At 42.4% G+C, this 60,948-nt stretch overlaps 1 protein-coding gene across 13 annotated transcripts; it reads right to left on the bottom strand.

Moving 5' to 3' along the window:
* Positions 1–2,450: 2,450 nt before the first annotated feature.
* epb41a (erythrocyte membrane protein band 4.1a) lies at positions 2,451–52,687 on the bottom strand. 13 transcript variants are annotated; one of them, XM_037794596.1, is made up of 21 exons: positions 52,520–52,675; positions 40,199–40,521; positions 39,538–39,855; positions 38,734–38,838; positions 38,525–38,588; positions 38,365–38,440; positions 37,010–37,228; positions 35,802–35,889; positions 34,902–35,054; positions 34,691–34,788; positions 34,396–34,571; positions 33,157–33,404; positions 32,796–32,870; positions 31,186–31,233; positions 29,158–29,220; positions 24,849–25,019; positions 9,115–9,243; positions 8,186–8,302; positions 6,451–6,531; positions 6,053–6,172; positions 2,451–3,989 (listed from the first exon to the last, which is right to left on the bottom strand). In XM_037794596.1, exons 2-20 carry the CDS (start codon positions 40,511–40,513, stop codon positions 6,074–6,076), a joined length of 2,643 nt encoding a protein of 880 aa, XP_037650524.1. In that variant the 5' UTR covers positions 40,514–40,521; positions 52,520–52,675; the 3' UTR covers positions 2,451–3,989; positions 6,053–6,073. The 13 variants fall into 13 exon arrangements, with proteins under 13 accessions (XP_037650524.1, XP_037650525.1, XP_037650526.1 ...); XM_037794597.1 differs by having other exon boundaries at positions 8,186–8,287; XM_037794598.1 differs by having other exon boundaries at positions 38,546–38,588.
* Between the last annotated feature and the right edge of the window lie 8,261 nt (positions 52,688–60,948).

Below are 60,948 nucleotides of genomic sequence, written 5' to 3'. Positions count from 1 at the left end.
AAGAAAAAAAGTCGAAAAAAGAGTCTGAAAAAAAAGTCTGGAAAAAAAAGTCTGAAAAATGTCAAAATAAATGTCGGAAGAAAAAAAGTCGAAAAAAAGTCTGAAAAATGTTGGAAGAAAAAAAGTCGAAAAAAAAGTCTGAAAAATGTCAAAAAAGAAGTCGGAAAAAAAAAGTCGGAAAAATGTCGGAAGAAAAAAAGTCGAAAAAAAAGTCTGAAAAAAAAGTCTGAAAAATGTCGGAAGAAAAAAAATCGAAAAAAAGTCGGAAAAATGTCGAAAAAAAAAAAGTCTGAAAAAAAGTCTGAAAGATGTAAAATAAGATGTCAAAAAACAAAAGTCTGAAAAATGTAAAAAAAAAAAAGATCTGAAAAAAAAAGTCGAAAAAAGTCTGAAAAAAAAGTCTGAAAAATGTCAAAAAAAATGTCGGAAGAAAAAAAGTCGAAAAAAAAAGTCTGAAAAATGTCAAAAGTAGAAAAAAAGTCGAAAAAATGTCGGAAGAAAAAAAATCAAAAAAAGTCGGAATGTCGGAAGAAAAAAAGTAGAAAAAAAAGTCTTAAAAATGTCGGAAGAAAAAAAGTCAAAAAAATGTCGGAAGAAAAAAAATCGAAAAAAAGTCTGAAAGATGTCAAAAAAATGTCGGAAGAAAAAAGTCGAAAAAAGTCGGAAAAAAAAGTCGAAAAAAAGTTTGAAAAAAAGTCTGAAAGATGTAAAAAAAAATGTCAAAAAACAAAAGTCTGAAAAATGTCAAAAAAAATGTCGGAAGAAAAAAAGTCTTCCTCCGTTTACATGCAGCTTTGCATACTCTGATTAACGTACCATGTGGCAGACTTGTTTGATTGTGCAAACACATTCTCCCTCTTTCATTCCTTCAATACCTTCTCATCCCAACTCGTCGCATACCGCAGCTTTGTCACGCCCTTGGCGTCACTTTATTTTCAGTTTCAAAATCACTAAAGTTAATCTTGTCTTCACTTTAGGATTAGGCAACAAAACCACTATAGTTTGGTTTAGGAAAGAAATACATGGTTGGGATTAAAACTACTACATCTGTACAGTGAAAATGACACTCGTTCTGCATAAGAGAAATATAAACACTGAAATCCTAATCAGAACTGAGGACACTAGCTGGACACAAAACTTGATCAAATACAAAGTCTACATTTGTGTTTATTCTATGCATGGTGCTCTTTTATTATGTCTTCCTGTGATGGTGAAGTGAGGGTTCACAATTAAGAAAGAACTTAGAAATGTCGGCCTGCTTGTTTCCAAGCAGAAAAAGGGAGAACGTGATGATGAAGATGAAGATGACGGCACAGTGAAAGAACAACACGTCGGGCTGTACAGAATATTGTGTTCTAAAAAAGCATCATGTTTAAAAATTGACAAAATATAAACTATATGTGTCTGATTTGAATGGGCAGTGTGTAATAAGGAGGAGGTTATATTCTGTTTTAATATCAAAAATGTAATGTTACAGTGTGTTTGTATGAACTCAATTAGCCAATAACAGGTTAAGGTATCCAGCAACATTCATTGTAATACATTATCCTGTCAGTGTCCTGGACAATCATCAACATTGTGCTACACTTTTCTATTGAATATTTTCTTTTCAACTGAAAAAAACAATATCCTTTTTAGTTTCAGATGAGCAGTCCGTTAAAAGATTTGAACAACCTCTCAGGAAGAAGTCAAACAGTCGTGAATTTGTCTCCAAATCAAATGCTCTTAAAGTTAGTAACAGCAACCCACAAGGGTCTATCCTGGGTCTTCTTCTGTTCGCTGTCTATAAAAATAATATCATCTCTGCCACTCCACATTATAATGAACATTTTATAACAAGGGATAATAACGTCTTATGTCATATGCTCATCTCTTAAAGGGACTGTTTGTAACTTTTTTAAGCGTATAAATGTAGCGGGTCGGGACACATGCACGCTCGCATATGCGCGCTCGCGTGTGGCCGGCGTCCCCGCTCCTCTGCCTGCTTGCCTTCACTCAGACAGAGCGCGCGTTCTCGCGTACTCGCTCCACCTCTAGACGTGAACGCGCGCTCACTCCACACTGCAGAAGAGTTAGTTTAGATCTGAGAATATCTAGTGAATGTACAGTGGACGTTTGTGCAGAAATAACTGCTGCAGCTCCTCCAGACCAACAGAGGTTTCCTGTGTCTTGTGAAGTGACGGGACTCCGCAGAGAGAAACGTTATCGTCTTGTTACCGAACGGGTGCTGGTGTCTCCCTGTTCACTCCGGCTGTGGGCGGAGGGAGACGAGTTTCTCACTGCAGAGCCCCGCTGCTGAAGCCTGCGCTGAGGCAGGAGAAGCAAACAGTATCAGCATTGATTCATGGAGAGACCTTGGTCTGGTCAGCTAACATTACTGCCAAGCAGCTGAAATATAGAGTGATATTGCAGTTTTAGCTGACGTGTGTCGCCTCACTGTTTTGAGCGATGCTCCTTCATGTCTATTTAGAGCGAGCAAGCGCGAGCCCGACGCTGACTTTCGTTGATTTCACGGCCACAGGTGTCGCTGTTAAGAAGCATTTCTGAAAGTTACAAATAGTCCCTTTAACTGGTTTTAAATTCAGCATCATAAACTGGAACATAACTTTAGATAATCTGAATAAACTGTCGTCTGACTTCTCACATTCACTCACTGTATGTTAAGAACTGGTGTAATTAATGAATGTAATCAGCCGCATTAACCAGATAACCTTGTTAATGTGTGACGTGACAGTTGCAATAGTGTGAATGTGAAAGGCTCAGATAGAGCGAGATGATGCAAATCAAAGCTTTTACAGTTTAATGAGGCAGCCATCATCCTGTGTTCTACTCTTCACTTTCATCAGGCAGACAGTGATCTAATGACCTCTAATTGACCTCTGTCATGTTGAACTCCCTCTCTCTGGACGAGTACACACTGCCCATTTGGTAGAAAAGTAGAAATGTGAAACATATGAGGAGATATTGTAGACGCTGATGTCATGCTCAGTAGAAATGACTAACACTGTGTCTGGAACGCTCTCAATACAAAACCATGAAGTTACACACAGTGGAGCTGAGGAGATCTAAAACATAAACACACAAACAGAAGACAGAGGTGGGAATAAATAAAGTAAAGGTCACATCAGTACACTGCTGTTGACCTGTTCTAGTGACACGAGCACTACAACAACAAGAACAAGAACAAGAACAACTAAAGCAATCAAAAGATGTAACGATCACCCGATCAATGATTAAGTCAGAACTTCAGGAGGGTGAAAGGAGTAATCGCCCCCCCGTGATTTGATAAAATTCATCTTTTTTTTTTTTTATACAGAAATTGAAAAAATATTTTTTCACATTGAGAGGGAAAATAAAATATTTACTGTACAAGAACATGACACCAAACTTATGATCAAAATTTGAGAGGGACCGTTTGAGTCCCGATGAGTACGATTCAAAGAAAAATCACCCACAATCCCTTTTGTTAACGCTGTTTGGAACACACGGTTAAAAAACACTTCCAAGTTATTGATAACCAATTGTGATGGTAAGAAAAGCCGTAGAAAAATAAAGTACCAGTAATCTCAAGATTAAAAGACCAAATGCCCTGGAAAATTTCTTAAACTCTCCAGACAAATAGGAGAGGAATAAATCCACATCATGCTGTACTTTATTTCATTTTCTCTCTCTTTAAAAAAGTTTTCTTTTCTTATCAGTCCAGCAAGTTGATCTTTAATGGAACAAGAGGGGATTGTGGGGAATACCGGGAGGGAAGTCTTGGGAATTTTTCTGGCGACTCCGTCTCCTTCGGGTCAAACTCCACGCTCACGGAGGTTAAAGTTCATAGTTCAACATCGAAGCTCGTTCCCTCTCTGATGGGGTCCGGTGGGTTCAGTGTTGAAGGCAGTGCAGTTGGATGTGACGGCTGGAGGGGGGGGGGGGGGTGCTGCGCTAAAATGGTGTGATGGAAACACAAGTGAGGGGGAGAGTAGGGGCAGCTGGGAGGACTGAGGTGGAAGGATTGGGAGATTGGGAGATGGACAGATGGCCGGAGAGAGGGAAGAAGAGAAAGATAGTTAGTGGATTTTAACACCTCGGGGGGGGGAAATGAGGTTCTCAGGCTTCTCTCTGATGTAAACACATTGAAGTTGATTGAACATGCCAGTAAAACAGAGAGAGATGTGTCTCACAGTACTCGTCCCATCGGCCTCTTTACAAAGCTCCTCTCAGAAGAATACAGTAGAGAACTTGGTGGTTTCAGAAGTATTGTAAAATTGCACTTGTAATTCTACTTTAATTCTAACCTCAGTGTTTCTCAGGACAGACAGTTCCCATGATAGAACAGTGGAGAGCTGTTTCCTCAGGGCGGAGCTGATCAAATCCTCTATGTGAAGCTGTTTTCACCATCATGTGCTGACTCTACGGTAGCTCTGGCTTTCTGACCTCCACTGCTGAAGAGTGGCGTTATGGTACGTGTCCACCAGGGCATTTTTTTATCGCGATGGGACCTCCGCTTCCCAGCGTTGGACGCTTGTTGGGCCGCCACTAGACACAACACACTGGACTCCTGATTGGATGAACGCTTTCCCTCCGTGAGCTGCTGCTCCAGCTTTCAAACCAGAAACAACATGGAGACTCGTTTGGAAACTTTCTTCTCTTATTTCATGGAAATAGTTCCCTGAGATGTTCCTGAGAACATTTGAGGAGAGAAATAATCCATGTTGATGAATCTGTCTTTATTTTAGATCAACGTTTATTTTAAAAGATTCTAGAGAGTTTGGAGAGGCGGCGAGTCGCGTCGGACGCCCGTGATTTGCATAAAGTAGACTTGACCTCAACTTTATGCAAATGAGGAACGGCCGCCGTGCCCTCCGTCTCTCGAATCGCGCCGCCACGCTACCAGAATGCATTGCACGGCTGCTCACATAGACAATGAATGGGAAGCGTGGAAAGGACGGAGGCTGTGGACACGTACCATTACAGTTTGCTAACAGGCTCACAGAAGGCCTCTCTGGAACGCTGAAATTGACAAGTTCAACTTGAGTTGAATCCACATATTTGAAGTTAAATTGTTAATTTATTGTTTAATTATCATCAAAACTTTGGTAACACAAGAATAAAAATGCTAACAGCTGTAGGTTTGGCTCACGTCCTTCCACCGTCACTGCTGATCATTTGGAGTGTTCTTGGCTAAACGTGTTCTTGGAACAGTAATAGTGGTTCCACATTGACAACAGACTGCTACCCATGTTCCTATCTCAGGAATAGATCTGGACTTTCATGCAGGTTTTTCATCCCTTTAGTGCGCTCTGTCTCAGCTCCACCTTTGTCTCGTAAGGCTCTGGCTTGGACTCAACGTTGTGTTGATGTGTACGTGCTTGAGCCCGATCACGTGATGAATGGATGTAAAAATCATACAATCATGCGGGCGGTCAACAGTTCTGGGTGACTGTGGCGGTCTTGTGTTGTTCATTTAGCCTCTATTGTTTTCCTCCTGCGTGCACCGTAGGACTACATAGACTATCACTATTACTTTTCAACTTTTACTTTGGCAGATTTGCTCATCACTATGCCTTCCTGGTCCGTCAGACAGCACTGAGGTTCAGACTGGAAGTTGGTGCCGCTGTGTTTACATACCAGGCTGTCGACCGACCGGCTAAACGGCACCAGACTCCCAGCCTGGACCCTCTGCTACCACATAAACCAGGTCACAGTGAAGCCACATGGGCACCATTATAGAACATCCAGTACCTCCTCATGCAGCTGAAGCACCGCGTTTCATGTTGAAACAGGCTGTTACTATACAGATTTATTAAGAAAACTGGATGTGCCCAAATGTGCACTACTGTTTTCAATGAGTTTGCAAGGACAACCTGTGTGTACTCAGCAAGAGAGAGAGAGAGAGAGAGAGAGGGAGAGAGAGAGAGGTGGGGTCCAAGCATCACGCCCAGCAGCTCCAAGAGGAGCAGCCAGGTGGATATGGATGTTGATACTGCAGTTATAATAATGATGATGATGGGTGATGGTGGGTGATGGCTGATGGTGTTTGTGGGTGATGATGGTCACTCACCTTCCAAAGGATCAGTCGGTGTTACTCCGGGCTGATCTCTGTCTCCTGGTGTACGACCACTTTGGTAACAGACATGTCTGGGTGCTGCTCTTTCGCCTCTTTAATGGCCTGAGCCAAAGCCTGCGGAGGAAGAACAACAGACCAGGCGTGTTGAGTAGAACATGATTAATGAGTTTAATTAAAGTGACTCGCATGCAGAACAGATTTACTTGATATATGAACACAGTTGATCTGTGAGGCAAATTAAGCCCACAAATTATTCCAGCTTCACTAACAGGTACACAACACAATTAAACCACCTGCAGAGCTTTGAAGAAAACAACGTGATTACAATATCAGTTAATGGGAACAGTGAGACATGAAACGGTACTTTCTATTCCATCATTTCTATTCCTCACCTTGTCGTGATCAATCTCAGTGTCTCCAGTGATGACGATTCTCTTCTCAATGCGAGTCTCAGAGATCCCTCCTTTCACCGTCTACAACAGAGACGTGACACAAGCTCAAATATAAGCAGGGAAAACATGCAAAAACCAAAATCCATCTTTGTTATCCCTCTGAATTTTGGATGACAACAGAAAATCCACATTGGCAGTGAAGCCAGAGAAGACCTGGCGTTGATCACCCTGGAAGACAAGTTTGATGTCCATCCCCGATAGAGGGTGAGAGTTTTGGAGGACGATGCAAAGGAACATTGATGTATGCATAACACACATTAGTTATGTAGGTAAAGCGATGTCTTATTTAAGAACTATAGAGTAAAACAACTAGACTGGCAGAGTGTCACACTGAAACTGGTATTTCTGTGCTGGTTGTACCAGATTCAACCGGCGGCATCAGCAGACTCGTATTAACCACGTCTTAGAGATCCACCAATGTTGTAATGTGCATAATATCCAAAACAGCGAGGGACTCTTAATATTTGCCTAAATTCTAGATGCACATTAACATGCACAGTTCACTTGATGTTTCTGTAGTAGGGCCAGTCACAGGAGAGTGGCGTGCTGCTGATGCGAGGAACATCTTTGTTAAGATGGACGATGAATGGCAACCAGACATTCCTGATTCTGGTTTAGTTTCTATTCTAAAGGTCCGAGCTCTGCAAGGTTGTTAACATGAGAAGAGGATTGGAGCTGGCCAACACCAACATGCACCTGTTCCTTTCACCTCACACAGTGTCTTTGCCTCAGGTCTTTCCCTCCTCATGCAGTTTTGAATAGAGAGTGTCTTTCATTGATGTTTCTGAGTAGCTGAGACATGTTGCTGGGTTTTCATGTCCATATTAAAAAACAAATGTGTATCTACTGCTGTACATTCATTTCACTATTTTTTTACGTTGGCATGTTTGTTTGTTTGTCTGTTAGCAGGATTACTCCTAAAGTTTGCAATGGATTTATATTACATGTTTTGGAGGGGTGCGGTGTAGCACAATGAACAATCCATTAGATTTTGATGGCGATGGATTGATAGGGGTTCATCCGTCTTACAACCCCCGTAGCAATGATGAAAAAACGAAACACCAACCTTCAGGTAACGAGGCTACAAGCGAACCGAATTGACCTGCTATCAGCTTCTTCAATTGCGAGAATATAGAAGGAACAGATTGCGTGACGATGTTAGGGTTTTATACTAAGTCATCACATGGTCACAGGTGACTTTGTTGGTATAATGACTCAACCTGCTAATATATGCAAGATGGAGATATCCAGTGCTAAAGCACCGCCGTCTGGCGTTCAGAAAGAATGAAATAGAACCGACAAAACATCAGTCATAAACATCTTAAGTGTATTGTTGCCTCAAAAAACAGATTGCAATAAAAGATCTGAGTTGTTTACATGAGTTTATTTACTAATATGGACAAAAACTCAGAATTATGTTTCAGATTTTCACATACACCAATGAAAGGAATTGGAGGCGAGTGGAACAACGGCTCATCAGGTAACTAGGGCATGACATTCTCATTCTAGTCACGTTCACGTCATTTACACTTCCCTCAGTCACTCTCCAGCAGTTCCTTGTTGTGAAGGGTCAATAGTGATTGAGTTAGGGATAGGGATCCATCACAGCATGGGGGTAAATGACTGCATTGATCTGTATTGACTGACTGTGGGGCTGTTAGTGAGGTGAGCAGACCTTGGTGATCTGGGTGGTGGTGGTGGTGCTGATGGTCTCTGAGGTGATGGTCTGGGCACTCAGCAGCACTCCTGAGTCCCTCTCTGCCAGACTGTCCACTGGCTGTGGGAGAGACACCTTTTAAGGGTTACACAAGAACCTCAAATGAATTAGGTTAGTCTTTCTTTTTTTTTATTTCAAGACTTTTAAAGACATTCTAGTCCTACATGGAACCAGAGCTGCGTATTCAACCTCAAAACTTTTTTCGTCTACCGACCAAAATGAAGCATCGCACGTCCGGTCAAATAGTTCTTCTTCTTTACTCATCCTTCACTCCGACATTTTCTCATTTAAATCAAAAGCTTCTAATTATAGACTGTTTTATTCAGATTAAATTATTGTACGACTGCTCGTGTTTAAATTACTTAAATATTTGAGAACTTTGGCTTTTTTAAAATAAAATTAGTGAAAACAAATCATGTTTAGTAAACCACCAAAAAAGTACTGTTTTGGTATTGGTACTGAAACTCAGGTGTAATACCAATATTACCGTTTACAGAGCACTTCTATCCAAGGTGTTTTACAATTTGTCTCTCATTCACCCATTCACACTCGTATACCAATTGCAGCAAGCTACCATACAAGGGGTTCAGGAGGAGCTGGGGATCGAACCACCGAACCCTGAGATTAGTGGATGACCCGCTCAACCTCCTGAGCCACAGCCGCCCACTGTGTGGCAACTATAAGGCCTTAAAGGAGCCATTGATGGAACAAAGTGTAAGACCTAGCCTAGTGAGCTTAGCCTGATTTCAACAGATTGTCAGAGTCAGACTCAGACTGTCAGGCCGGGACCGTCCTCTACAGTGAACATCTGTACAAATATCTGCATAGTATACAAGACTTTTAATCAAGGCCTGTAGATTCTTAACGATTCCCAGAATTCCCCTCACCTGTGCTGACTCGTATGTGATGGTCTTGGTCTCAGTGTGAACTAAGGGGATGTCCTTGTAGGTCACACTTCCTCTCAGGGAGTTGGTGATGTCTGAGATGGTGATTGTCTGGGTCTTTAGCACAGGAGACTGGAGGGATCAGATAAACAGTCAGCAGCTAACTCCATACAAAATACATATATACATATACTGTAGATATAATATACATGGGAAACTTAGGTTACTGTTGTAACGTTCTTATACTTAGAATGAGTTTATTTCACACAGGGATGAACCTGATCTCATATTGAGATGGAGAGGTGCACTCATCAGTGGCCATTCATTATATTCATTACCTAGGCAGTGAAACATTAGGGATAGGTCGCTAACTTTATATCTAGCGGTCACCAGAGTTATGCCTCGGCCACACCGGGAACATCAGCAGTGCGTGGCGGCTGCATTACCTGTTGTTTTTTATTTCGGCGTCTTGTTAACAGGTTAGAGCAGCCACACTGACACGGCGTGAGACGCTGCGTCTCTTCTTCAAGATTCGAGGTCTCGCCTATTTTTGACGCGAGCTGCGCGGTTCACAGCAGCAACAGCCAGTGAAGGTGATCTATTGACTGTATATTGACATCATACCAGCAACATTACTACAGTTCACATGTCTAAACATCTGTAGAAAACTTTACGGAGATAAAAAAAAAAGTAAAGACTTGTTTTTAAATCAACACTTCCTGCTTTCATTTCAAAATAAAAGCCCTCAACCGTTTTTTTCTGTGGACAGAATTCCTTAATTTGTTAACATGAGGCTTTTATTCTGAAATATGTGCCGGAAAGTGTTGTAGAACATGCAGTGACTTGCAGAGCTCCATGAATGAATATAGTACGGGGTTTTAATTGTGGATTATTACTATCATTTACAAATTACCACATGTTTCTGAACCTTTCTCTGTCTAAAATAAATATAAATGACATTTATAATGAAATGAAACGGCCATTATGAAAGGAGAACTCTATGTAGAAAGAAACAGCTGACAGCAGCAGCAAAAACGCAGCTGGTGTGAACACCCGACGCCTCAGTCACGCAGCCGCCACGCGCTCCTGACACGTGTGGATGATGCGTTAAGGTGAGGTTTTACTGAACAGGCGCAGGAGAAGCCTCACATTCTTTATTACTGTATCTGCAGCTCTTCAGAGTTTAGGTGAGACAGGTGGTCAGATGGAGAAAGCTCATTCATTACTTCTGTCTTTCAGTACCATTGTTTTTTATTGTGCATTGCTTCTGTCTTGCAATATGGTGCTTATTATTACTAGATGGCAATATTACTTCAGGAGTTGTCCATGTAGTTTCCCAAAACAACAGACCCAGCCAGAATCCTGCTGAATGTGTTCCTAAACTATGAAACGATCACTGAAGTCCCCTCCAGTCAGAACTTTGTTTTATCTTCCTGTTACTTCATTTGTATGTTTGAGCTTCACTGTGCAGAATGATGTCGGTGCAGAGTTTTCACTTTCATCTGCTGAAGAGGGAAAGTTCCTCTGTGCTCACCTTAAATCTCAGTTCAAGGTGAGTACGTACGGGATGATTTTATGACATCACAACTCGTTTGGAACATGATCCAATACGCAATTTAGTGATGAAGTGTGATGCGGGAAACAGAGGAACAGGAACAGAGTTCTCAGTGAAGTAGGTGAGTTCTGGTGTCCGGCAGTTAAAATTTAGACATTAAAATTGTTTGCGTATTTATTGGATCTGGATTTTTCAATGATGGAGGAGTAGTCAATCATTTTTAAATATAATTTCTAATAAGATAATTGATTGTTTTTTGTAGAAAAACTGTCTTTAAGCCATTGTCTGGCTTAAAATGACTATGTTTGTTACGTTATTTAAAATAAGTGAACGCTGACTTTTAGTGTCACGCGGGACGTGAACAGCCATCTCCTGGGGGAAAGTCCAGTGTTTGTTATACTCATTATTATACCACGCAACTTTCATTAACGGTCACTTGATATAATGCGTCACCTGCTCTGCACGGCGTTAGCTGAACTACGTCATTACAAATGTATTTGTGATACGTCAAAGACAAAATGCTTTTCTCTCCAAACATAATTGAAGATGCAGTTTAGTTGTATGGGAAGGTAACTTCTAGGAGACAGGGCTAATTGTACTCTACATGTTTAAATGTACATGTCAGATTTGACGGATTTATTATTTCATGGTCCCTATAACAATCTTACTGTAGCTTTAAATTAACATTGGAAAATCCACAACATACTAAGAAAGATCAGATAAGTCTATCGGCTGAATAAGAGAAAGTCAATCAGTAGACAATGAAAAACAACGTTTTAGTTTGTTTTAGTATCACAGTGAAAAGTACAGGCGTATAGATTCAGAATTATCCCAAAAATCCAATGACACTGAATCATTAGCAGGTCGTACAGATGAGCTGAGCACATTTACTGAACATGCACAGTATGTTATGGACATATTTAGTTTAAATAGCAATGTAGTAAAAGTAGTAAAGACACATTACAGCTTGTATTCTGTTAATCCCACCAACATTTCAAAGGGTAAACATTATACTTTCCCAGAGTTCATTTAGATCCAGTCATACGTTGTCAAAGTGAGCAAATGGTCAACATGTCTAGTCATCATTTGAAACATCATCTATACTGTGGAAATAATGCTCAAGAATTCACAATAGATATGGTAATGAGTTCTTAGAAGATTGTTTAGTGATGCAAATAAAGTGAAGTCAACTAACTGATACAAAGTGGACTGTCGGTGGACTGAAACTTACTTCATGTACAATAATAAGAGATCTTTTAAAACATTTCTCAGGAAATTAAAGAAACGTTTGGTTCTGAGCCTTGAAATTGTGGAAGTCACACAGCAGGAAAATAATCAGGTGTGAAAGGGAGATCAAATTAAAGATCTTAGTGGAACATCAACATACAGCAACTTCCAACGTTAACAAATGGACCACGACAAAACTTTACCAAATGTGCTGTAACCCCGTCGTTAATCAGGCTGGACAAACATTAAATATATAGCTAAATATGCAACTTTTCACATTGAATATAGCTACTATTAGCAGAATGAGAATAGCAGCGTCTGTCATGTGACCAGATCTGCTACTTGCCAAATTAGGCAACGCCCGGGTCAATAGTTGAGGGGAGTCTGTGAAAATATAGCCAAGAGAGCCTTTATTGTAAGCAGGACTAGGTTGTACATTTAAGACAATAACCTGGGTTTTGGTGCTGATACCAAAACAATACTTTCTTTGATACTTTAGTTTAGAAGCCAAAGTTCACAAATGTTAAATGTTAAATACGAGCAGCGATACTAGAACTTTGTCTTAGATAAAAAGTGTAAAACTGGAAAAATTGTTATTTAAATCAGGAAATATCTGATCAAAGAAAAAGAAACAAGATCTCGAATACGACCATCTACTGTATATCCGATGCCAACTTTCAGTACTGTTTTAGGAGTCTTTGCTACTTGGTTCCACGGATACATTTATCAAACTGAGGTTTAATATCTGTCCCTTACAGCCCTGACAAAAACTGGTTAAAACAAAAACACCAATAGAGATAGAGAGCATATTGGATAGAAACTTCGTGGACTATGTTGACTGAAGACACAGATTATATTGGACAGTTTAGTTATGTCAAAGGCCACATTCAGTTACAGGCAGTTCCTGGTTTACTACGCTGTACAAACTTGTGCTTGCTGCTATAGTTATGAAAACCGTCGTACATTCAACTTTCTGTAGACTGTAGTTTGTGTCCTGATGCAATCCAGTAGTTTAAACCATAACCACGCTCTTCCCACACTTGTTCTCATCCCAACTCGCCACGCTCCTTGTCGACTTTACGATTAGGCAACAAAGACACTGAACGTCGTGAACACGGGATACGAACGAACAGCTGTAACGTGAAAGTGAAACTTAACGCAGAGGACACAAACATCAGTCTCCTGGACGAAAGCCCTGTGCATTTCATACCAGCGTTAAAGGGTACAATGTGGGGTGGTACCGAACGGCGAAGGCCGTGACAAAGCCTCGGTATTTGATGCCCTGGGAATGAGAACAGGCTGTCTTTCCCTAATCTTTACCCAGTGCTATAGTGACCTAACTCTGACCATAACTAGGTTGCCACGTGCACGAACTGTAGAAAGAAATCATTTGAAAAACAACGGCATTGAACATTAAAAAATGTCACATTGTAAATGTCAAATATTGCAAAATTGCAGTTAACAGGACTCGCACAGCAGGGGGAAGGCAAACAAAAAGAGGTGTTGAATATACTGTAACTGTCCATAATGTAATCAGCCCTGGTATCAGCGGACACGGAAATAAGAAATTACCTTGCAAAAGGCAATAAAACTACTTATATCACTTAGTAATACTATAACTAATGATTAATTATCAACCAAACTGCAGCAGCAGTGACTCCCAGGTCTGCAGACAGCAGAAACACAGTCTTATCCACAAGCACTGAGCCAACTGTCTGACTCCGTGTCTTCAGTATTCTTTGGCATACGGGCAGCAGTTTGACAGGTACCGGAATAAAGGGCAGTGAATATGTGAATAGTATATATAGTATAAGTGAATATATATGAGAGCTGTTACAGCAGCAGGCCGGTTGAGTATCCGGGTTTCTAGTACTGAACCGTCTCAGCAGGGAGCGTATACAGCTATGGTGAGCCCCAGAGTCAGTCAGTCACAACCTGCACTGCTTAACGTTCGTCAGACAGAACTCTACTGTAACACTGTTTACACTGCAATGCTCCATTTTGATGACTGGCAGTAACAAAAGCCGAGTAGACGGGAGAAGAGCCTTTCGTCAGTGTATAGGACTTCAGAGTGTGAGCATCTGGAGGTAATGTACCATGTTCCCGGTGAGAATCAAACTTGCAAAATAAATGTATGTTCATTGCTTTGCCAGCACTAGCATCAAAATCTAAATGTAAAGCATAAAGCATAAAGGCAGCCTGCTACTGCTCTCTGCTGGAGAGAGTGACTACAGTTATTCTAGTGTTGCAGTTACTCCTCCATCTCACTGCCTCCTGTCACCATATCAAGGCGTTCATGTCAGCGTCGCTCCAGGAGAAGGTCTCTCTGGTCACAGATAGTAATTTGCATTTTGGGAGATTACGTTTCAACGGTTACTCTGGTCATTTAGGGACTGTATGTGAATTATTAAGGTGAGTTCCCACAGGATACGATGCACATTTTAGATGCGGTGAAGAAGTGCATTCAAAGTAAACTGAAAGCTGAGTGAACAACACGCTCATCCTGCTTCTTTAAGAATCTACTTCATAAACACACAAAGACGGAAGGGACAAAGACGGGAGCTTATTGGTATGGATGACATCGATTACGTTACTGAACAACTGTGAATTAAAAACTAAAATCTGGTCCTCTCTCTAGGTTCCATGGTGGAGAGGAGGTCATGTTGCTCTGGCTCTATCTATCTGACGTGGAGAGGAGGTCGTGTTGCTCTGGCTCTATCTGGTTGGCGTGGAGAGGAGGTCGTGTTGCTCTGGCTCTATCTATCTGGTGTGGAGAGGAGGTTGTGTTGCTCTGGCTCTATCTGGTTGGCGTGGAGAGGAGGTTGTGTTGCTTTGGCTCTATCTATCTGACGTGGAGAGGAGGTCGTGTTGCTCTGGCTCTATCTGGTTGGCGTGGAGAGGAGGTTGTGTTGCTTTGGCTCTATCTATCTGACGTGGAGAGGAGGTTGTGTTGCTCTGGCTCTATCTGGTTGGCGTGGAGAGGAGGTCGTGTTGCCCTGGCTCTATCTGGTTGGCGTGGAGAGGAGGTCGTGTTGCTCTGGCTCTATCTATCTGGTGTGGAGAGGAGGTCGTGTTGCTCTGGCTCTATCTGTTGCTCTTCCTGAGGTTTCTAACAGTGTCTCCTGTTAAAAGGTTTTTTTTCTTGGTTAAGTTTTTCCTTATCTGATGAGAGGATCGTGGTGTAAAAGACAGAGGGTGTCGTATCCTGTACAGATTGTAAAGCCCCCCGAGGCAAATTTGTGATTTTGGGCTCTACAAATAAAATTGACTTGAATTGATAAGGGAGACTAGAAGAAAATACCAGAAGAACTGGAGTTCCTGATGAGTTCTGTGATTAGCCGCCTGATTGTGAGCCGGCACAAGCCACAGTCAACATGTACCATCACTACATCGGCTGTTTGAGGTGAATAAAATAATACAGCAGTCAAATTTGAGTGAATAACGCACGGTGCTCGCTTCTTGTTTGGTCTGAACATCTTTATCGTGAATCCGTTAATACTCTGAGTTAATATTCAATCACAATTGGATGGGCTGAGTTGAGCGATGGGATCCGCTGATAGCCAGAACAGTCCGAAATGTTGTTGTTCTAAACGCTGACTCCGAGAGGAGTCTAAACCGAGTCTGAGCCAAAGGGAAAAGTTGCATATTGTAGCTCGGCAAACAAAGAATACCTCCATCAGTCATGCAACCAACACTGCTCCCGTTAGGCTCTAAAACAACCTCTGGAATATGTCAGAATTACAACTGGGTTGTTACAGTTGTGCTGCATTTCCAAATCTGTCCTGTCTTATCTGTGTCCTTCAAAGATTTAGATGAGCTCAGTAATTAAACTACAGTTAAATGTTCTTATCCTCTTCATATCATCATCCCAGCATCACATCATAGTTGTGTCTCCATCGTTGGCCATATCGTGGATCAGGGCTTATAAAGTCAGAATCAATATTTATATCCTCTACGTGTTACTGGAAAAAAGTATAAAATTGCTGTGATGCATTCCTGAGTAATTCCTTTTTCTCCACTAATGAATTCTTAACTTAACTCTTGGCCTGATTGTCTGCTGAGACTTGGTCCAACATTAACACTCATTAACCCTAAAGCACGTCTGTCACGACCACACAGAGTCCTAACAGTCCGAAAGCTTTGGTCAACTCACTCACTATTAATGTTTCTTCATGTTTGTCTGAATGTCGTCCAGGGGCTGCAGAAATGTCCCAAAGTCAGATCTTTGTATACTATAATTTGAAATTCAACATGCAGTTTACTACATCGCTGTAGGACACAGGAAACCTACTCTAGCAGAAGAGAAGGAGGAAATATGTACAATGCAAACACTAAATGAAAGTTAGTAGTAACAACTCTGTCATCATCTCATCCTGCAGAATGCAAACATGAAGGTTGTATGATCACGTTTCATATACGAGAACACAGTTTGCTGATTTCTTTAAGCGAGACGATGTAACTTTTGAGAAAGGAAATAGCACATTGTTCTCTTACAAATAAAATGTCTGACTTCATTTAAGGATTTTGAAGTTAGTCTTACATTAGGTCCCTAAAAGTTGAGATTCCCCTACCTGAGATCTTTTGCCAGCTTCTTCCTGCATTTGGCAGCTTCAACTGTATTCATTTTAGTCTGGTTAGTCTTACTTCTTGGTATTTGTCTAATATTATAGTTGACTCTTGGTTTGTAAAAAGTGCTGCTCTGCTGACGGTAGACTTGTCCATGTTTGCGATTGGTCATAGGCTGTAAACACCGCCCCGTTCAAGTGAATGCGCTCGTAGCCAGACTGAGAAACTCTGGGTTGATTTACAGAGTTGATAACGACCGTCGTAGGACTGCGTAGCGTGAAAGCGTTTGTGCACGAGCAGCGCCGCATCGTAACTACTTCACCGCCACAGAGCGGAGAGAGGACCTCAACTCAACAACGCTACCTCATGACCAGGGCTGAGTTTTCTCTTCCATTCTCCAGGAAACGTGCGGTGGCGACGCGCTTTGAGTTCAGGCCGGTGCACGCCAAGGGTAGAGAACGAGCAGGGAGGCAGGGAGGCATCTGATTGGTTCTTTTCGAGCGGACCGCGAGGCAGTGATTGGTAGACGTTTTTACAGGATTACAGCAGCTACAGATGACGGCTCTTTAACGGTCCTTTTTCAGAGCTCATCAGTAATGGATCGCTGTCGGGGTGTAAAGACCATTTCAACCAATAGAACAGATATACTGGAGATACTGGAGAACATCGTCAACCCTGCCTTTAAACCAGATAAGGAGAAGATACTGGGTATGTTGAAAAGGCTTCGTAGTACAGGCCTCTGGTTAGGATGCTGACTTGAGGCGGTCAATCAATCCACCTCAGCTAAAGTTACTTTAGTCAGCTAGCAGATCAGATCTTTCTGGGACAGTTTATAGAGAAATGGATGTTTTCCGTTAAAAAGGACCCGCCGTCTCAAAAATTACTACAAATTTTCACTGATAAATCTGCCACCGTTATCATCGTTAAAAAGCTTGATAGGCGTAGCAACAGTAACTAAGCTGGGGGCGGAGCTTAGTGAGGGTCAACGGCTACTTGTGGCCACAGTGGCCGCTGTTCAGCAAAAGTTACATAGGCTCGCTTTAAAGACTGAAACTGATCTCTGAGTGTGGCCCTTTGAGACTGAACTGAGGTGCACGGAAGGTAAGAAAGGTAACTGAGTATAGAACAGAAGGTGGAGGGACAGAACAGCACTGGAATGAAGCAGTCTGTAACTGGCCGAGGGCACCGTGGGTTCAATGTTCAGGGACTCTTGGTGTTAAATGAAGGCCAGCCACAGCATGGTCAGGGCCATCACCAGCAGCCCCGACAGAAAGAAAGACATCCGGGTATGCTTGAGCCTGGCCGGGTTTAGCTCACACGGGTTAACCAAGCTCCTCCTTTCATCTGGCACATTGATAGCCACCTTTAGAGTGTGACCGCAGGCTTGTTCTTCCTCCTCTTCCTCCTCCTCATCATCATCATCATCATCAACCCAATCAACCTCACTGTCCTCCTCATCTTCTTCCAGCAGGCAGTCATGTCTGTACAGCGGCGATCCCAGCGGCGCCGGGGACAGACTACACGCTCTTCTTACCTTGTGTCCGAACAGAGTCTGCCTCCCTCGCTGTGCTCGGCAGCGGCAGACCAAGAGAGACAGATAACAATGAACAGACAAGTGGGATATGGTCAACTGACAGGAGACGGAAGATAGAAGGATGAGGGAGGGGATGGAGGAAGAGGAGGTTGGAGGGAAAATACAGGGGGGGTGGGAGGGTTGGGTATGGAGCATGGAAGGGACAGGGGGGGTGGTTTTACAAGATGTCCCCTGTAGCTGTTAAAGTAAGTTGTTTGTTGTCTGACAGAAGAGCGTTAACGTGAACAGACAGTTACGCCATCGGTTAGCTCTGGGAAGGTCAAGTGAGCTCAATCTCCCATTATGACAGCGTTAAGATGCTGCGTGGCTCACTGTCTGAATATGAACCTGTAGAAGTCTGGTTCTACTTGTGTGTGGTTAGAACTGTGACAATAGTGTCATAGTTTATTTTCATAGTTACACAGCGACTACAACGGAAAGAGGATTTTCAGGATTCACTTATCGCCTTAAGATGCACTGAAGAGACGGTTGAGAAAGACGTCACTTAGAGGGAAATTCTGGTTTATATCAGTTTGGATTTTATTCCCGTAGCTTTGGCTGTCATTTTTATCATAAAACATTGTACTCCCCAAAGTAATGCCAGGATCTGAGAACACGGTGACATCGCACAACAAAGTCTGACAGGGCAAGAAATCATGATCCAGATCAGACAGGTTGTGAACAAGCCAGAGTATCTAAACCAGCGGTTCTCAAACGGTGGCACACGTACCACCGGTGGTACGCGGAGGAATCTCTGACTATCCATTCTTCTTATTGAAGCTTGCTGAACGCTCACAGTTAAGAGTTCATTAATGAGCTCGCTGGAGCTGATAAAACTAACCTGGCCTACTTTGGTCTGCCTCTGTGAAGGCGGTAAATCTGCTGCTGTTATCATGGTAACATGCGTACAAGCAGCACTAGAATGGAGAGCTTGACGGGGGTAGCAACGGTAACTAAGGGGAGCGGGTAACATGTGGTGCCTTCAAATGGGGTCGCGTTTATCGTGTTTAACGTGTTTAACGTGTTTATCGTGTTTACCGTGTTTAACGTGTTTATCGTGTTTAACGTGTTTAACGTGTTTATCGTGTTTAACGTGTTTACCGTGTTTAACGTGTTTATCGTGTTTAACGTGTTTAACGTGTTTAACGTGTTTATCGTGTTTAACGTGTTTATCGTGTTTAGCGTGGTTAGCGTGTTTAGCGTGTTTAACGTGTTTAGCGTGTTTACCGTGTTTAACGTGTTTACCGTGTTTAACGTGTTTACCGTGTTTACCGTGTTTAACGTGTTTAACGTGTTTAACGTGTTTAACGTGTTTAACGTGTTTACTGTGTTTACCGTGTTTACCGTGTTTAACGTGTTTAACGTGTTTAAGGTGTTTAACGTGTTTACCGTGTTTAACGTGTTTACCGTGTTTAACGTGTTTAATGCGTTTACCATGTTTACCGTGTTTACGAGTCGGGCCTATATGAACGCTCCCTCATGTCGTATTCACGACCTCGGAAGTGGAAAGTTTCTGAAATTTCAGAGTTCACGACTTCTGACGTGTTTGTTGACGTTGACAGAAATGGCGGAACTCATTTTTTCGGTACATAATAAGTTAATATATTGTAATTTTAGGCATATATTGTTTTTCTTCGTAATTTTATAAATGGAAAATGTTGATATTCCGGTGTTCTCACAACTTAACCACTTGAACGCCACACATATCGTGTACACGGCTTCCCGTGTTGTAAACACAACGTCACCAGTTTCATTTGAAGGCACCACATAGTAAAGGGTGAATTACTAGGCTACTGCTATTTGTAATAATTTGACCATCATTTGTTTCCGCTGCAAGTAAACAACCGTATCTGAAGGAGGAGGATTAACTGACTATCAGCTGTTCATTAAACATTCAAACCCAAACATGAATCAGAGAATGAGCAGGCGCTGAGCTCCTCTGACAGGAAAACAGACATGAAGGATTCTGTAGTTTATATGAAGATGATAAGTAGGGAGGGAGGGAAGGAAGGAAGGAAGGAAGGAAGGAAGGAAGGAAGGAGTGGAAGAGGAGTGTACTGAGGATTAATAAATAAATCTGTTCCATGGTGGGAATAGGAAAGATGCTACCTCTGGGGAGCTTAACATGAAACACGTTTTAAGGTAATTCTGCGCTGCACACAATGGGAGGGGAGGCGGGGGGGTAGTACTGCATCGAAGGCAAGATCTGCTTTTAGCCGGCAGGAATCTACTGGCTCAGGGAGAATCTGGGAATTTTAAACTGGCGGATGATGCAATGGAGACTACATCTATTATAGGTGTCATCATAATTCCTAGCACTCAGCAATAATATGAAATTACTAAAATTGTGCCTCAGGCTTTCAGCTAAAAAAGTGCTGTTATGGCTGGATTTATTGAGTATTAAAAAATGAGTTATTGTGCAGGACCTCATGTCTGGGATAGAAACTGTGTCTTCAAGTTGTGGGTGGAGGAGAGCCGAGAGCCGGAGGGAAACGCCGGCGGATCGGAGGACTGAGATCCTCTCTGACCTTCAGTGTCATTGTCTGAACACGGAGGACAGGATGGAGGAGGAGGAGGAGGAGGAAGAGGAGGAGGAGGGGAGGATGGAGGTGGAGGAGGAGGAGGAAGAGGAGGAGGAGGGGAGGATGGAGGTGGAGGAGGAGGGGATCTGACTGGGGAGACTGGCCCAGACTTTAAAAGATGAAGATGATGAAGACAGAGTTGGCAGAGGCACAAAGACAGAGACACAGAAAAAGACATAAAGACATCCAGGGAGGGATAGATAGAGGGAGGAGTGGAGGGTGAGACAGATGAGGAGGAGGGAGGAGGAGGGAGGGTCAGTGCTCTGGCTACTCATCATCAGCTTCTTTTCTTCTCTTCATTTTGCTCTTCAGTATTTCACTGATCATATATCAGGCAACACCAGTCATGCAAATACATTGTCAGGATTAACCCAGCCATGGGACGGATCGGCAGATCAAGCAAGATGACAAAGCTGGCAGCAGCCAATCAGAGAGCGAAGGCAGCGGTGAGGGGGTTAAAGGGGACGGGAGGATCTGGGACACAAAGTAGCCAGTATGCTTCAAACAAAGTGCTTGTCAGATTGTTGACCGCTGCTTAAACCGCCTCCCCCCCTACACCTTCACATTTTTATACCTATTCCAAAACCGACAGTCACGCCCGCTTCACGAAGCGACTGGACGGGTGTGTGCAGGTGAGACAGTACGCAGGACTCCGTCACATTTCATGTTAACAGCCGAATACAACACATGAACGTGTGCACCCTCGTCCCGTTTGTACAGAACATGTCATCGTGTCTCGTCCCTCTTTATGGCTGCAAGCTCGTTGCCATTCAGCATAAGTATATACACACTTATGTTCCGACGACAGTTTCTACAGAGTCGCTGGTTTGAAGCATACTGAAGCCTTTGGGTTTGCAGCCAAGCACAATCCGGTGACGTTGGAGAGCTGCCGGTTAATAGTCGGCCACATAGCCTCCATTCTTTATAATGCTCATAAAGAGATGCTGGAAGGTTGTTGATCTACTGCAGCCTACATGTCAGAAAGAACCAGATTCGAGCACCTTTACCTCGGACACGCCACCATCTACTCTGTGCGCAGGTACTGTGGACATCCTCCCCTGCACACACACGCACACACACACACACACACACACACACACGCATGCCGTCTTCACATCAGCAAATATGAAAACAATATCTATGAAGAAGTGTCTCTGTGGCTGCAGCTCAGTGTGTGAAAGCAGTGGGATGAGATGGAGAAAGCCAACAGCACCACTCAGTGGAGGATCCGTGGAGGTCCAGGTGATTATTAACATTTAGAATAGTGGGAATATCCAGTACATGATGACACCTGATAACTAAACTAGTCAACTGAGACGATGACTGTGTGCTCATTTGAGTCATTTAAGTAGTTTGGTATAAAACGCACTTCTTGAAAGGCTTTCATATTTTTCTAAATCTTCAGGTTCTGTCTTATGGAGTTAAAATCAAATGTGAATATTTATTATTTAATTTGATATTATGGTGAGATAGTGCCTGTTCTTAAACAAACGTGTGCTTTGATTTGTTTAGTTTGGTTATTTAATTAGATTAATATCACCTTTATTATCTTGTAAATAAATGCTTTTTGGAATACATACATGCATATACTTGCATATACAATATTTAATGTTGTACAGGAGTAAATACTGCCAACCGCTGCGATGCAAAGAATTCCAAAATCCTTCAACCTTTACCAGCTATAGATATGGTGAATTTAGTTATTAATTTAATAATTAATTTAGTTCCAAAGTGATAGTTTTTTTTTCTTTAATAAGAAGGAGTGGTGCCTTGAGGGGATTTAATGTAAATTAAATCATATTATTCAATATAATCAATAATTATTTTAACCCTCCTGTTGTCTTCCCGTTGACCATGCAACTTTTGTTTTCCCGGGTCAAAATTGACCCAGTCTGGTTTGACTGTTTTTAAAGCATACATTATAAATTATCACCCAATTCTGTATTACACCTTTTTGGCCAAGTTCATTCCAACTCATTACCACAAGTTTTACACTTTTTTGGGTGAATTCATGGTCAATAAACCTAATTTAAATGAAATTAAACCTAATTTTTTTAGGAAAAAAATGCAGAAATTATGAACAATTTGGACTTTACTCAAAATTGGACTGGTATATGTCAAAGTTTTTTGCAAAGACCATATAAGGGAACCATCCATGTCATTTTGGGGCAATTATGTGAAAGACATCCATATTTATGATATAATGAAGTTTGAAAAATGGTCAAATTTGACCGGAAGACAACAGGAGGGTTAATATATATTACTAATAACTTCTGATAGCCATGTTAATGCCTTTCTGAGCTGCTGCACCTTCATCGTTTTGGTGCTCTTTTATGATAAATATCAGTTGATAATTTTATAAATATTGATAATTTTATTGATATTAATAACTATCTTTGATATTTGCTAATAAGCAGACGTGCTCCTACCCGTTCCCAACAGCGCTGTTCTGTTCAAGTGTCCCAGGACGACGTGACAGATTATTTACACTTGTGCTTTTCCTGTGACGTTATAGAAATAGAACGAGGCTGACTGTGAAGCCGTCTGAACTACTTGACTTGTTGAAGGGCTTTAATGAAATCATCACTAACTTCTTCCTGACTCACAGTGAACCTGCAGGCCGCTGCAGTCGCCCAGATGAGAGCTTCTGGTTGCTTCCTGGAGCTCTGGGTTGAGGGGATGTTTGATACTAGCTCTTGTTCCTATTGAGTCTGAATGCACTCACTGTATCTGCTGAATGATTGTAATGTAATGAGTCTTAGAGCTCAGCATCCGACAGAGTTATGAAAAACCCAGAAGATCATTTAACAACATTATGGACGAATGTAACTGACAACATTGTACACAACATTTAGCATGTCAGGGATAAATCAAAGACAATCTGTGAGCACAGATTACTAAACCAAATAATTAATAATAATTAATAAACGGAGTATACGGATTGGCTCAGTTTAGGAATCTGTGTGCATGAATTAAACTGAGTTACACAATTTATTGCTGTAATCGCCAAACATGTCTTTATCCTGCGACTTTGGAATGTGCAATAAAAACAGGGAATTATAATTATAAAAAAATGTTAAGTAGTAGAGTATTTAATTGGCATACCGACTAACTTAAAGCACACTAATAACAGGTGTCAAATGTAGCCTATTATTCTTTCCTTCCATATGACCCTCAGAGGACGACGGAGTATTAGGGCCACATTGAGGAAGAAAAATTCATCTGAGAATTTCGAGAATAAAGTCATAATATTATAAAGTAGTAATTGTACGTGTTATTTTAGAGGGGAAATAGTGTGAAAATGAGGAACGTGGAGCATCTTGTGAAGTTGTACTTTAGTTTAGTTTTCACAAATAATAAAATACTCATCAGCTCATCAGCAGCACATTATCATCAGTATCAGGACCTGGAAGAGATTCAGCAACAAACTGAGTTTATTCTGAAGAAAAAAACACACAGACCTGATGGGGAAATTACTTTTATTCTCGTAAAGTTATGACTTTATTCTCATAATATTACGACCTTTGTTCTCGTAAAGTTATGACTTTATTCTCGTAATATTACGACCTTTGTTCTCGTAAAGTTATGACTTTGTTCTCGTAATATTACGACTTTTATTCTCGTAAAGTTATGACTTTATTCTCGTAATATTACGACCTTTGTTCTCGTAAAGTTATGACTTTATTCTCGAAATCTCAAATTTGTTTTCCCCCTCAGATACTCCGTGGTATCGGAGGGATCTGTAGAGGCATGATAATAACATACATGAGACACAAACTGGCTCTAGCTCCTACTGTTGGCTTGATGTCTAATTTAATTCCTGTCCCAGTCAAAGTGTTTAACTTCCTATAAGTCGAGCTGAAGCTGCCGTTAGTAGTGAAAAACCTGCTGGTTATAGTTGGCTAGCATACAAAGTTTAAACCAAGAGTTAGTTCAGGTTTACTGAGCCGCCGTACTCAAACTACAACTCAGTTATGCAGGAGAGACTTTGGTTTAAAGGATCAGTCTGACAGGTTACCTCCAGTAGGGTCAGATGAGATGATCAGTTTCATCTGTGTGTGTGTCCAGCACAGAGATAGAACCGGGCTGTGTGTAGCAAGCTGCTCTAATCACATGAATCAACAACAACAAGAGTCTATGTGGATGATGTGACTGTGGTATAAAACCATGTCTACTGAGAGAGTAATCAACAGTACTGCTGCAGTGTGTTTCCTCCACAGGTTGCTGGACTCACCGCTGGCTGCAGCTGACCGTTGATGCTCGCCGTGCGGAAAGGTGAGTTGGTGGACAGACGCTTGTCCCACTCGCTCTGCCGAGGCTCCGGCACCGACTCCATGAAACTCCTCTTCAGCTCGCTGATGCTCGTGTGGTGACGCATGATCCCAGTTTGGGTCTTATCCAGGTCCTTCAACGAGAACGTGAGAGTCAGAATAGGTATAGATGTGGAGGGAATCAATGAGTAATAGGATGTTATAAATGATTGAATAAGGAGGAGGGAAAAGAACGAATAGGACCACGTGGAAAATAAACATTTATATGAGTAAAGAAAGGTGATAAATAGCCAAAAGTAATGAATCATACAGATTGGAATATGTCTTTCAATATGGCTTGTGTTATTTCAAAAGCATGTAGCTGGAATGAGCCGGCCTATTCCCAATGACACACTGAGGTCATGGAAGATGTTTTTCAGACACCAGACTGCGCTGGGAGGAGTCATCATCTGTCTCCTGTGATCTCTGATCCATATTTCAGCCCAGCAGCCTTTTCTAAATCTCCCTCGTCTGGGTCACGATAAGAGAGATCAAGCAGCAGAGGATGTCTCCTGATTAGAGGTTACTGAGAACGCTCACAGAGAGCAAGAGGAGATGTTTAACGACACAGAACACAGGAAGTGTTGTCTGGTGTGAAAACCTGCATAATGGTGAACGAGTCTGACGGAACTAAAGCAAAGAAGGGGAACGGCGTGCACGTCCGACAGAGGAAAAGGGGAGGTAGTCCGTACACTGAATACTGCAAGCTCCCAAAAAGTGTAAGAAAGTAAGAGGCTGAAGGCTGTTTATGTAAAATCACAACATACGTAGATGTGCACGTTGTGTTTTGTGCTGTTTCCAAGGTCAAGATGAATTTGAATATAAGTTTATACTGTTTAGGCTACAGCGTCTGTTTTTCTTCCAAAGGCCCTGCACATCTTGTCAGAACACATGGTGTCATGGACTCCATCAAATACCAGCAGATAGTAAATGAAAACCTAAACAGCCTGAAAACGGGCCGTGGTTGGACCTTCCAGCAGGACCACGATCGTGTTAGAAAACCTCATTATAGGAGAAGACTGTTATCTTTGCGAGGGGAGGCTGCACAGAATCTGAAATGAACGGGTGCCAATAACATATTTTTCAGAAAAAATATTAGTTTCATGATAAAAAATGGAATGTTTCTCTCAATTATGTTACTTCATTTAAAGGGACTGTTTGTGACTTTTTAAGCGTATAAATGTACCGGGTCGGGACACATGCGCGTTCGCATATACGCGCTCGCGTGTGGCCGGAGCCTCGTCTCCTCTGCCTGCCTGCCTTCACTCAGACAGAGCGCGCGTTCTTGCGTACTCGCTCCACCTCTACACGTGAACGCGCGCTCACTCCACACTGCAGAAGAGTTAGTTTAGCTCTGAGACTATCTAGTGAATGTTCAGTGGATGTTTGTGCAGAAATAACTGCTGCAGCTCCTCCAGACCAACAGAGGTTTCCCGTGTCTTGTGAAGTGACGGGGCTCCGCAGAGAGAAACATTATCGTCTCCGACCAAAACTCCGGCGTCTCCCTGTTCGATCCGGCTGCGGGTGGAGGGAGACGAGTTTCTCGCTGCGGAGCCCCGCTGCCTCAGCCTGCGCTGAGGCAGGAAAAGCCAACACTAGGATCAGCATTGATTCATGGAGAGACCTTGGTCTGGTCAGCTAACATTACTGCCGAGCAGCTGAACTATAGAGTGATATTGTGCTTTTAGCTGACGTGTGTCTCCTCACTGTGTTGAGCGATGCTCGCTCATGTCAATGTAGAGCGAGCACAAGCGCGACGCTGACTTTCGTTGATTTCACGGCCACAGGTGTCGCTGCTAACAAGCATTTCTGAAAGTTACAAATAGTCCCTTTAAAGGTTTGATTATTTTGAATATTTTGCATGAAAGATCATGAAGATAAACAAGAAAGACATTTTTTTTTCCGCATCTCGTTTGTTCATTTTCACTCAGGATGCCAACAATCCTGGAGGTCTCTGTATACGGCCTGCTCTATATTCACACGGGCGTTGGCCTGCATGGTGAAGAGAAAACATCGGACGTTTGCAGTATTCAATGAGCAGACTTCCTCTTTTTTCCTCATGGAATCATAAATGTATTCTTTTGCTTTTATTAATGATCAAACATCTTAACAATGATTAAATGAAGCTAGGCGTAACACATCCTGGACATACAGAACTCTTCAGGGTTTGATGACTATTTCCCAAAACGTCTGAGTGATGTTTTAATCACGTCCAGCCATGTGAAACAGCAGAGTGATAGTGGACACCGAGTAGTGGAAACTACTGCTGATGTAAACGACTGTTTAATGGCAGGCTGAGTTGAGCAAACACATCCAGAACAGACACATGAAGAGAGGGTTGAAATGTCACACACACATAGCAGGCCGAGGTTTCACCCAGAACACAAACTGAGCTTCAAGACGCCAAGAAACTCTGCAGAGCTGCAGAGACTGTTAACGTTATAATAATAATAATAATAATCCCTGTGGGGTTGTCACATTGAGTAACCCCTTTTGCATTACATGTAGTCCTTTGATTCAAAATATATTAGCTAATTAATGCAGCATTATACAGAATGTCTCCAAGCTGTGATATCACGTCATCCCTCTCTTCTGAAATGATAGGAAGCCGACACAGACAGGCACAGTGATCACAGTGAGGGGGGGCAGCAGAAGTTCACAGACAGACAGTAAATACAGTCAAAGCGTTGTGAGGGAGTTCGGTTCATGTAGAAAATGAAATGAATAAAATGAAAACAGACTGGAAGTCTCCAGAAACCACGAGGACCACCAAGACACAACAGCAGAGTCCAGAATGTGTTAGTGACTTCACTGAGACGTACATGACTGGGAAAGAACCTTCTCTGTCAATAGACCCGTTTCAGGGCAGGAAACGCTCATGATGGCTGCGTTCCATTTCAATGAGAAGAGGAAGAGGACTGCAAATCCTTCTGGTTGGTTGAGGGCTCGCTATCAGTTCATCAGCACGCTGGAGATTAAAGTTATCTGATTTTGGATGGCGAGAGCTAAATGACTGTAAAGTTGAGATCTTAATAGCAGAAGAGTTCACGTTTGTTTGCATCAATAGCAAATTAAAACAAGAGCAGAAAACTAAAACATGAGTATACTTATAGAATAGAAATAAAGGTCTCTAATATAATAAAGGTCTGGTTCTCTCCACAGTGGCTCCGGCAGCTGATGGAAAATGTAATAGTTAAAGTGGCGCTCCATCAACTTTAGACATGTGATCAGTTTACTAGTCGGTGAGTAACACTCACTGCAGGAACGTCAGCAGCGTGGCGGCTGCGTTACCTGTTGCTTTTTATTTCAGCGTCCGTGTTAACAGGTTAGAGCAGCCTCACTGCGTCTCTGCTGCGTCTCTTCTAGAGATTCAAGGTCTCGCCTATTTTTGACGGTTCACAGCAACAACAGCCAGTGAAGGTGATCTATTGACTGTATATTGACATCATATCAGCACATTACTACAGTTTACATGTCTGTATCTGTTACGGAGATGAAAACAAGTAAAGATTTCATTTTAAATCAACACTTCCTGCTTTCATTTCAAAATAAAGGCCCTGAAGCGTTTTTTTCTGTGTACAGAATTCCTTCGTTTGTTAACACAAGGCTTTTATTCTGAAATATGAGCAGGACAGTGTTGTAGAACATGCAGTGACTTGTAGAGCTCCATGAATGAATATAGTACGGGGTTTTAATGGTGGATTATTACTATTATTTACTAATTACCACACGTTTCTTAACCTTTCTCTGTCTAACATAAATATAAATGACATTTATAATGAAATGAAACGGCCATTATGAAAGGAGAACTCTATGTAGAAAGAAAGAGCTGACAGCAGCAGAAACGCAGCTGGTGTGAACACCCGACGCATGAATCACGCAGCCACCGCGCGACGCAGTGAGGCAATGATATGATCGCTCATATCTCAGCTTGTTTCAGCACCAACAGCCAGGCTACATTACCAGTTAAAAGCTATGTTTAAAAAAAGAGATCTTTCCCAATCATATATTTCATAAAATGAAAATATGAAATGACAAAGACAATGTCAAAGTGAAATGAAGCTACTTGCATGAGAATCAGAGAGGAAAATAGTGCATGCCAAGCCTTTAGGGTTAAGCTGGAAATTAAAAGAAACAGAAGGCGTCAAAGCAAAAAACAAAACCAACAGCGGCCATGCAGGCAGAACAACGTGACAGCCACAACAGATATATCTGAAGACTGAAGATACAAACCTCCAACATTAAATTGCTATGTCTGATATAAATAGTTTCACCCTCAAGTTTCTTAGCTCTTTTCTGTGGGAAACCAGGAAACAAAGGGAAGAGCTGGTTGGAATAATGCAGAGTTCATTCAAACATTAGAATATTTGATTTGCAATGAGCAGCAGCGACCGAGGCGACCACATGAACTACACAAAACAAAAAGAGCTATGGGGTTGCAGTTCTCAATGTGCCCAGCTCAGCGGGAGGGAATGGAGTTGAAGTCAGCTACACACACACATCAGTGGTGTTTATGAGAAGCCAGGCAGATACACACACACACACACACACACACACACACACAGTCACATGCTGCATGCAAACGCTGCTGCAGTGCAGCGTGCAGGACGAGCAGCTCGTCACGTCAGGAGGTTGCATATTTGAAAAAAAAAATCACATTCCCTTGTCACTTTGTCCACATTTCAATATATTGATCATGATAGATATTATCAGCCAATTGAAACCTGCAAAGCATCACCTTTTAGTCTGATACGGTGAATTAGACAAGCAGTCTGTTCTTCACACACGTTACCACCTGCTGAATGTTAAGTCCAATATTCACTCTCATGTGGCATTAGCTGCTAGATGCTCCACTCTGTTGTGTTAAGCTTATCACCATGATATGAACCAGCCTGTAGTGTCTCCGTTACATAAACACATGGAGTAATTGGGCTATTGTTAACACACCTATTTGCTATATAGACGATAAATGCTACTGACTTGCAGACCTGTATTTAACAGCAGTCAGACAGTCAATGGATATCCTACTAGCCCGTCACTAAACTGCACCATAAGAACATCAAATGGTGGCTTAAAGGGACTGTTTGTAACTTTTTAAGCATATAAATGCACCGGGTCGGGACACATGCGCGCTCGCATATGCGCGCCTGCGTGTGGCTGAAGTCTCTCCTCCTCTGCCTTCTTGCCTTCACTCAGACAGCGCGCGCATTCTCGCTGTCTCGCTCCACCTCTAGATGTGAACGCGCGCTCACACTATCTAGTGAATGTACAGTGGACGTTTGTGCAGAAATAACTGCTGCAGCTCCTCCAGACCAACAGAGGTTTCCCGTGTCTTGTGAAGTGACGGGGCTCCGCAGAGAGAAACGTTATCGTGTCCGACCGGGTGCCGATGTCTTCCTGCTCTCTCCGGCTGTGGTCGGGAGGCGATAACGTTTCTCACTGCTTCAGAGTCCTGGCACCGACGCTGAGGCAGGAAAAGCCAACACTAGGATCAGCATTGATTCATGGAGAGACCTTGGTCTGGTCAGCTAACATTACTGCCAAGCAGCTGAAATATAGAGTGATATTGTGCTTTTAGCTGACGTGTGTCTCCTCACTGTGTTGAGCGATGCTCCTTCATGTCTATGTAGAGCGAGCACAAGCGCCAGCAACAGGACGCTGACTTTAGTTGACTTAACGGCCACAGGTGTCGCTGTTAACAAGACATTTCTGAAAGTTACAAACAGTCCCTTTAATAATAATTATAGTTATTTTATTTTCCAATTCTGACTATGTTCCTACAAAGCTACAAACTGTGTGCGTCAGAAACATACACACACAATGCCACTGCAGAATCAATCATTATTGGTCACAATAATCACAGAAACATCTGATTCAATCAGCAGAAAACGGGGCTTTTCTTAAACACACGAGTGTGTGTACCCTCCAATCGTTAAACAATATTCCTGCATGTTTGCTTCTGGAGAGGGAGAAGCCATGTTTTATACAAGAAAAACACTTTTTTTTGTCAAACAGCTGCTGCAGGACAGAAAGACAGTGACCCAATAAGAACTCAGATGGATTGATTTCTCCTCGGGCGTGTACCGTACGAGCCTTCACAGAAAGACAAGCAGCCAGAAATCATAAAGCAATCAAGAGATTAAAGCACTGAACGGCACCGTCAGACAACAGAAAAGCAAATTAAAAGTCTCTTCATGTGTAACTGATGGAGGGATGGTGGGGGGGGGGTGAGTCAGCAGGAACACTCAGGAGCATGCTAACCTTCCTCACTCGCACCATCTCCGTCTTTGTTCTGTCCTGAGGAGAGTGCTACTCCACCATCAGAGGAGAGACAGAGTGACGGTACGTTAACGTCCTGGTTCAGTCACACAGTTATAATACAGTAAAAAACACTGTGAACACTATGACAGAACATAAGGAACATAAAGCTTCACCATCTCAACGATACTGAAACTAAACACTCAAAAGCTGATCAAAACATTTCAAGTTGTTTGCTGTAAACTCTCAAATCAAAGTCAGTATTAAACGTCCAAGTGACCGACATGAACTCATAAAGGTGAGTTCCTCAGAAAACAAATGAGCTATTATATCTGTACTATAATATATTATTATGGTAGATTTAGCATAGTGGACATTTTCATATCATCTTTAGGAGTGTTTAAATTCACTGAGTTTGATGGTACGTGTACACAGGGGCGTTTTTTATCGCGAGGGGACGCGACGTCTATAGAAACAAGGCACTCGGCTCCTGATTGGACGAACGCTTTCCCGCCGTTGGCTGCTGCTCCCAGCTTTCAAACCGGAACCAGTATGGAGGCTCGTTTGGAAACTTTCTTCTCTTATTTCACGTAAATAGTTCACTGAAATGTGTTTCTGAAAACATTTGAGGCGAGAAATAATCCATGTTGCTGAATCTGTCTTTATTTTAGATCAACAACGTTTAGTTTAAAAGATCCTCGAGAGTTTGGAGAGACGGCAAGTCGCGTTGGACGCCCGTGATTTACATAAAGTAGACGAGCCCTCAACTTTATGCAAATGATGAGCAGGCGTCGTGACGCCTAGTCTCTCGAATCGCGACGCCACGCTACCAGAATGCATTGCGCGGCTGCTTACATAGACAATGAATGGGGAGCGTGGAAAGCACGGAGGCTGTGGACACGGACCATCAGTCATTCTACTTTACCGCTCTGTTGACCGGATGTTAAGCTGCTGTCGATGGAACTCATCACTTCCTGCAGATATTTCACATTAACAGCTTTCCAGGCAATAGGAGTGGGTTATATGACGCTACCATGACGTCACAGATTTCACCATACTGCACATATAATATGGTAGCTATCCCTTTAATATCTCTGGCTATATTAGACCACTGCTATTTTGCTAAATCAATGATCAGGACAGATTTTTGGCAATATTAGATTTTGATATTATTTTACATAAACGCGAGTTAGTACTTTGATTCGTCACGTTTTACATTTCCTGGATTTGCTAAAAACAGACATTTTTTCTGGCCATCAACAACTGGAAATGATATTAATATTTTATCCGTATGGCCGACTCCTACTAGGCAAGGGACAGATTATAAACCCTCGGTTAACATGGAGGAGTCTTGAGTCTTGGCCACTATATGATCATTTATGGTCTATATATCTAGTTTATGTATCATACAGAATTTTTTACCTTCAAAGACAGTGTGTGTGTTTTGTGTCCCTGTTTTGCTAAATGTTTTTGCCACTATATTTTTCTACGTATCATTTCTTATATATTGCATACAGTAGACACTGCACAGTATCATACAGCTTTATTCTTTCTAGTTTTTGTCAGCTGGTTCCGACAGGGGTTCCGTCTGATCATGCGTCAAGCAAACAAACCTGGCTCTTTTTCTCTCTTTCCCCGTTGGCGGTGGTCACGGAGGGGGAGTGCCTCCGCTCTCTCCTCGCCACCGTCTGGTAGCACAGACAAAGCTCACACATCAGGATCAGTTCAGAGCACAACCAGAGGCCTAAACATTCCACTAAACAAGTCTGGTGCACTCCTTAAATGTTCCTGTACACTGATGTCTCTCACACAGGAACAGTTAAGGATACGCATACATAGAACAACTGTGTATTGTCATAATCTGACCAGTGGGACTCCCTGTTTCTTTATTAATATTAATGTAACCTCCCCTCTTTAAAAAGACTCGATGGTCCCTAAAACACACGTGGTGACGTAAAGAAGTGCGTCCACTACCTTGATCTCTGGAGTGGACTCTGGTCTGGGGCTGTGGCTCTTGGTGTACTCCGCCTGCTGACTCTCTGCCTTTAGCTCTGCCTTCCTGCCTGCAGAGCGGTGGCCTCTGGGCGTGGAGCCGTCTCGGTGGTGGGAGCGATGCAGGGTGGTTAGCAGCGGCGAGGGAGACGCCTCCCCGGGAGATACCGGCGACATAACGGGGGCGCTGACCGGACGAGTGGATCTATTGTCGGGAGTGGACGCCATGGCTGGAACGGACAGAGAGGAGAGACCACGGTCTCACTTTAAAAACAAAAGTATGACCTGCAGTGATGTGGGATCAAAACAACTTTAATGTTCTCTAAAGGTTAAAGTCAAGAAGTTAACTGAGACCATGAAGTATGTTCGGCCCATCTTCTCTCTGCATGCTGTTGTCTGATGCTTGAGATGCCCTTCAGTTCCAGCTAGATGTGCTATATAATCCCCTCTAGTGCTGTACGGTATACCGATACTAGAAAGGTATCGCGATACCCTGACGTTAAAAACGGTACGATACCCCGTTTCATTAGTACCGGTACTTTAATAAAGACAGTGTTTTAATACAAGCCATGAGTATTCAGCATTCAGGCCATTATTATTGGTCTGAATGAGACCTTTGACCGTCGGAGTAAAGCCTTCTGGCACTTTATACTTTTGGTTTCACTCAGGTTGGACATGAACCAGTTTGAGCTCCAGTAGCTCTTCTATTGGATCAGACAACACGGGCCAGCCTTCACTCCCCACGTGCATCAATGAGCCTCGGGTCTGACCCTGTCGCCGGTTCACCGGTTCACCGGTTCTCCTTCCTTGGACCCCTTCTGGTAGGTCCTGACCACTGCAGACCGGGAACATCCCACAAGAGCTGCAGTTCTGGAGATGCTCTGACCCGGTCGTCTAGCCAGCACTATCTGGTCCTCGTCAATGTGACTCACATCCTTACGCTGGCCCATTTCTTCTGCTTCCAACACAAAGTTCAAAGTTCAAAATGTTCACTTGCTGTCTAATATACCCCCCCCCACTGCCAGTTGCCATGGTAACCAGATAATCCATGTTATTCACTTCACCTGTCAGTGGTCTGAATGTTACGGCTGATCGGTGTATATGAATGTGAGTGTTGGATTCAGACAGACTCCTGTGATTGCAGACATGCAGCAGACATTTTTGGGGACACTCTAAAGGAACACTAGTTTCACGGCGTCGTCATGATGTGGAACAACGTACCTCCATCCAGGCTGCGGGAGTTCCTCTTGCTGGAGGAGCGCTGGAACAGAGGAGCCGGTCTGTCGATCAGAGAGCTGGCCTGTCTGGTCTGAGCCTGAGTCCGACCGCTGTAGCGGAACTTAGAGCCCAACGCCAGGAACTTCCTGGGAGTGGTGGCCATCTCAGTGGAGGTCAGCCTGAAGACAAAGGTCACTGATACTGATCCTCTGATCTGACTCTGAGTCAGGCAGCAAGCGAGCAGCTCTTTCAACTAAAACACTCTACAAGCATGTGAACTAACTAACTTATACTCTACCTGAAGAAGGTGTGATGTTCTACACACACTTTCCACAGCTTCTTGGCCGCCTTGTAGTTGGGTAGTTTGAAGCCAATCGCACTCTCATAATGTTCCACCTGAAACAAGAAACACAAACCTGCTAAACAAAGATGACTAATGAACTTCTCTTCATGGTTTCACTCGTGGTCAGGGTGAGTTCAGTGTTGATGAACATGAAGACGTTCGGTACCTCGGACGGTCTGATCTTGATGAAGAAGCTGCTGCGTTTGTACGAGACCTTCAGGACTTTGGGCCAGGGGAACCGGTTGATCCTCAGCTTGTCTTTGTAAACCATCAGACCGCTGGAGCAGACCCCCAGCATGATGTCCACACCGTCCAGATCCTGATGGAGACACCCAGAGAGACACAACCATTCCCATTAACATGTCAACAGGATGCACCCTTCAGAGAGCTAAGAGCTTCTGAGGACAACTAAGATATAAAGATCTTAAACGAGTGACAAATGGTAGGAAGTGACTTAAAGCTGCAGCGGTAAAACGGTCACTATATCCTGACAGTAGTGCACAAGACAGGTAATCTGAAAGAAAATCATGTTCCTCTGTGTCCTCGGTGTCCCTCCGGTGTCCTCCGGTGTCCTCTCCTAATAGTGTGTTTGAAGTGTTTACTACTGTATGTACTACTACTAGTGATAATGGCTGATGCAGCTTCCTGTGCTGCTCACCGTCGTCCACGGGGGGGCAGTATCGTCCTCTAAATGTCCTCCCTCCAGATCCAGTTAAATCCTTCTACTCTGATGTAAACAGATTGACCTGATTTCAGCTGTAAAACCTCACAAGTCACATGTCTTCCTGCTTTTCAGAGCAGGCGTGCTTCTCTGATGCACGGCATCAACAATACGAACAGACAAAGCTTAAACACATTATTATGTTTGTACATCTCTGCTGCTGGTGTTCATGTTGCATTAGTCACTGAATCACACCCAGATTAAAGTGTTTTATATGTTCTACCTGATCTATGAAGAACCTTAAATCATCCAGCCATGGAAAACACAAAGATGATTCACTTTGTATAAAGGCACATTTTCAAGCGTTTAGACGAGCAGCTGAGGAGTCGTAGCTCCGGTGCTCACCTTGGCCTGGTGGAGGTCCACGCCGTACATGGAGAGTTTTTTGGCGTTCTCCAGGAACATCATGTCAGCCTGGGCCGGACTCATCGACCTGCCAGAACCACAACAACACCACAACAACAGGAAACCCACCAACTCTTTAGTTACTGTGACTGTGGAGATGCTGTGATAATAATACTGTAATCGTTTACATTGAAGACAACCGGAACAGGATAAAGGACGGTTTAAATCAGGGGTGTCAAACCTACGAGGCCAGAACCGGCCTGCCAAAGGGTCCAGAACCGGCCCGCCAAAGGGTCCAGAACCGGCCCGCCAAAGGGTCCAGAACCGGCCCACTGGATGACTTTGCAAAGTGTGAAAATGCTATTACTATTATAGATCCCACATGCTTCTGTACAGGCAACATGACACAACACTGTGAAGCGTTTAGGCTCCTGTTTATGCAGGAGACATCGGTGGAAAATGGAAAGTGGACACAGAGTGTCGGGTTTTCCAAGAGAAATGGACCAGTTCCTATTTCTCCACAGAGGTAAAGGAGTGCTTGTTGTGTTCACAGCACCTTTCAGTGCTCAAGGAATATAATATTCAGAGCCACTATCAGACTCAGAAATACAAGAACTTGTCGGGACAACAGAAGATTAATTCATTATTGTCTGTTTTCTGTCATATTCGAGAGATCAGCGAGACGTCTCGGGCTGCTCGTCATCTGTTATGTGAATGGATTATTCATTAACTGTGAACGTTTTCAGAATGTAGTTGTACTTCTTACACTCAAAGAAAGGGAACAGTTTGGAAGTGTTGTTATTTATAGGTTATCAGAAATGGAGAGCAGGGAAATCTTTCGTTTAAGCCTTCCCTTGTAATGCAGTTTATGTGTAGTTTATACATAATATATCAATAATTACATGGAGTTAGTTCTGTTAAGTGGAGCGGTCAAAAGTAAAAGTGCAGTGCATTTACTTAAGTGCTGTAATTTAGTACACATTTTTATAATTACTATAGTTACACTACTTTAAAACACTTAAGAGGCAGCTGCACTATCATCATTAGTACTTTTACTTTAAATACTTCATTGCATTTTACATACAATATTTATGTACTTTTACTTATGTGACATTTTGAATTCAGGGTTTGACTTGTAACTGAATTGTTTTATAACTCCACTGAGCTGGTGGATTCTAGGTGAAGACTGTGAAAACATCCACTCTGACCTGTATGTACGGTGCAGCTCCATCATCTTGTCCTCCAGCTCCTTGGTCTGACCCTGGGCCATCTTCATATCCTTGGTGTACTCGTTGCCGTGCACCTCCGGGTCGTACTCGCCCAGCTCCGACTGCAGGGCGTAGGAGCCCAGCAGGGACAGGGTGACGAAGGAGCAGGGGAGGCGTCCCTGCAGGATGTCCTTCCTCAGCTGGAGACACAGGTAGTACCTGCAACGCACAGATAGGGATCACATGTAGTTTATTATGGAACTCCAGATTATTATATATTATCAAACTGCTAATCAAACGTCAAGACTTTCATACTCCGTTCATCTGCACATGCCCCTGTAATGTCTGATTCATAGTGGTTCATTTTGATCTCATATTTAATCAACCTGGACGAGTCTGTCCAAGGAAATGAACTGATTTTTATAAAACATATATTTCATCTCATGCCCACCAGGCTATAGAGCCAGTGTTGCTGACTTCTAGAGGTTTAACACCAAAGTGGGAACTAGTTCCTTTAGGTTCAGCGGGGCCAGGAACTGGAATAAGTTACCTTTAAATATCAAAATAATATAGAACCACAACCATTTCAAAAAGGTCAAATATTGTTGTTTTTTTAACTTATTTGTTTATTTAATTATTATTATTATTATTATTATTATTATTATTATTATTATTATTATTATTATTATTATTATTATCATTATTGCTATTTTTTCTCTTTGTGTTATTATTATAATTATTATTATTATTATTATTATTATTACTATTTTTTCTCTTTGTATTATTATTATTATTATTATTATTATTAATAATAATAATAACAATAATAATAATAATAATAATAATATAATAATAATAATAATAATAATAAAAAAAAAAAAAATTATTCTATTCTTTTTTAAATTTTATTTAAATTTTGATGCTGATGTTGTTTTCTCTAGTGTACTTATTGTGTTTGTTTCTAGGCTCAACTACTTAAAAAATTGGTTTATAAACTATTGTAATTATGAACTGTAAATTGCATATATGAAAACAACCTCGAAAAAAAGGGCAAAAAATAAAGTATAAAAAAAACAGAAAGGTCAAATTACGACAAAAAGTAAACATGGAAATATAAGTTCACCATCCCAGTTATAAGTTGCATAAATTGCACACATTTATTGTTTTAATGTTTGACTTTACTGATGATCATTTTGGCACTTGTTTTATTTTGGTAATACGTTTGGGCTCGCACACCATCAGTGAATACCCCATGCAATGTCTTCCTATCACATCCTCTCATCTGGAGAGATGCATCCTGTCCACACTGAGCTGCTGATACAGTAAAAGGATATTAGTAGATAGTAGTGCGGTACCTCGTAATGTCTTCAGACAGCTGGGCCGGGTCCGGCGGATAGAACTTCACATTAAAGGTGAAATTATAGCTGGCACCTTGAAGAAGAAAAGGAAGGTGTGATGAAAAAACTCTAAACATGTTTAAATATAAAACCATGAGAATGAGAACAGAGGGTGTACCTGTGGTAAAGTTCTGCTCACCTTGTACCTGCCGGCGGATCTCCTTGGTGAGGTCCATCCAAACCTGATGAAGAAAGTGAGGTTTGATATCATCAACACTGAGGGCCACAGTCTCGTCTAACCATCGATGACGTTAACATATGAAGAGCAGACTGTTTTAATCAAATACTACAAAACTACCTAATGACGATATATCAGATCCAGCTCACCTTCATGGTGCCCGTCTCCCAGACGACCAGGCCGTAGTAGTCCTTCTCCAGCAGGTTGAGGTGGTCACACACCTTCATGAACAGCTCCTGGCCTTTTGCATGTTTCTGACACACACACACGCACACGCACCCGCACACACACACACACACACACACACACACACACACACACACACACACAGCGAACAAGACACTGAATAATCAAACATCAACAACCTGTCATCACATACGAGACGATGTATTCCTCCTGTTACTGAACATGACTGAGCAGATGGCTCAGAGAGCAGAACTTCTCCCACAGGACGGTTTAACAGCTGTCAGGTTCAGACTGAAGCAGGAGGACCGGTCTGAGGGGAGGACCGGTCTGAGGGGAGGACCGGTCTGAGGTGAGGACCGGTCCGAGGAGAGGACCGGTCTGAGGAGAGGACCGGTCTGAGGTTGGACCGGAGCCTCTCTAACTAAACATTAAAGCAGCTTTGTCTGCCGGCTTATGATGATGGAGGTGTTCTGTTGAAGATGCATTAAGGCTGGTCGTTTGAGCTCCAATAGATCACTATTATTATATTTACTATTACTATTTATTATATTACTATTCTCCTATTGAAGTTTCATATTTCAGATCATGTGGTGGACCACATGTTCATGTACACTGGACAAATAACCCATCGCCCAAAACAATCGTAAGTTGCATCCCGATTAAATGAAGCATAAACCTGGTGTCTAACTAACTGCTGAATAAGCTCTATATGAGCATATTCACGACATGTTAATATGATTACATTGATATAATAAAAGTGCTCTTACGTCCAGCTCACACTCATACAGAGCGTCGTCCAGCAGGGTGACTTTGATCTGCATGGTCTTGGGTCGCCGTGGAGCTCTGGGAGCTTTGGCCTCCTCCTCTGTCATCTTCTCCTCCTCCTCCTCCTCCTCCTCTTCCTCTTTCTTACTGCCTCCTTCAGGACCAGACTCCTTCTCCTTCTCCTTCTCCTCCTCCTCCTTCTCCTTCTCCTTGTCCTCCTTCTCCAGGGTGGCCTCCTCTCCTTTCTCCTTGGCGTTCTCTTTGTCCTTTCCACCCTCCTCCTCCTCCTCCTCCGCTTCTTTCTTCTCCACCTGGACGGCCTGATGGAGACATTTTAATTACAAAGCAGTCTACGCTCTCTTAATAACGTGTCCTTGCGACAGATCCTCCTGTGTAGACGTGTTGCTCCACTTGGCTTTCAATAGTGTATATACAGTATCACCGAGTAGGATTTTAAAATAAAACCAGTTTACTAAACTGGGAAACAGCAGTCTCTCTCTCTGTGTGTGTCTGTTTACGTCTAACATGTCATCCCTTCATCATGTCATCCTGTCAGATATTGATGTGAAATACTCATAATTAGCATATGAATTGTTACCGATGTGTGAATGATAGGAAGTCATTAATGAAACAGACAGAAGGGCTTTAGATGTAGAGGCTGACCTGAGCCTCCGCGCTGCTGACTGAGTGCTGGTCCAGGGCGACCTCTCCCTCTGCCCTCAGCTCAGGTTCAGGGTCGGCGATGGGCGCCTTAGCTTCTTCTTCTTCCTCCTTGTTGTCCTTCTCTCCCGCCTCGCTCTCGCACTGCGAGCGCCTCTTCAGGAAGGAGGAGAAGAGGCGGGAGAGGCCGCGGCCGGCGGAGTTGCGGTTGCGAGGCCGGAGCTGCTCCTCCTCCGGTGAGGGCGGCCTGGCGTCCTGGCCGGCTTCCTCCTGCTGCCTCGGCTTCTTCTGGTGACTCTCCGCCTCGTCTGTTGTCATGGCAACGGCTGTGGAGATAGATAAGAGGACGGAATCGGGTTTAAAAACACAGAAACCTGTATAGTATGTGTTAATCCAGATCAGACGAGTTAATGCTATATCATTAGAGGCCAAAACACAGTCTGGTTCTAGTGAACAATGATGCTGATTTTAAAGTGAGTAACAATGTTAAATTCTAGAAAACTGGACATTTGAGCAGATGTTCAACTCAACTGTGTGAGCGAGAAACGTCTCATTTTATGCTGCAGATTTGAAGGTACTAACATTTTCGAGACTAACTTTTAGTGTCTTGTTTTAAATCGCTCGACACACGGAGGTTTGGAGGAACCAGGAATTGTTTTTTGGGGATCAGCGTCTTGCTTTAAGGCGGGGATCGAATCGACAACTAACGGCAGACTAGAATACTACCAAAGCTACAGCGACGACACCCGGTTGTTACGTTTAGAGGGAAACGTATTTTGTCCCAGATTACAGTCACAGTTTTAAACACGTTATGTTGGTTATGTTCAGTAAAAACATCACGGTTTGGCTTAAAATAACTGTTTGTTACTTTATTTAAACTACGGACGTAAACTAGAGTCAGCGGTTGAGATTTGTTTCCACACGGGACACAAACAGCGGCCTCCTGGTGAACGTCTCGTGTTTGTTTGACCCGTCCTTCCACCCCGACCTCCCCAGACCATCATGAGAAACATGTTTGTGATACGTCAAAAACAAACATAATCTGGGAGAAAATGTGTCTCCCTCGAAACGTAATTGGCCGAACAGTTTGGTTGTATGGGAACGTCATATTTAGGAGACTGCTCAGCACTTCATGCAACACGGTGATCATGCAGAAAGGACTGGCTTTGACTGAGGAATGTGATTGAAAGTTCTAGAAAAAGCTAATAAGTGAACCTGAGTTATGTTCTCAAGGTTAAAGAATAAACTTTAAAGCTCCAGTCTGGTCCTGTGTTGTGTACTGTACGTGCACTGCAGGCTTCTAGTTTCCACATCACACTTGTGTGGCGAGGTCCAAATACCACCGGACCACCATTGGCTTTCTAACCATTTGTGATGTCACAAAGTCCTGCTCGTACACACACACATTAAACTGAGATTTAAAGGTCCCATATTGTAAAAAGTGAGATTTTCATGTCTTTTATATTACAAAACAGGTTTAAGTGATATATATAAATACTGTGAAACTATCAAAACACGCACTATACAGAGAAACACACACAGCCCGTATTCAGAAGTTGTGCGTTTGAAGCAAGCCGTTAAGATTTCTGTCCATTTGTGATGTCACAAATATACAATATTTAGACCATTACACGGTTTTTAAATGTAAACATTCTAAATGTGTCCCAGTTTATTTCCTGTTGCAGTGGATATTAATGACATCAGCTGACAGGAAGTAAACATGGACCCAAGCTGTTGCCTAGCAACGCAATTCCGTTGAAATGTACTAAAACGGAGCGTTTCAGACAAGAGGGTGAATACAGGTATATTCAGACAGACAGTATGAGGAAAATAATGTGTTGTTTGAACATTAAAGCATGAAAACATGTTCTAGTAGAAACACAAAATACAAACATGAACCTGAAAATGAACACGATATGGGACCTTTAAGGCGAGCACAGAGAGACATCAGCAGATGAATGTGAATACAGCCTTCTAGTGCTCAGATCAACTTCATCCAGAAAGCATTTATTATAAAAACATCCAGCTAACATGATCACAGCACAGCTTGTGTTTTTTAGTGTAAAAATAACTTCCATTATTGAAAAAGCACATAAAAAGATCATGAATAGACCTTCTTCACGTCACACTATGACGATTAGAAAATGTCCAGAAGTCAGTGATAAGTTCTTTCACTCCGGTTTTGTCACGTGTGTCTCTACCGCCACGAGGTAAAGACAACCGTCTCCCTCTCACTTGGCACTAATGGTGACACTTTAACTCCAGCAGCCGCCGGGCTTCTCAAACACGCATCGTCTCGTCTGCCTGTCATGATCAGTTGCTCCGTTTCCCATCATCCCCCTCACACCAGCAACGGGACTTGGCTTGTGGTTAATGTGGCCATATGAGAGCTGTCTGCTCACATTTACATCCTGAGGCCTGCACTCAGTAGTGGAAGTGGGCGGCTGGAACAACACGACACTCAGACATGTTGGTGTTGTGGTCCAACAACACGCTGTATGACCGAGTGAAGCGTACTGAAACCTGAAGGTGTAGAGGTTGAGCTGCACAAACTCAACACCGTTATAGTATTCTGTGTAGCCTAAAATGTTTTTATGTGCTTACGGCACCTGATCCAACACTTTGAGGTGTGCTGGCAGATTGAGGCTGAACAGAATCACAGCTCGCCACCACGTGAAGTTTCAGAGGCTGCTGGCAGCCTGCAGTGCTGAGTGGATGCTGGCACAGCCGCACAACTGCTGACGGGGCAGAGAGGAGAGAGAGCGTGGGCTCCACGGCTCCAGGTGTACCGAGGAGGGGAACGAGAACAAACATACAGACAGGTATAGTTCAGGTTCTCTGCTGACGGTCCACTCAGCAGTTAGTAGCAGGTGTCCCACAGAACCAGAGAGTCTGCAGCTTTTCAGTCCTGAGACGCACCGCAGCAGTGAAACCAGCCCGTCTGTTAGAATAAAACCAGCACGGTGACAAAGTCTACACATTCATCCCTACTCTTCTGACTTTCTATTGACAAAAGGAAAATATACAAAACAAATGCAGGTAGAAGAGATATAAGTGATACGAATACACATCGGTGTGTGAATGAGTGTTTAGATCAGATCCTGACGGGCAGGTCGGCTCCTTGCACGGCAGCCTCTGATATCAGTGTATGAATGTGTGAGTGAATGCTGACATGTACTGTAAAGTGAGTGTTCACAAGACTAGAAAGGAGCTACTGTATATAAATACAAGTCCATTTAGCATTTACACTTCTGACAGGTTAATATCGTTCTAAATCAAGACGACAGGAGCAAAGCCTGTCAGTTCAGATGTCTCCAGTTCCACAGCGATGTGGTACAGTGTTCTGGATGTGCCGGCGTACAGAGACGGAAAAGGTGGAGCTAATTCAGAACAATGAGCTGTGTGGGTCGTTCCTCTGCCTTCAAACAAGAGACTGTGAGGACGTGACCAACTATTCAGCTGAACTGCATGAAGACTGCACATACAGGCGGGAAACACAGAAACATTGTAGTTCAAGGCCTGTTTTATTTAACACATTATTACACCTTAACTAGAACACACTACATTCACAAGGTTTAAAATGGACTCAGCGTGGGTTAGTAAGTTATATTACAGTCCAGAACCCTTGCAGAGAAGCTGTCCCACACTGAACTCCTTGTTCCTCTACACGGCCCCCCCAGCAGTGTCTACACAGGATGCGTTCAGGTACAGTATTAAGTGTGGGTCACCTGTGTTTTGGCAGCGCTCAGAGCCCAACACACAATCACTGTAGTTCTGCACATAAAACATAAAACAGTAGACTTGAAGCTTAGAATATGTGTATCTCTCTGCTCTTAGAAGGAGGAAGGAGGCGGGGTCACGCGTCATCAACGTGTCATCAGTTACACTGTGCATGTGTTATACTCTGTGGTCTTAAAGCTCAGGCTGATAGCAATCCTTAAAAATATTCCTGAATCATGATCATGATCCGGATCGTCACTAAAATCTAATGGATTGTTCATTGTGCTACACCCCACCCTCACCTCCCCCCCTCAATCAAATCCATCACCGACTTGAGAGGACAGGAGTAATCCTGCTAACAGACTGACAAACAAACCAATGCCGGTGAAAACAAAAATATTAAATTAGAGGAGGTAAAAATATGTTATTTCATTTCTGCCAATAGATCCCCCTTTATCCTACACACTAGTCTTTGACTTACAACTTGATGCTTCGTATAGTAACAAACTTTTTTTCACATTTTTCAGATTTTTTTTCAGAATTTTTTCAGACATTTTTCTGATTCTGTTGTACTCAGTGTTGACTTTATCATATTTTTCTCATATGATATCCAAAAATATTGAACGGTCTGTCAGTCCTATCCAGAGGCTCTACTGATGAGGAGAGAGGCAGAATATTCATAACCCACATCATCACACCATAATAAGGTGCGGACCACCGCAAACATAAGAACACATATGTGACCTCTGGAGGCAGCGTCATCACACTGGATATATGAGGCTTATCAGTGGTAGTAGAAGTACTTCTCCTCTGGGGACCGTTACTCTAGGACAATCTGAAGACATTGTCCCGATATCTGGACAGAGAGAAACACTGACTGAAGTGGCTAGTGGACACACACAGATCCCGACCAATGAGAGGTCAACATCTGCATTTTATAGCCTGGAAAGGTTCACTGCTCGGCTGCTGGAGGACGTTCTAAAGGTCAAACATGGTTTTTACACTAAAGCTGCGGTGGGGTCAGAGGTCAGAGGTCAGAGGTCAGAGATGCTACCAAGCTGCTATACAAACACACCACAGACCATACGGGACACACTTCTGGTTTCTTTCAGTTAACATTCAGACGACGTTCTGAAACTCAAAACATCCAACCAGTGACGTGATGACATCATGTGATGAAGGCCAAACAGTTCTAAGATTCCAGATAGACTCTCGGAGACGGTTCGGTTCAAAGGTTAAAATAAAATGCAAACAAAATGCATTTGTAAAAAGTAAACGCACACTTAAGCGTACAGTATATCTGTATTTCTGGCTGCGTGGTAGCTTGTTTGTGTCAGAGTGCTGAAAGTGAGCTTAAGGACGGAAAGCGGCTTTAAAATTAATCGGGCCCTGTGTGGGATTAAAGGCTGCTGTGTGTGCTGATGTGGAGGACGGAGGAAGCTGGATGTCTATCAGTCAACCGCTGGATCCACACAGGACCGCTCTGCTGGCACGAGCTCAGGAAACAACCCAGAAAACTGTGAGCTGGCCTACATCAACTCAGAGGTGGGAATGTTTCATGAAACACACAAAGTGAAGAAACAAAGCCCTAAAACAACAACAGCTGAGTCCCAGGAGAGGCCGGTATGAGGTCACACCCCTCAGGGCCGGAGGGGGTTAAAGAGGTTGGAGGAATCAGGGACAGTGATGGAAGTGATCAATATCAAGACCTACACAGCTCAGAGACACTTAATAGTATCTAATTAAAGACAAAACACACTGAAAGGTTTTAGGGTTGGGCAGGTTTAGGGAACGGTTTGCATTCTGACATATTAAAGTAATCACATTTGCCATGTTTAAACTAAATCTGCAACTAAATATCACGGTGCACAAACAGCCATGTTAGAGGAGGAGAGTACCACAATTCTCTCATTTAAATGCATCACGCTGTCATTTCCAGGCATGCTCAGAGCTGATGTGTTTACTTCACAGTCACTCCTATAAAAACTATACAAACAAACGATAGTGAAACAAGACCGGGGCTGCGTTCGAGTAGTCAATAACTGATGTCCTAACGTCTTCTCCTAACCACTTCTCCTTGACCTGGATGGAAAACGTCATGAGGTCAAGGAGAGATGAGAAGGAGACTTCAGAAGGACTCAGAAAAAGACAACCGCCGTGGTGTTCAGAGAATCTGACTGCTCTTTCACTAGAAGCTCCGTCATTATGATGCGACGGCGGTGGATGTTAGTGACGTCAGTCTGCCGTGGTGAAACTACAATGTTCTGAAGACGGACTACAAAAGACACTGCTCCCTCCGTGTGTTCTTAAATAGCTCCTTCAGTGACGGGCTGCTTCGCTTTAAATGCTGCGGCTGCAAGGCATTGTGGGATGTTATTCTCTCCTTTCCTTTGGTAAAGGATGCTCCAGTGTGTCCTCTGCTAAAGGAGATAATAAAGGAAGCATTGAAGCTCCTTTCCTTTGGCAAAGGATGCTCCAGTATGTCCTAAAGGAGATAGTAAAGGAAGCATTGAAGTTCCTTTCCTTAACATTTACAGCTCTCATCACGGCTGCTACTGAGATACTGAGAGGGTCATTTCAGTCCGTTAGGAACCTTCCTGAGAGAAAAAGGACTATTGGACTGCAGCACGAGAGTACGGTGTACTGAGGAGTTGGACATTAGTGCTTCACCAGAAGAAGAGTGAAGCCCAGTAGGCCTCTGCTATCTCACATTAGATCATCTTCACACTCCCCTCAGGGGACACACATGATGCCATCACACTGAAGGCGTAAGAGGTCCAAGAGATGTAGATCAGACCATCGTTGTCCTCTAATTCAAACCGACAGTCACATCCGTCTGATACAACCGTTTACTAGGAATGCTGCTTAAAGTGCTCACTCATAGCAATATGTGCTGTATCACCACACAACAGCACGACTTAAAGGAACAGGATCGTCCTCATGTGACCTCACACAGGTTCATTTTAAGTCTTTGTTAAATGAATGGAAACACAAAAACACATTCATAAACATATGAATATGGTGAAGGGTCAACAGTAATGAAATATATATGTGAAATAGTAAATAGACTAAAACATGCAAAACCAATGAGAAAGTCCTCACTGATTGAAATGAGGCATTCAGATCAGCTTCTACACCAGAATGTCTACGTCTGTATGATCGTTGTTGGTTATAATCCGACAGTCAGTTACAGCTTTAGTTTGTTATATTTCAGTTTGGACTTACTGGCAGGTAACAGAGACCAGCATGACACAACAGGAAATTGAGTAAGACTCTTTTTCATATTTAAAGCTGCAGTAGTCAGTATATTTTTGGCATCATTGGGCAAACATCCCATAATAACCTTTCAGCATATTGTAATTCAAGTGTTCTGAGAGAAAACTAGACTTCTGCTCCTCCTCATGGCTCTGTTTTCAGGCTTTAGAACATCTAGTCCGTGACGGGAGACTTTGACCAATCACAGGTCATTTCAGAGAGACAGAGCGTTCCTATTGGCTGAGCTCCGGCTGGTGGGTGGGGCTTGGTGCCGGGTCACAAACGTTCTCATTTTACAGCTAAACCGTGCACTACAAGATGATTCTGAGAACATCTGAGGAGAGAAATAGACATTAACGTAACAGAATATTGATTCATATTTGATCAGCGCTGCCTAGTTTGACTGTATTTTAGGACATTAGGAGCACCGGAGGACACCGGAGGACACCGGAGGACACCGGAGGAACATGATTTTATTCAGATTACTTGTTTCATGTACTACTGTCACGATATAGTAATCGTTTTATAAAAACAACTAATCATTTTAATCATATTTGACAGCCTTCTGCAGCTTTAAGATGATCAAGTAAAATCCATATTTGATTTTTGGAGTAAACGGCTACAGAGGCTGGACGGTGGGTTCTCGGATTTGAGGGCTGAGAAGGAATATTTATGTCAGAAATTACTTTATTTTGTAAATTTAGACGTATGGAAATACTTTCAAGAAGTGTAATACAACAGACAGTATTTATGTAATACATGATGTGAAGACATAGCGTACTGTACATACACACAGAAGAGCATTAATGCTTCCAGATGAAGTCTCTTAACTAAATATGAATGTTGAACCAACATGCTATTGTCTCTGGGTTTCAGGAAGCTCTGCTTGAAGGATATCAGAACTAACTGGCCTTAGATCAGCTGTAAAATACATAAATAGGCTACTGGGACACGACCGCTCAGTAGGAAGGACGTCTCCAATAGTTTTCCCTCAATTTCCCCTTCAGGTCCAGGAAAGATCCCCGGAATAAAACCATGCACAAGACATGTCGAATATTTCCATGTAAAAGAAAGTTATACGTCAATAAGAGTCTGGAGTCTTATTGTGTTTGAATATTATATCATGTGAACTTCATGGGAGGCTCATTCCTGGTACGCAGCAACATTTGGGCCTCATAACTTTTGGGGGGAAAAAGATTGATTTTCAGGTTTTTTGTACTAAGAATAGTGACGTGTTTAACTGTCCGATCTCAGGCATTATAATAATAATAGTTATGGATGGGTTGGTCTATAAGTTTGCCTCAGCTCTGTGAGTGATCCAGGTTTAACTAGCTGCAGAACTTTGATATCAAATGTGTTGTTTTCACATTTTCCAGACTAACTTCCGTCATAATAACAGGCTGACAAACAGATTAAAGGTGCTATTGATAACATTGATCACATTCAGCCACTAGATGTCACATTCTCCCCCCGTTCCATTGCATTCACTTCACAACAAGTCGTTGCCAAGCATCGTCAATCTCAGCCATTTATACGTTTTTTTCTGCACTAACTGACGATCCAGAGACACCAACGTTGTTTTACTATCGGCTCACAAGCCTTGGTGGAAGTGGGGACCGATCGTCAGATATCTTCTGCAGAGATAAGACATTCATTTTGGACCTGTCAAATTTATTAAATTATTAATTCACAATCTTAACATTCTTTTTTACCTAATTATTATTATTTTTTTATTTGACACCTTTCTAAAGGCTCTGTAGATGTTTTTAAAAGAATATTCGTCTACATTAAAATGTCAATAAGACCTCTGACATCATGAAACGCTCGCCATCCGTTACTCCTTTCAGTTCCCTCCAAAAATATGAGGTCTCTTCCTGAAAATGGTCTCAAGGGAATAGTAGTCCTTTTTTTGGAAGGCGAGAAACAAACTACTTCAGGGACACACAGTACAGTTGTAAAAAACAAAACAATTATATATATATATAGTATTTTATAGCTCATAGTTCTTCTGGAATTTGATTTGCTTGCACTGGAAACATGTTTTTTTTTTAATGTGCATTATTCCGTGTTTATGTGATAAAGAAGTCTGTAATCTATAATTCATAATTCATTCGTTGACACATTTTAAAGAAGTAGTAGAAGTAATTGATGGGGACAGAAATGTTGCTGCCTGAGAAGAATGAGCCGTATAAATATAATATACATATAATATAAATATAATATAAATATAGTATAAATATAATATAAATATAATACAAATATAATATAAATATAATATAAATATAATATAAACATAATAAAGATATAGTATAAATATAATATAAATATAGTATAAATATAATATAAATATAATATAAATATAATATAAACATAATAAAGATATAGTATAAATATAATATAAATATAGTATAAATATAATATAAATATAATATAAATATAATAGTGTCAAACGGAGAGGAATTAGATGATTTTAGAGGAGTTAAAACAAACTGCAGGTTAAAGAGTTTAAATAAGAGCAAAAACACACATTAATGGATAAATCCACGGTGATGCTTTATGCAAGCAAGTAAAGCAAGTATAGTAAACACAAAGCTACGTTTTAAAGAGGTATTCAGTAAATGATGTGATGAAACACATCAAGTGTTCATGGAGTTCATAGAGTTATTATTGACATTTAGAGTTATTATTGACATTTCTTACTTACTATCTAGCTTCCTGTCTGAAATCAGGCCTGAACCTTCAGCAAGGCCAGATCTACATAGAGTCGACCGGCTGGGACTAATCTACGTCATGAAATCTATATTTAAAAGAAGCCAGTTAATAAAGAGACCAGGGGAAGTCTCTGAGCGTCTCCTGAGTCTCGTTCAGTCACAGGCAGCTCATTTATCACCTCCTATTTCAAACCTGCACAAAGATCTGCTATATGATGAAGCTTCTATATGATGCTGCTTCTATATGATGCTGCTTCTATATGATGAAGCTTCTATATGATGCTGCTTCTATATGATGCTGCTTCTATATGATGCTGCTTCTATATGATGAAACTTTTATATGATGATGCTTCTAAATGATGATGCTTCTATATGATGAAGCTTCTATATGATGCTGCTTCTATATGATGAAGCTTCTATATGATGCTGCTTCTATATGATGAAGCTTCTATATGATGCTGCTTCTATACGATGATGCTTCTATACGATGCTGCTTCTATACGAAGATGCTTCTATACGATGCTGCTTCTATATGAAGATGCTTCTATATGAAGATGCTTCTATATGATGATGCTTCTATATGATGCTGCTTCTATATGATGCTGCTTCTATATGATGATGCTTCTATATCTGATGAAGCTTCTATCTGATGATGCTTCTATATGATGCTGCTTCTATATGATGCTGCTTCTATATGATGATGCTTCTATATCTGATGAAGCTTCTATCTGATGATGCTTCTATATGATGCTGCTTCTATATGATGCTGCTTCTATATGATGATGCTTCTATATCTGATGAAGCTTCTATCTGATGATGCTTCTATATGATGCTGCTTCTATATGATGCTGCTTCTATATGATAATACTTCTATATGATGCTGCTTCTATATGATGAAGCTTCTATATGATAATGCTTCTATATGATGAAGCTTCTATATGATGATGCTTCTATATGATGAAGCTTCTATATGATGCTGCTTCTATATGATAATACTTCTATATGATGCTGCTTCTATATGATGCTGCTTCTATATGATAATACTTCTATATGATGCTGCTTCTATATGATGAAGCTTCTATATGATGAAGCTTCTATATGATTCTGCTTCTATATGATAATACTTCTATATGATGCTGCTTCTATATGATGATGCTTCTATATGATGATGCTTCTATATGATGATGCTTCTATATGAAGATGCTTCTATATGATGCTGCTTCTATATGATGAAGCTTCTATATGATGATGCTTCTATATGATGATGCTTCTATATGATGAAGCTTCTATATGATGATGCTTCTATATGATGCTGCTTCTATATGATGCTGCTTCTATATGATGAAGCTTCTATATGATGCTGCTTCTATATGATGCTGCTTCTATATGATGAAGCTTCTATATGATGCTGCTTCTATATGATGAAGCTTCTATATGATGCTGCTTCTATATGATGAAGCTTCTATATGATGATGCTTCTATATGATGAAGCTTCTATATGATGATGCTTCTATATGATGAAGCTTCTATATGATGATGCTTCTATATGATGAAGCTTCTATATGATGCTGCTTCTATATGATGAAGCTTCTATATGATAATACTTCTATATGATGCTGCTTCTATATGATGAAGCTTCTATATGATAATACTTCTATATGATGAAGCTTCTATATGATGAAGCTTCTATATGATGAAGCTTCTATATGATGCTGCTTCTATATGATGAAGCTTCTATATGATGAAGCTTCTATATGATGATGCTTCTATATGATAATACTTCTATATGATGAAGCTTCTATATGATGAAGCTTCTATATGATGAAGCTTCTATATGATGAAGCTTCTATATGATGAAGCTTCTATATGAAGATGCTTCTATATGATGAAGCTTCTATATGATGCTGCTTCTGTATGATGAAGCTTCTATATGAAGAAGCTTCTATATGATGAAGCTTCTATATGAAGAAGCTTCTATATGATGCTGCTTCTATATGATGAAGCTTCTATATGATGAAGCTTCTATATGAAGAAGCTTCTATATGATGCTGCTTCTATATGAAGATGCTTCTATATGAAGAAGCTTCTATATGATGAAGCTTCTATATGAAGATGCTTCTATATGATGAAGCTTCTATATGATGCTGCTTCTATATGATGAAGCTTCTATATGAAGATGCTTCTATCTGATGCTGAGCTGATAAACAGATGAACAGACTAACAGCTGCTGCTCCATCAGAGCTGACTGCACGTTAGAGGAGCGCGTTATGATGATTATTATGACTAATACACCAGAATCATCTACAACGTTACAGCCACAATGCATCGTTTCAATACATCCTGCATGCATTCTGTTAGAATAAGATATATAAATATATATATAATATGTCTGTTTACAAAGAGATGAGCAGCAGCGGCTGCGTTCACATGATGAAGACTCAGAAACTCTTTATTCTAACAGTCAGAATGAGAGCAGCGTCTCACAGGAACAATAACACAGTCCGGAGGAGGAACGGTGAGATACCTGTCTGCAAATGGCGCTGAATGAGAAAATATGTCAACAAATAGTGTGATGAGCATCATCATCATCACCATCATCCTCCTCCTCATCATCATCCTCCTCATCATCATCACTCACCCTGTGTTGTTCAGAGCAGCAGAAGAAGAAGCAGAAGAACAGATGGTGATGCTCAGCGGTCTGTGTTGGTACCCGAGCCTCAGATCAACCCAGTGGAGGTTCCTGAGCGGAACCAGGAGGCTTTAACAATGTGGAGGAACCAGCAGCAGGCGATGCACGAAGGGCTTTATCTGCCCTCAGCGCTGTCTGACAGACACACACACACACACACACACACACACACAGCAGGAGGCTATCTGTGCACGGTTCCCCTCAGCAGATGGAGGAAGACCGTGAAAGCACCAGAAAAGAAGCCAGTAATTGAACGTTATAGGTTCAGATTCTATTATATTTTATTTTTCCAAGACCATATCCGCTGTGCAGAGGAGTCAGAATAGCCAGAAAAACAAACTGCAAAATGTGTCTGGATGTAGTAGTTTAATCATAATCAATTCAGACTGATAGACTTTAAAAAAAAAAGTGTGCCACCTTAATGATAAATTAAGTTAATTAAATTGAGTCCCAACAGGACCTCCTGAGCTGGTCAATCAAAGCTCCTGTTGGCTAATTTACTGGCTAATTAATTGATATTTCTGTTATTGTTATTTACTTTGAATGTATTAATGCAGCATGTAAAGGCAAATTGAATTGATGTATCATAACATTTTTGAATTGATCAATATTTGAATTGATTATAATTAATCACTAAACACTGTAAAAGTCTATAATTATTTTGGCAGCAGACTCCAGAAAAGAAATAATAGTTATAATATATATATATATATAATATATATATATATATATAAATATATATATAGTATATAATATTATATTATAATACTATATATATAATATATATATATATATATAAATATATATATAGTATATATATATTATATACTATATATATATATATTTATTAATATATAATATATATATATATATATATAATATATATATAGTATATAATATTATATTATATACTATATATATATATATATTTATATATATATATATATATATATATATTATAACTATTGTTTAAAGAAGCAGGCCTTTGTTTTCTGGAGTCTGCTGCCAATAATATATATCCAAATATATTAATTAAATATATATATTATATATTTAATTAATATATTTGTTATATTAACAAAATATGATTTAATATTATATTAATTAATATGTCCTAAATAATATGTCCAAATAATTATATATATATATATATATATATATATATATATATATATATAATGTTACAGTGATGTACAATATGTAAATATTCTTGTGTACTAGTACAATGTACAACAATGAGTGATACATCAGAACATGGTGGCCCACAGGTACTCCAGCGGTATTTATAATGCATATACATATGTATGTATGTATGTATGTATAAAAGGTTTCCCATGCTTCCCATTTCAATACCCACAAGGCTTGAGCATTATCTGTCTCTGACCTGCATGCATACTTTACATGTTCTCTACCACCAACATCCTGGGTCTGGTACAACAACAGATAGGGTGAAACACCCAGCCTGTAAGACAGCGCACAGGGCTCACCCTCCCTGGTACACGCCCTGTGGCTCCCCCTCCTTTTGCCCAGCTGGGAGGAGCTCTGTATGTAATGAGGATGGTGTATTTAGTGGAAGCAGCCAATGGGAGCGGAGCAGCGAGCAGCCTGCTCCAATCACAGCTCAGAGCTGCTGTTCATGGCAGAGCTCCACCATCAGTAACCAAGCATCCCTCTGCCATAGAAAATCAATGCATCCATTTTCACTCAGCTCTGGAAACAGAGCATCAGTGAGAGAGGAGAGAGGAGAGAGAGGAGAGAGCTGGAGGAGGCTGGAGTCATCTGAATTAATTCATAAAGATGAAGATTCAAGTCCCCGTTCCGTCTGTAGTGTTATAACTGTACAGCGAGGTCCGATCCCACACGTGTTCCAGCACCACTTCTTACATAACAGACTGTAGTGGGCCTCCATCCTGAGAGGAGGTTCTGTGATCAGATCTGGCAACACTCAGAACCTCTAACGAATAACAAGGAATCTTTAAGGAAGGAGTCTAGTTTAGCATGAAGACCAGAGGCCGGGGTTAACAGCCGGGTCGGCTCTGTGGCTCATTAACACGTTGGATCTTGATTGTTTAATTGAAACGGAACAGGAAACACCAGTTTGGAGTTTTAGGAGCAGGACGGCTACCGAGTGTGCTGGAACTATCTCTTGGGTGCAGAGAGCGTGCAGAGCTGCAGGTAGGCTCGGTACTGAGACCAATACCTGTAACGCTGCACTTTAAAAGTACAGAGAGCAGGTTTAACAAACTCCGAGCCTGAACTCTGAGTTGACTGATCCTGAGGAGGGACTTTCTCTCATCTCAGAGTCAACTAACTCGAACTAGCTTTCTGAAACATGGGGTGTGTTCCAATCCGCATACTTCTGTACTACATACTCATTATTTTGAGTGCATAGTGCGTTCCAATTGGGTAGTACGGCAAATGCAGTGCACTCAATGTACCCGGATGTTGTACTCAAAACGGTCAGATCGTTGAATGTGGAACGCTGGACACTTTCCACACTCAACTGCCTCCATCTTGGCTACGTAGCGGAAGGGGCGGAGCCACGACCACTATTCAAACATACGTAGATAACAGAATAAAACATTACGTAAACATACCGCTGCATTTTCAGCCAACAGGAGGACACATCGTAGGCGACGACGTTGGAAACGTAATTTCCACTCTGCTTTCATTTTTTTTCAGAAGATATTTTGGCGGGTAGCGAGCCGCGGTCAAATGTTGCAATCGTCATTTCCGGTCAGTGCGCCGCAGAGTATTCGATTTGAGACGACCCTACCCCGCTGAAATGTACACGCACTAATCAAGTGAGTACAAAGTGCACTACATTGAAGTGTACTTCTGGAAGTATGTGGATTGGAACACACTCATGAATACCTCGTTGTTCAGCCGTTGTTCAGCTCATATAACTCCACCTAAAAAACACAAACTGTTGGCCACTGAAAACTCTCAACCCTGATTGCAGCTCTGAACCAATTCGCACAGCAACAATGAGGCTCAGCTTAAACTTGTGTTATTAATGTAACCGGTATAATAGAATAGATAAATTAGATTTTAATGTCTCCTCTCTCCGCTCTGTGTCTGTGAAGTAGTTACACTCCTGAGGCGATGCTACTTTCACATGATGCTAGCTTTACAACATCGTCCACCCTACCTTTAAGTATAACGGGAAAGAGGAAAGTTGTCCGAGGTTCTGCCGGGTTCGGAGCTCGCTCAACTGTTATTGGAGCACAGGATGAAAAGGGGCGGGACTTAGGAAGGGTCAATTATCACATTTTTTAAAGAAAAGACACAATAGATGAGGGAAGACTCATAAATCATGCCTCCATGTGTTGACTCAACAGAGATAACATATCCAGAAGGCCTCTCACCTCTCACCTGCTTTTACTGTTTTCTTTAACATAAATATTTCCACCATAAATTGATGCAAGGGCACAAATTAGTGCGTATACAAATTCATCAGAACGCAGGAGAAGAAGTGTTTGACGCTCACATTTTCCTGGGAGAGGACCTCTCGACCTCCGCTTCATGTGTACCCCCCAAATGTTAAAATGAAACCTACCTTATTTAATACATTTTAATATTTAAGAGTTTCACAAAACTAGTAATTCCAGGCATATATTTATTTGATTATTTTTGCACAAATTGCCTTTTTTATGAGTTTGTGTCCCTCTAACATCGTCCTCTCTGACACTCCGTCAGCACAAAAGAAACCAGCATCAGTACACAGACATACGAGGGGGGGGGGGGGGTCATGCTTATAATCAGCATATCTAAACCACTTTGAGTGCTTTTGTCTGTTCCTGCATCAGCAGCCTGTACAGTCACATCTCCTCACACATTCATACAGACGGTCCTCCCCCCCCCATCACTACACAAAGAGACACCCTTTGGCCTCGCAGCCCCCCCCTCCTCCGTCACTATCACTAGCAGCCTCCCCCTCCCCCAGGGAGGAGAGCAGGTGCTGAGCCAGACCTCTGCTGAGGTGGAGAGACAATCCAACACCAACATGCCCCCCCCAACCACCACCAGCAGCTTGTAGACAAAACATTTCAACATGAACGACGTCTGATGGAGAGAAGCAGCGAGGCGACATCCTTACTGAACCTTTTCAACACCATGACAGAGTTAAAACCCAGAACTGGGTCCGACATTTACTGCAGAGTGAAGTTTACAAAGTCCCCAGATACATCTGTTTATTCTGTATATTTAGAATGTGTATGACGTTAATCTGAGTCTGTGCCCCAAGTGAGGGAGTTCAAGTATCTCGGGGTTCTCGTTCACCAGTGAGGGAATAAAGGGAGCGGGAGATGGACCGGTGGTTTCGGTGTCTGCAGTGATGCGGGCGCTGTACCGGACTGTTGTGGTTCAGAGGGAGCTGAGCCGGAAGGCAAAGCTCTCTATTTACCGTTCAATCTACGTTCCAACCCTCACCTCTGGTCAGGAGCTTTGGGTAGTGACAAAAAGAATGAGCTTCCTTGTTGGGTGTCTGGGCTCAGTCTTAGAGAGAGGGTGAGGAGCTCAGTCTTAGAGAGAGGGTGAGGAGCTCATTCTTAGAGAGAGGGTGAGGAGCACAGTCTTAGAGAGAGGGTGAGGAGCTCAGTCTGAGAGAGAGGTCGAGGAGCTCAGTCTCAGAGAGAGGGTGAGGAGCTCAGCTCAGTGTTAGAGAGAGGGTGAGGAGCTCAGTGTTAGAGAGAGGGTGAGGAGCTCAGCTCAGTGTTAGAGAGAGGGTGAGGAGCTCAGTCTTAGAGAGAGGGTGAGGAGCTCAGCTCAGTGTTAGAGAGAGGGTGAGGAGCTCAGTGTTAGAGAGAGGGTGAGGAGCTCAGCTCAGTGTTAGAGAGAGGGTGAGGAGCTCAGTGTTAGAGAGAGGGTGAGGAGCTCAGTGTTAGAGAGAGGGTGAGGAGCTCAGACTTAGAGAGAGGGTGAGGAGCTCAGTGTTAGAGAGAGGGTGAGGAGCTCAGTGTTAGAGAGAGGGTGAGGAGCTCAGCTCAGTGTTAGAGAGAGGGTGAGGAGCTCAGTGTTAGAGAGAGGGTGAGGAGCTCAGTCTTAGAGAGAGGGTGAGGAGCTCAGCTCAGTGTTAGAGAGAGGGTGAGGAGCTCAGTCTTAGAGAGAGGGTGAGGAGCTCAGCTCAGTGTTAGAGAGAGGGTGAGGAGCTCAGTGTTAGAGAGAGGGTGAGGAGCTCAGTGTTAGAGAGAGGGTGAGGAGCTCAGACTTAGAGAGAGGGTGAGGAGCTCAGCTCAGTGTTAGAGAGAGGGTGAGGAGCTCAGCTCAGTGTTAGAGAGAGGGTGAGGAGCTCAGCTCAGTGTTAGAGAGAGGGTGAGGAGCTCAGACTTAGAGAGAGGGTGAGGAGCTCAGACATCAGCTCGGAGTAGAGACGCTGCTCCTTCACCTCTAAAGGGACCAGCTGAGGTGGTTCAACATCTGATCAGGATCCTCCTGGACGCCTCCCTTTGGAGGTTTTATCCGGGCACGTCCAGAACACGCTGGAGAGATTATATATCTGGTCTGGCCTGGGAACGCCTCGGGGTCCCCCAGGAAGACCCACTGCCCGCTATGGTTCTCTCTGGCACAGCAAGACGATCCATCTCTGGGGGTGGATGCGATTGGACACGTGATATGGCCAAGAAAGCTGATTCCCACCTTTCCGCTACTCCGTCCCGAGTGAGGCGGGAGCAGTTGGCGGTCATTCTGGTAGCCCCACGTCACAGATGATGGCGGCCCAGCCCCGTCAGGCTGAGGAGGGCTGGACTGTCTGTACAGGCTGTGCAGACCATCCAGGCGGTAAGAGCAGGGTCCACCGCAGCCTGTTACAGGGCAACGAGGTCGGGGTTCCAACGCTGGTGCGAGATAAGGAGTCCAGATCCCCTGTCCTGTGCAGCTGGGTCTCCTTTTTTACAGTATTTTGGTGGATGGAGGGCTGACTCACGCCGCTGTCTAAGCGTATGCAGCAGCCATTTCTTTCTGCCACGAGGGTTTTGGCGTCAGACTGGTCTTTGGCGACCCTCTTGTGAAGAGGTTCTTGCAGGGGGTCAGGAGGTGAACTCGTTCTGAACTGCCGTTGGTGCTCGAGGCCTTGGTGAAGGGTCCCTTTGAGCCTCAAGAGCGTTCCTCTGTGAAGACGTTGCCATTCAAGACAGCTTTTCTGCTTGCTCTGACCTCCACTAAGAGTGTGTGTGAACTAACTATTAGTATTGGTATAGTATATTGCTATATAAATAAATGTGCTTGCTTGCTGCTTGTTGAGCTCGTTGCTCTGGAATAACTGAGGCTCTCTTCTGCTGAGCTGCAGGTGAGATTTCTCACTCTGAGTGTGATGTAAATCACATTTCCCCCAGCGTGTGAACAAAAGCCGTGTTCAAGAAGCTTTCTGCGCTCCCTCCTTCTTCTATTGACATCTGTGCTTTGTGGCCTCCAGCAGAGCATCGCTGCTCTTTAATTACCACACTCCACTTCCACCCAATTACCTCTGTGCCAGCACAACAATAGCCACCAGCCTGGCCACAACACCACGAGACCACGTGACCACGACACCACGAGACCACAACACCACGTGACCACGACACCACGAGACCACAACACCACGTGACCACGACACCACGAGACCGCCACGCTGGCTGCTGTGTTTCTGTGGAGGGAAATCTGAATGACCACAGAGGGTTGATGGTTCAGAGTAAACCATTCAGGGTTCTTAATTGTAACATGACATTTCCATTCCCAGAGATAATAAAAGAAGATATCAAAAAAAGACTAAATAATCTACACCTAGGTTAGATTATTGTTGCGTTGTTAGAGAGTATTAATACTGGACCATTGAACATTAAACACCAGGATCCAAGAGCCAGTTAACCATTTATTCAGGGAGGATAATGGGTTGAGGTTGAAGGATGGATAATGGATGACGATAATGCGGTTGATGATTTTTCTGCACAATAAACAAGGGAGACAAAGAATAAGAGCTACGTAGTCATCTTACGTTATTAATGCACCAGCTTCTTAACGGTGAAATACTTTAACATTCTCCATCCGGAACCTAGTTATAACAAACATAAGTTAATACAATTTAAAGAAATATACAATCACTTTCTTCTAAAATTAACAGATTGCCTTCCTTAGCTCACAGGTAAGTGGCCTATATCACACCGCTCCAGAACAGTACCAGGATCTATTAAGGAGGTGGATGCACACATTAAAATCAAGGTAGAGAATATGTTGAAATAACTCAAAGAATATAAACCACATGTTGTTTAAAACTAAATTATCAAAATCATTGTGAACAACTTACTGAGATGGCAGCATGGTCTCAGTCAAATTGGGATCTGAACAGAACATATCCAGCCTTTATATAGCCTCCCCTTCTATAGACCCCTCCCCTTCTCCAGACTCCTCCCCTTCTCTAGACTCCTCCCCTTCTCTAGACTACTCCCCTTCTCTAGACTCCTCCCCTTCTTTAGACCCCTCCCCTTCTTTAGACTCCTCCCCTTCTCTAGACTACTCTCCTTCTCCAGACTCCTCCCCTTATTTAGACCCCTCCCCTTCTCTAGACTCCTCCCCTTCTTTAGACCCCCTCCCCTTCTTTAGACTCCTCCCCTTCTCTAGACCCCTCCCCTTCTCTAGACTCCTCCCCTTCTCCAGATTCCTCCCCTTCTCTAGACTCCTCCCCTTCTTTAGACTCCTCCCCTTATCTAGCCTCCTCTCCTTCTTTAGACTCCTCCCCTTCTCCAGACTCCTCCCATTCTTTAGACCCCTCCCTTTCTCTAGACTCCTCTCCTTCTATAGACTCCTCCCTTTCTATATACTCCTCCCCTTCTCTCGTGACTCCTCCCCTTCTCCAGACTCCTCCCCTTCTCTAATGACCCCTCCCCTTCTCTAGTGACTCCTCCCCTTCTCCAGACTCCTCCCCTTCTCTAGTGACTCCTCCCGTTCTATAGACCCCTCCCCTTCTTTAATGACCCCTCCCATTCTCTAGTGACCCCTCCCCTTCTCCAGACTCCTCCCCTTCTCTAGTGACTCCTCCCCTTCTCCAGACTCCTCCCCTTCTCTAGTGACTCCTCCCGTTCTATAGACCCCTCCCCTTCTTTAATGACCCCTCCCCTTCTCTAGACTCCTCCCCCTCTACAGACTCCTTATTGAAATCCCTAGTTACCGTTACCGTCGCTTTGTTGTTACACCGGAACTGGTCCGCCTGCTGCTGTCGACGCTGCATTACAACATCAGTGACTATGTGAAGCCCCCGACCCACCAGCTGTGCAGCTGCTATAATTTAAAGTTTTGTATTTGTATATATTTTAGATTATATGATAAATTGTTGCCGTGCCAAATTTTCTACCAAATAGTGATGAAGTTGAGGCTGATGTCAAAGATCTGTTTATGAGTTCATTTAG

The sequence above is a fragment of the Sebastes umbrosus genome, chromosome 15 (assembly GCF_015220745.1).
Source record: "Sebastes umbrosus isolate fSebUmb1 chromosome 15, fSebUmb1.pri, whole genome shotgun sequence".
In the NCBI taxonomy this organism is placed as follows: domain Eukaryota; kingdom Metazoa; phylum Chordata; class Actinopteri; order Perciformes; family Sebastidae; genus Sebastes; species Sebastes umbrosus.
Note: the sequence above shows the minus strand (reverse complement) of the source record. Positions and strands in the feature narration are given on the sequence as shown.

Bases quoted from the DNA above. Each gene is read 5' to 3' on its own strand.
- epb41a (XM_037794596.1), bottom strand. From the start codon at position 40,513: ATGACAACAGACGAGGCGGAGAGTCACCAGAAGAAGCCGAGGCAGCAG. The intron at 34,789-34,901 runs GTACCGAACGTC...TTCTTGTTTCAG, and splicing joins TCAAGATCAGACCGTCCGAG to GTGGAACATTATGAGAGTGC. The intron at 32,871-33,156 runs GTAGTGGACGCA...CTGTGCTACCAG, and splicing joins AGTCCACTCCAGAGATCAAG to ACGGTGGCGAGGAGAGAGCG.